At 38.7% G+C, this 60,948-nt stretch overlaps 1 protein-coding gene across 3 annotated transcripts; it reads left to right on the top strand.

The window, feature by feature from the left end:
* Positions 1 to 2,550: 2,550 nt before the first annotated feature.
* Positions 2,551 to 39,936, top strand: ZDHHC21 (zinc finger DHHC-type palmitoyltransferase 21). 3 transcript variants are annotated; one of them, XM_057406278.1, is made up of 9 exons: positions 2,551 to 2,838; positions 4,961 to 5,057; positions 11,743 to 11,946; positions 12,716 to 12,814; positions 15,520 to 15,631; positions 17,154 to 17,316; positions 24,416 to 24,532; positions 38,358 to 38,401; positions 38,931 to 39,936. In XM_057406278.1, the coding sequence occupies exons 3-9, from the start codon at positions 11,793 to 11,795 to the stop codon at positions 39,061 to 39,063; spliced, it is 822 nt and encodes a 273-aa protein (XP_057262261.1). In that variant the 5' UTR covers positions 2,551 to 2,838; positions 4,961 to 5,057; positions 11,743 to 11,792; the 3' UTR covers positions 39,064 to 39,936. The 3 variants fall into 3 exon arrangements, with proteins under 3 accessions (XP_057262261.1, XP_057262263.1, XP_057262262.1); XM_057406280.1 differs by having other exon boundaries at positions 2,561 to 2,838; positions 17,154 to 17,292; XM_057406279.1 differs by lacking the exon at positions 2,551 to 2,838 and adding an exon at positions 4,408 to 4,443.
* Positions 39,937 to 60,948: the final 21,012 nt, after the last annotated feature.

Raw genomic sequence — 60,948 nt, 5'->3', positions numbered from 1 at the left:
GAACATGCTCCATTCTCCTTCTAGACAACCTCCAGTTCCTGCTACCACTATGTATTTTCAGGTCAGAGTAACTTTAGCTTCAAATGTTAACAATTGCCCTGCATAACAGAAGATTCTGGACATCGAAAAATAAATCAGGACAAGGTCCACAAAACCTTGAAATCCACCTAAACACTAACCTGGCTTTCTGGGCACTGTCTTTTCAGAAAAATCATGTTATGATTTAAATTTTAGGAAAAAATATCAGTAATAAAGAAGAGTTTTCTGTGGTGATCATATTACTCTTCCTCCATTTCATCCATCATTGTGTAGGAAAAACGCTCTGGGGCAAGAGCCCATAATTTACAGTGGGAACTATGCCACTCAGGCAGATGGGGTTACCTTTAGGTAGCCAAAAGATCATGTTTGTACATCAGCAATGGGTGTTCAAGGCATGATTCCCAGCTGGGAACACTGAAAATGCTGTCTGCTACAAGACGTCTGTGGCTTTTAGCCACTGTTAATCCCCTGTGGGTCAGAATTACCTTTTAAAAACAGATTGGCTTCTGTGGCCAGGTAAGGGTCCTCTGTGAGCACGGGACATGGCACAGCAGGGGACACAAGTGTCATAGAAGTTTCACAACTGGCCTATGCTGAATGAGGAGAGATGCTAAAAGTAAGAATTACAAGAATAATTCTTTATCCATGCTCATGAGGTATCCCATTCAAATCTGGGGACACCACATGCAGTTTTTTACACATGGTTCTTATACCTTTCAAGCATTCAGATACAACATTATTTCTTGCACACACATACTTGTTTTGAAAACCAACTATAATTCTACAATGCCATCATCCACCTGCTTCTTTCTTGATCTAGGTGTCCCTAGATCCTCGGGAACCTAGTCCAAGCCTGGAGTTGGTCTTGCTATAGTTAATTATCTACGATGCTGCATAATGGGAGGATTTCACGCAAGCGCTAGAGAGGCTGGGATGCTGGAGGTTGTAGGAGTAGCACATGGGTTTCCCTTCTTCATGGATGACTTTTAAGATTCTGAGAAAAAAAGAAAAATATCCTTAGGGTGGGAACTGTCTTTCTCCTTCTTGCAGTGAACTGGGCCTTTCGTTATGCTGATTTAACCATGATTATGGTTATATATGTATCAGTGGCTATAAATGTATGGTTTTATACATATATACAAATAAATGTGTCTTAAGAAAGGTAACATGGTTTCATACTACTAAGTTAATGCAATTTCATACCACAAAGACTACTTGGTACAATAGTTAGGGAACCAGTTCTCCGAACAGGAGCCCGCAGACCGAGACAGAGGCCCTGACCGCAGCACTCTGGTTTTGCCAGGATTGCGAGAGGACACTACACGTAAAGGAGACAGCAATCACCTTGACAAGCGGCTGCGCTCGGGAACGGCCATGCACTGGAGGAACACGGCCGCACACCCAAAAGTGGAGCAGGAGAGCCTGCTTCCCACAGCCTCCCGCCGGGCAGGAGCAAGCACAAGCTAAAACACCCACCTCCAGCCGTACTACCCGTGCGTATCCCCACACGTCACTAAGTTCACCCCACCCGCCCTCAGGCTCCGCCCCCCTCATGAGACCCCGACCGCCTAACGCCCTCCGAGTCGGCAGCGCTGTCGCTGCGCGCATGCGCGGCTCGCCCGGCGGAAGCGGAAAGGTGTCTGTGCCACGCGCGGGGGCGGTCGGGCGCGTGCGTTGCCATGGAGAGCGGGGGAGAGGAGGGCGCGTGACGGCGGCCCCCCCCTTCTCCTGCCCGGCGTCGCCCAACGGTTGGTTCCGCCTCGCGCCGCGGGGAGAGGGGAGGGGGGAGTGGTTGCGCGGCGCGCTGGGGATGGGGGCGACTGCCTGCCCCGCTGTGTCCCCGTTCCCGGGGGCTGCGCTCCGTTGTAGGAGGGGCCGCTCTGCCCGTGGTGCGGCTGGCGGTGGGCAGCGGCGGAGCCCCGCGGCACTGGGGAGGGGGGCTGCAGCCGGCTGACCCTGCGGCGCGCTGTTAACACAGCTGCCCTGCCAGCCCTGGGTGCTGCTTCACCTGTGGTCACTGTAACTGCAGGAGTGCCGGTTTCTGCGCAGACACCTGGGGAGGGAAGCCCTTAGCCGGGTTCCTGGCTATAGCCTTACCTGTAAGATAAATACTGCTGTCACTTTCATCAAGACCCGCGGTGCTGCTTTCTCTGCCAAATGGCGAGGGGGTGAGTGCTGCCGTTGGGGTGGCAGTGGGAGGGGTGACTGCGCCGGCAGCGTGGCATAAAGAAGCAGAATGCCCTCTGACATCTCCAAGTATCACACTTCCGTTTTCCATCTCCAGGAGTTAGTAAAACAAGACTGTACATCCTCATGTCCTTCCCACTGAGGATCCAGACAGTGATCGGCTTAAGTAACATAGATGATGTGCCTACAAGTATCTGTTTGCTCAACAGTGGGTGAAAATAGTGTTCATGGATTGTGATCCGTGGGGATATAGTGGGTTTACATTAACACTGAGCCATATCGCAGGCCAAGCCCATGTGGCATCTCTGTTGAATGCAGTAGGTGTTTACAGCTACGCCTTGCAAGAGCCTATCTATAGAAAGAACTTGGGTGGGAACGTCTTTGCCAACCTTCAGGAGCCTGTCAACAGCCACCTAGCAACTGTATTGCCAAGGGCTCTACCAGCAACCATCTATTGTATAGATACCTGCAAAGCTAGGTACACGGCCTTTAGTCATGGCAAAAAAATGCTGCTGCTTGTATTATCTGGTTGTTCCCATACTAGTTTGTTAAAGGGGAGAAGAGCTGCAGAAGGCACAATGGTAATTGTATTCTGACACCTGATAACATCATGTAAGTGGTTTCTTTAAAATGTAGTTGAAAGTAATTTAGTTATTTGCTTTAAGGTTTGAGGTTTTGGGTTTGTCTGTTTTGTTTCTGGTGAAGTATATTGTTAGTTTTATATCAGATTTTGGCAGTAATTGTGAAGATTTAAAGAAGGTCACAGATCTAAAACCACAGGTGGATCTTAAATTGATGGAGGCTGTTGATTGCTGTGGCCTTGCCTTGGCTGTCACTTGGCTGTCTTGCGTTTCTACTCTCTATTCTCTTTTCTCTTTCAATTGCTTAGAATGCAGCCTTTTCAGAAAGTGATGTTTTGCTCACCCTAGAAATGTATTTTATAGAGCATAGAATTGTTCAGTCTTTGTGGAGTGTTAAAACTGGTTTCACAGTTGTCCTGGTTTTGGCTGGGATAGAGTTCTTTTTCTTCCTAGCAGCTGGTGCAGTACTGTGTTTTGGCTGTAGTCTGAGAACAATACTGATAACACACTGATGTTTTAGTTGAACAATACTAAATATTATTGCTCTGTGTCACTCCGGACTTGTTTAAGCATTTGGGAAGAAAAGTTATGAAAGTCAGATGTCACAGGTCTCACTTCCCTTACTGAAGTCCAGGGCTGAGCTGAGGCAGAATGTCTAGGGTCTTTTTTTCCAGTTATGTATCAAAGCAGGAACCATAAGAATGCAAGGAGCAGGATGTCACCATGGATAGCTGTCATCCTTCTTAGGATGGGAAGTCCTTGTATTGGGTTTATTTATAAAGCAGAATTTTCTGAGAATGTTTTGGGACAGTCTTGGTGCAAAATTGTATACTTTTTATTGAAGGTTGCAATCAAATGAGCCAATTAAAACAAACTTTATTTCATGGTAAGATTCCAGGTTAGTGCAATGCTTTCTTGTTTCTCAGAAGTGAGTTTCTGCTGCCTGACTCATTCTGTGGTCTAATTATTCAGTGGATGTCATATCAGAAGTGATACGGGAGGTGACTGTAGTGAACAAATATGGAGTTTATGATCCTGTTGATTTGGATAGAAATGAAAGGTTTACGAAAAAATGCTGTCCAGTCATTGCATAGTAAAATTAATTTTTGGAAAGGCAATAACAATTCTTGATCATGTAGGAAAGACTCAGTCATATTTTGGAAAATTAGAACTTTTCACAGCCATAGCTACTGTTTGTTTTCAAATATTTTGATATGTTTATTTAGAAAAAAATGGCTATAAATTAGGGTAAGAGGGAAGAAAGCCACAAAACCTCCAACATTAGTGTTGTGCATTTTATCCTAAATTATTTTATTGGAAAATCTTTAGGCACTGCATATATGGATGCTGAGTGTATATGGATATAAATCACTTAATTGTTTCTTTTCAACTTATTTGTTGTAAACCTGTTCATATACTTTTTTCTCTACATATTGTAGTTATTCTCATCAGAAGTGATGCATCCTAAAGAACAGAATTATTTGAGATTAGTCTTCCTTTCTTTTCATGTATTTAAAAGACTTAATACAGATTTTTTAAAAAAGTATGTTTAAAAAGAGAAGACTACAAATTCACTTTGTCCATGTGTTAAATTGGAATCTACTGCTTTCTACCGAATCATCAGAACGTGCATGTTGTAGGTTTTCTTTATACCACTTCTTTTCCCTTTTGTATTTATTTATGGTACATAAACCAAGAGGGAGAGGGGGGGAAAAAGCTCACTTTACTGGAGGGAGTCAGTATATTAATGTTGCTTATGCAGTATTGCTGACAAAAGTATAATGAAAAATATGAAACTTAATTTTTCAATATAATATGCATGCAGGAAGCAACTGCATCACAGTTTAAAATAACTAAACCACATTGGCAGTAGTGCAGTTTTATACAGACCTTTTTTCATGAACACTTCCATCTTTTAAATCTACATTGAAATTATGAATGGCTTAGAACTGAAATTCAAGGAACAATAGTTAGAATCAGCATGTCAGTTCCAGTGTGAGATGCAAAGCATCTGGGTATTTCTGTGAATGGCTTGAGAGGAAGCTCTACTGAGTGAGATAAGGTATGAAGAACAGAATAGGAGGTAATCTATTATACGCAGCCTCTGAAAATAGGGATGATGATTATTTATCAGTCTTTTCTATCTCTTTCAGAAAAGATACAGAAGACGAAGGTGAAAAAAAATCACTTCTTGAGAATGGGGCCTTTTTTTGCATAATTCCAACTTAATTGTGGAACTTTCCATCAAAGGTATGGATTTGGGTGTGGTAGCGGTGTTTGGTTTTGTTTTGCTTTTTTTTTTAATTATAAAAGTAAATAATGTCATGCAGACAAAAGTTAGTCATTGAGTTGTAAAAATTTGGTATATATTTCAGTTACAGGCATTCCCATAGTTTTCTTCAGAATCTCTCTTACTGCCTTATTACTCACACATTATGCTTAGTAGGTCATTTGTAAACAAGTATTTGAGTACTTGCATCTCTGTTTTGTTTGTTGAGTCAGTATTTTACCTTCTGAGGAAGGACTGTGGAGTTACAGGATCTCTGCTGCCCTGGTGAGATGGAAAACAGGCAGATTCCTGAGCAGTCAGCAGTGTTTCTAGCTCCCTTCGGGTTTTTTGGCCTCTGTGTTTCTGTCAATCTGCATGATTTCCCCTTCATAAATTCATGCTGACTACTATCAATCATCTTGTTGTCCTTACTGTGTTTGGAAACAGTTTGCAGGATTATTTGTTCCACCTTCCCAGAGATGAGGGTGAGGCCAACAGGCCTGTATTTGCCTGGATCCTCCCTTTTTGCCCTTGAAAACAGGGTTGATGCTTGCTTTCCTCAGTCCTCTGGAACCTCACCCATCAGCTTAAAGCTTTCAGCCAGTTGAGAGTGGCCTCACAATGACGGGGCCAGCTCTCTCAACACTCATGGTGGCATCTCATCAGGTCCCACAGAAGTGTTACATCCAATTTGTTTAAAGATTTCTTAATCTGATTCTTCCTCATTTAGAGTCTTTATAGCTCCAGACTTTCCCACTAGTCTCAGGTGGCTGGAATTTCAGAAAGCGGGTCTTACCTATTGAGCAAAGTGAAGAAGGCTCTTTGACATTTTGGCATTGTTTCACCAAGTACCCATCCTATTTAGCATCAGGCCTATGTTTCCCCTAGCCTTCTGTATGCTGCCCATGTACCTGTACAAAACTTTTGACCTTCATATCCCTCACCAGATTCAACTCCAGGTGCACCTTATTTTTCCTAAATCCATCCCAGTGTACCCAAATGGTGTTCCTGTATCAGATGTGTGCACACGCTTGATGTAGCTCCACTTCACCTCTATTTTGTTGATTATAAGATCTCTATTGTCCACATCACCCTGCATCCTTTGCTTGCAAACCCGGACCTCCACTTCCTCACTGAACTGTATGTCACACCTCTCTTTCCATCATTTCTAGTCTAAGCCTTCCCTTAGCAAGTTGACTAGCCTTTTGGCAAAGATGCTTTTGCCCCGCATGGTCAGTGGACCTCATCACCTGGCAGTTCTTTGAACTTAGTGAAGGTCCCATCATCGTAAAGGCTGAGTCCCTGTTGTTGATGTCAGCTGCATAATGACTTGTTTTTGCTGGCGGGATTCATAGGCTCCTCCAGTCCTTCCCCTTCACAAGCAGGACAAAATATACACCACCTGGCTACCAGGCACTGACCAACACCCTCTGAGCACTGTAGTTGTGCTTGATACGCTCTTGGACTCCCTTGGCTGTATCTGTGGTACCCACATGGAAGAGCATCTGAGTATAATAGTTTGAAGGCCAGCCTACTACTAACCTCAGTAACAGCCTATCCATGGTGTCCAGGAGCCAAGCCCCAGGCAAGTAGCAAACCTTGCTGGTGGAGGTGGCAGAGGTGCCTCTGTCCCAGCAGCAGAGTTTCCGACCGCTGTTCCTTGACCCATCCTGCCGCACTGCCATAAGATGCCAGCTCAGAGGCTTCATTGGACAGAGCTCTCTGCCCGCTGCCAAGGCTCAGAACCTGCTCTGTAGATCAGAGCTGCAATGGGAGCAGGAATGGTCTTCCTAGTGCTAGAGCTTGCAAGCTCACAGGCTTCACCTGACTTGGCATCTCCATGCCCAGCTTGACAAGATAAGGTTCTGCCTGCACCTCCTCTGTGCAGTAGGGGCTCTTGTAGCTGCAGTGTCTTGGAGAGAATCTGGTCTCTCTCCTTTTCTGCATCCCTGATGTTACACATTCTGCTCAACTCCTCACACAGCTTCTCTGCTTAACAGATCCTCCATTAGTGCATGCTTAGAAGGATATGAAATGTTTTTTTTAGTTCTAAACCTGCTGGTTGCCAAAGTTAACTTATAACAGACACACACTAATAGTTGGTGGATTCAGCAGTATAATGCTAAATCAATTATATGTCTAGAGACTGTACATAATTTTGTAGTGTGTTAATACTGTGTATACAACAGACTGTGGTACTTGCATGCTACATATAGTAAAATTAAAAAAGAGCAGTAGATGTAAGCCTGATCAGTTTTTATGATTATCATGAACTTACAAACAGTTTTAAGGGCATAGTAGCTGTATTCAGTATTCAACATGGATTTATAAAAAAAGTGTTAGCACATATGATGAATTTTTAGGATAAAAATAAGCACTTAATACTCTGCTGTACTTGAATGGAAACACTGTTGCACTGGAAGATAACAAGCAAAGGATTATGATAAATGGTGCATAGGAGAAGTGTGGAAAAATGTCAGCTTATTTGGGTTTGATTTTGATTACAGTATCACAGTATGATAGAGATTGGAAGGGACCTCGAAAGGTCATCTAGTCCAATTCACCTGCCGGAGCAGGAACACCTAGATAATGTTACACAGGAATGTGTCCAGGCGGGTTTTGAATGTCTCCAGTGAAGGAGACTCCACAACCTCCCTGGGCAGCCTGTTCCAGTGTTCTGTCAGCCTCACTGAGAAGAAGTTTCTTCTCAAGTTTAAGTGGAACCTCTTGTGTTCCAGTTTGTACCGATTACCCCTTGTCCTATCATTGTTCGCCACTGAGTAGAGCCTGGCTCCATCCTTGTGACACTCCCCCTTTATATATTTATAGACACTTATAAGGTCACCCCTCAGTCTCCTCCAAACTATAGAGACCCAGCTCCCTCAGTCTTTCCTCATAAGGGAGATGCTCCACTCCCTTAATCATCTTCGTTGCCCTGCGCTGGACTCTCTCCAGCAGCTCCCTGTCCTTCTTGAACTGAGGGGCCCAGAACTGGACACAGTATTCCAGATTCGGTCTCACCAGGGCAGAGTAGAGGGGAAGGAGGACCTCTCTTGACCTACTAACCACCGCCCTTCTAATACACCCCAGGATGCCATTGGCCTTCTTAGCCACAAGGGCACAGTGTTGGCTCATGGTCATCCTGTCGTCCACTAGGACCCCCAGGTCCCCTCCCCTACACTGCTCTCTAACAGGTCGTTTCCCAACCTATCCTGGAACCTGGGGTTGTTCCTGCCCAGATGCAGGACTCTACACTTTCCCTTGTTCTATTTCATCAAGTTACTCCCTGCCCAACTCTCCAGCCTGTCCAGGTCTCGCTGGATGGCAGCACAGCCTTCTGGCGTGTCAGCCACTCCTCCCAGCTTAGTGTCATCAGCAAACTTGCTGATAGTACACTCAGTTCCCACATCTAAATCATTGATGAATATATTAAATAATACCAGTCCCAGTACTGACCCTTAAGGCACTCCACTAGTTACAGGCCTCCAACTAGACTCCGCCCCATAGACTACAACTCTCTGGCTTCTCTCCTTCAGCCAGTTCACAGTCCACCTCACTACCTGATCATCCAGTCCACACTTCCTCAATTTATCTGTGAGGATGCTGTGGGAGACTGTGTCAAATGCTTTGCTGAAGTCAAGGTAGACCACATCCACCGCTCTGCCATCATCCATCCACCGTGTTATTTCCTCATAAAAGGCTAAGAAATTGGTCAAACATGATTTCCCCCTGGTGAAGCCATGTTGACTGCCCCTCATAACCCTCTTATCCTTGATATGCCTTAAGATGGCACCAAGGATAAGGTGTTCCATCACTTTCCCAGGGATGGAGGTGAGGCTGACCGGTCTATAGTTACCCGGGTCCTCCTCCTTGCCCTTTTTGAAGACTGGAGTGACATTTGCTTTCCTCCAGTCCTCAGGCACCTCTCCCGTTTCCCAAGACTTGGTAAAGATGATGGAGAGTGGTCTAGCAATGACTTCCGCCAGTTCCCTCAGCACCCGTGGGTGCATCCCATCTGGACCCATGGATTTATGGATGTCCAGATTGCTCAACTGGTCTCTAACCCATTCCTCATCGACTAAGGCAAACCACTCCGTTGACCTGATTTCATCTAAGGTCTCAGGGGTACAGGGCTCTTCAGGACTGCCTGCAGCAGAGTAGACAGAGACAAAGAAGGCATTCAGTAACTCTGCCATCTCTGTATCTTCTGTCACCAGGGCACCCATCCCGTTCATCAGTGGGCCTACATTGCCTCTGATGTTAGTTTTGTCTGCCATGTATTTGAAAAAGCTCTTTTTGCTGTCCTTGACCCTTCTCGCCAGGTTTAATTCTAAGGAGGCCTCAGTCCTCCTAGCTGCCTTCCTACATTCTCTAGCAGCAGCCTTATATTCCTCCCAAGTGGCCAGCCCCTCCTTCCATGACCTGTAAACTCTCCTCTTCCACTTGAGCATACCCAGCAATTCCGTATTTAGCCACGCAGGTCTCCTGGCCCTCTTCCTTGACTTCCTACGTGTCGGGATGCTCTGATCTTGAGCTCGGAAAAAGCAATCCTTGAATGCCAACCATCTTGGGCCCCTTTACCTTCAAGCAGCCTTGCCCATGGGATTTCCCCCAGCAATTGCTTGAAAAGGCCAAAGTTTGCCCTGCTAAAGTCCAGGGTTGCAATTCTACTTGGTATTCTACTAGTCTTACCACACAAGATCCTGAATTCCACCATCTCGTGGTCGCTGCAACCAAGGCAGCCCTCAACCCTTACTGCTTCGACCAGATCCTCCTTGTTAGTGAGGATGAGATCCAGCAGCGCTCCTCTCCTGGTCGGCTCATCCACCATTTGCAGGAGGAAGTTATCATCCATACACTGGAGGAACCTCCTGGACTGTGGCTGGGTTGCCGAGTGGTCCTTCCAGCAAACATCAGGGAAGTTAAAATCCCCCACGATGACCACGGCCTGTGACTGTGAGGCCGCTCTCAGCTGCCTGTAGAAGGCCTGGTCAACTTCCTCACCCTGATCCCGTGGTCTGTAACAAACACCTACAACAGTATCCTCCCTGCCAGCCTTCCCCTTAATTCTCACCCACAGACTCTCAACTCGCTCATCATCTGTCCCTGGACAGAACTCGGTGCATTGTAGTTGCTCCCGCACATAAAGAGCAACCCCACCACCCCTCCTGGCTGGCCTGTCTTTTCTGAAAAGGACATAGGCCTCCATGACTATGTTCAAGTCATGTGAGCTGTCCCACCACGTCTCTGTAATTGCCACTAGATCATAGTCTCCTGACTTAACACAGGTTTCCAACTCCTCCTGCTTATTTCCCATGCTGCGGGCATTGGTGTACAGACATTCCAGGGAGCGAGCTGAGCACACCGATTTCACCCTAGGATTATAGGAGGCCTCCCAGTCTTCATTAATTCTGGAGTGCTGCCCCACTGGGGCAAGCCCAGCTACAACCCCATCCCCCTTCGAATCTAGTTTAAAGCTCTCCAAATGAACCCTGCTAATTCGTGCCCCAGCATCCTTTTGCCTCTGTGAGACAAACCTTTCCCACTTGTCCTTGATTCATCTAGGAAAAGAAGAAAGCAATACATTAATGAAACGTGTCAATAATATTAAGCAGAGAAATTGAAAATGCAAGTGAGGAAACATGAAATAAGTAAGAAAACCCTGGAAACAGACACATAAGATGAAATTTCAGTGCAAGAGGAGGAAGCTTAAATGGATACATCCTGAAGCCCAGAAATAATGGAAACTAATGGGTTAGGAGAATAGCTTGGTGTTTGTGTGTTACAATAATAAGACACATATATGAAAGCAGCCTGACAAAAAACGCAACAGTAGTAATCCTTCCCTTGAAGATTCTACTGAATAGTGCTTCCAATTTAGTGTGGCATTTTTATGAAGATCAGTTTATGAAGCTCCAGTGTTCATACTGTAGGACTTGGAGTTTCTTCAGTCTAAAACATAAAAAAAACCAGCACACTAAAATATCAGAATGGAAATCTCGATGTTTTAAGTTTAATTAATAATGAGAAAACTATTTTACAAGACCTCTTACTGATCTACATGAAAGATATTAGGGTAGAGTGGTTTCTTTCCCTACTGGTCTGCTATAAATGCCATGAAGGAGGTTTTTTTAAGCAGGGGAACATAATAGATTCCTAGGGAAGCTTGCGAGTATTTTAGCATGCAAGCTTTTAAAAATAATCTTGGAATATAGTTGGTAGACTGTAATAGGTAGGTGGGATGAATCCTTGTATAAGTCATTCCCTGTGGTTTTTTTTTTGCTTTGCAACCTTTTTATTTTGATGGAATATTTCTCTAATATTTATATCCTTGGCTGCTGCTAGCTGGCTGTCAGTTGCTTACTTTACCTATTACTTAATAGTTTTTCCAGGTACATATTTTACTTGCATCTTGATAAATGTTTTGTTTTAGTGAGATATAACTAATGAAATAATAAACGATTTCTCTTCCTGATACTTGAACAGTGCATGTGAAATGTCTGCAAGTTTTCATTTAATTCCTTAAATCAGTAGCTGACAGGTTTGGTTGTTGTTTTGGTTTTTGGTTTTTTTTTCCTATTTGAATGTATGTAGGACCCTATAGGTTGCATGATACTAGCTAATTTACTCTTTTTTAAAATGATTTTTTTTAATTTATCTCTCTAGGATAATTTTTGATTCCTGGGTTGTGGCAGATTATTACCTGTTTGCATTCAATGGGACGACGAATTCACTTTGTGGTTGACCCTCAGGGTTGGTGCTGCATGGGTCTCATTATCTTTGTCTGGCTGTACAACACAATCTTTATTCCAAAAGTCATCCTTTTTCCACACTATGAAGAGGGACATATTTCAGTTCTTGCAATTTTGTGTAAGTCAATTTAACTTAGCCCTTTTTTTATACCAGTAAAAATAGTATATTTGGGTAATAGTTAACATGTAGAAGAAAGATGAGAAAAAGAAAAGACAAGAGGCAAAGCATAAAAGTACTGAGGTGCATCCTACAATTTTGTGTTCTGAGGAGTTGAGACTTTCTTTCATTTCAAAGGTGTTCTGGTAAAACATGTTTGTGTGTAAACTGGGGAAAAGTGTTAATATGGTTTTCAGATCCTGTAGCTGAAACTTGACCTAATTTCAGGCAAACAACTGTTAGTGCTTGTCAGAATTTGGGGTGGTAGTACTGGCAAACAGAGTTTTGGTAGTTTTGGTTAAAAATGACAAATGACCTGGGTACGTCAGCTAATATGAGCTATGGTAATGAGTTTTTCTGGAGGAAGGCTTGGATTATAACTGGAACCAACTTTAAAGTGAAGATTGACTATTGGGAATGTCCTTTCCATGTGTAGGCTTTTTCTGCTAATACAATAGTGAAGGAACTTCTTAAATATAGTAGTAAGGTCATAATGTCATTCTGTCGGTGCTGTCAGAACAGTGTTCACTGCTACATTTTCCTTTCCCTTTTTAAGACTGGGGATTACTTTATATTTTAGACTGCATAGTACCAAATATATGCCTGGAATTGAATGAGAAGGATGAGTAATTTCTAACTCAGTGCTGGAGCATCTATATTCTTGATTCAGTGTACAGTGGGTATTTTGTACACCTGAAGAAGACTAACAAGATCTTACTTATTTTTTTAGGTTATTATTTCTGCTCATTGTTTTGTATAGCTTCATTACTAAGAGCCTCAGTCGCTGACCCAGGAAAGCTGCCTGAAAACCCAAAGATACCGATTACAGGTACATTAAGTTGTTTCTGTATAATTGAATAAAAGTTATTTTAATGTCCTCAAAATAATAGGAATCAATTTGATTTTGTGAGATTTGATGAAAACTATGAGCAGTTTCTGGTGGAGCCTATGTTGTTAATGATATTAAAATTGGTATGGCGCTGTTTTTAACTTGTAAATTCCTAGGACTTTCCCTTTTGTAGACTTTTCTAGGACTTTTCGCTTGTATTCCATAAGAAGTTTAGTTATTTAGGAACTTCTGCTAGGAAATTTTTCCACATGAAGGTCTTTTTTGCATTCTAGGCTTTCAAACATATTGCATATACTTCTAACTTGGTATCATTTAATAAAAAATGTTTAGAGGCGATTAGTCATTATAATTCCATGGCTTTTTTCCTAATAGATTTATAAGATATCCAGGGTGGTAGTAGAAGGTACAGGATTTTATCCATGTATTTTCTACACAGTCTTTTCCAGTGACTTACGTTTGTGTGGGCTGTTAACTAAACAAATGTGATGCTAATTACATTGCGTTCCTATGGGGTAGCAACTTAACATGTTAGATTTCCCTTCTGTCCTTGTGAATTTATTTCATAATTCCTTAATGGTATCTGAGGCTCCAGAAATAGAAGGAAATTTGAAACCTTAATAATTCTTCACAGAGAAAACCATATTTTTAGGAACTGTTGAATGGTGTAAAGGTGCTTGTCTAATGCAGAGAGCTTTTATGTAGCAGTTTTGAATGGAGTAGGTCTATTAAATAATATGTCTAATAAATAGGTTTGTTAAAATGTATGAAATGGAGTGAGGGGTGAATATTTCAGTCTTTTTTTGTTGTTCCTGGCATCTGCCACATTGTATTTCACTCTCTCTTCCTAATGCTAGTAGAATCTAGGATAATGCGTTTGGGAACATGATCAGTTTACCCTCAGCACTGATGTTACAAGGTGCCCAAACTAGGCAGCAGATAGTAGGAAGGGGTGTATCTTTCTGGGATTCAGATGTAAAATACTGATTGCAAAAAATCTCATGTCAATGTTCTTTCTCCTTTTGGTAAATGATCCTTTGATCCAGTAAAAGGAAAGGTGGCTCAGACTTGGGTTCTCCAGTCAGAGTTCTTGCCGTAGGAAGAACAAAATGGGTTCTGCAGCTGAAGCTGGAGACTGAAGATACTTAGTACAGTTAGATACAGTTACAGACGATTATATTTATAACTGAATGTTCATTTACCTGCAAGATACCAGGACCAGTACAAATTCCTTTTGTACAAATGTTTCTTCCCCTTTTAAGGGATCCCGATAAACAGCCCTCCAGCCTTTTTGTGCTCCATTCATTTCATATGGCAGTGATGCTTTATAGATACTTGTGAAGATGGAATGCTTAGGCTTGACTGTGACATTGGATTTGCGGATTTGATGTATGCCATATCAAGGATTTTATACTTTCTCAAGTAGCACTTCAGTTCCCTGGTATTCGCTAGGTTGACAGGAAGATACATTTTTACATGGTATAAATTGTATTAAAAATTAGTTGGTGTTTTTGAACTTTGCTGGTAGCTATCCTATTAGGGAGTGACATATTTGTGACACTGGTTTTATGGGAACAGATTGTAAATCAGTTTCCATCTGGTATTATTACTCCTTTAATGATATCAGATGTTTGGCTTCTTTACTTCCAGTGTCCAAATGTTATTTTGTTGCAAGAAAGATAAGATTAGAGCTGCCTGCAGGTAGCTCAGAAGTGCTAAATTTAACTTTATTTAATTTATATTGGGACAGTGCTTTTTCATTTAAAATTTCAGAATGCCCTACTGCAAAAAGTATGCTTATTCCTTTCTGACCTCCCCCAGGATTCAAGAAATTTCTCTGCATCAAGAAAGTTCTATCTAGGTAGAAACAACCAGTCCAAGTATTTTAAGATTCTCAGTCATGCACCTATTTTCCTTAAAGACAAAAAATACATGCTTTTGTGAATGCAAGTGTTACAGTGTTGGTGTCGTTTGTTTCCCCTGCGAAAATAAACTTCCTAGTATATCATTTGAATTGTCATTTTTCAAAGGCTTCCTCTAATTTAGGTGGTGCATTTTGAGATAAATAATAAGCTGAGTAATAGTAGCTCCTGGTAGTTTCAGCTATTTAGTATCTCTGGAGATCAGAATCTCACACTGGGCATCCAAACATAGAGTATAATTTTAAATACAAGTCTATCCTCTCTTCTGTGTTTCCCTTATGTGTAAAATTGCATGTTGTGTGGTGTATGTCTGAAAATGTTTTGAGGTGGAAGATGCTCCTGAAGTGTTCATTCTACATTTTATTTTGATTAGCTGGCTTTGACAAATTTGAGTAGCAGTATTTCCTCAGGAGGTTTTGGAACAGCAGGGAGATTTTATGATGGTTTTGCCTAGCAGATACAGTTTTTACAATGAGCATGTAAGAAAATAATTGAATTACAGTCTTCCTTGTTTGAGTGACAGCTTTTGTGCTGTAATAATTACTCCCTAGAAATATATAGGAGGAGAGAAGATTTTGGGGAAGACTGACACAGATTGGCAATAATATTTTCCAGTTTAATTAAGGTGACAGTGGGAGAAAAGTTTTCATATGCTGCATCCCCTTCTCAGATCATAGTAAGATTTTATTTTTCTTTTTGAATCACTAGTTTACAGATTTATCATGAGTGTACTTTACTGAGTTATGTCTTTACATTTTTGCCTAGAACGAGAATATTGGGAATTATGTAACAAATGCAATATGATGAGACCAAAGCGTTCACACCATTGCAGTCGTTGTGGACATTGTGTGAGGAGAATGGATCACCACTGTCCATGGTAAGACCAGGCTGTTTGTTCTAAAGCTCTACTGTTGTTTTAGTGAATCATTTCAAAGTTCATGGTCTTGACTATTGCTCATTTGCCATATTTCTTTCCTGGCAGTGCTTACTTGTTTAGGCATTTAGAGCAGGGAAGAACAGCTTTGGGATTTTCATATATCTGCAAGTAAAACTGAAAGTAGGGACTACTACATGTAACATTTTATCATTGTCAAATTGTTAAATGACATATAGTTTTGGAAAATTAACATACTTTGTTTAAGTAACTGGATTTTGCACTGCTAATAGTGATCTCAGCATAATTAATTTCTACACTGCAGATGTATTTCAGCGGTTGCAATTCAGTTTCTGATGCTGGAAAAGAAATATCTTTTTGTAGGACATTAAACAATGTGTTTCTTGAATTGAAATAAAAGATTACAATTTTAATATAAGAGAGGATGTTCTTTGTATTACTAAAAAAAGCTGATGGTTTCAGACAGGTTTTGATTTTAATGGCAGTGATGAGTAGAAAATGTTAGTGATTCGTACCATACTCGTCATAGCTGCTCTGATTTTGTAGTGAAATTGCTTATTTTAATGTTTTCTAACTAGTTTCAGTCAAAATGAACTAATACGGATAAAATTCTCTGTTTAAACTGGTTGTAGCTTAAAATTAAACATTTCTGTCAGTAGTTCTAAGGTATTGTTTGCAGCAAGACAGCAATGAAAAACGCAGAGGACACAACTGACATTAGGATCCTTCTATGTTGATTTAGTAATTTTTCAAACTCCCCTTTTTGTCAATTGCTACTTCAGAAAATTGTGCCAATATAGTGCTTTTGTTATTATGCCTTAAATTGGTACTGTGCCAAGAATGTTTGTATGAAATTGCACCCTGACTGCGGTTTTTGCATCAATGTAACTTCTGTGAAGCAGACTAGACCTAGAATTCAAAGGTTTTGAGTATCATTATTTCTAGAATCCTGATGATTTCTTTCTTCATTTGTGTTGGAGTTTGCAGAAGGAGTTTCTGAATAAAGATGTCTGTTCTGTCTTCTGTGTCTTAGGCTCCTACCCAAGTCACGCTTATTTGTCATTGAGGTATCTTGTAATGACATTTATTTCAAACCATTCATCTACATTTCCAGTTTTTGGACTCCGTATAGTTCACAACCAGTCAAATGCGTTGAGTAGCTGGAGATAATGCATATTACTGTGAAATTTTGCAGACTTTTAAAACCCAATTTTGTTACTTATTACTTAAAATTGTGGGAGTATGTTTGCTATATGAAGATACAGAGAAATATGTCTTCTGTTCTAAGCAGTGGTCTCAGTAATACAATCTACTCTTTAAGTGGCAGTGTAAGGAAACCACTCCTTATAGTAACTGCCATCTGTAAAATCTTTATTAAGAATGGAGTGATTAGTCAGTAGTTCTTATGTTTGTGCCATAAAGAACCATAACTTCTTTTACAATATCATAACTGCAGTGTTAAAGTCTTTATATTTCTGTCTTTATACATTTTATTTCTCTGCAGGATTAATAATTGTGTTGGTGAAGACAATCATTGGCTGTTTTTACAGCTGTGTTTCTACACTCAGATCCTTAGTTCATATACGCTTATACTTGATTTCTGCCATTACTACTACTTTTTGCCTCTGAAAAAAGAAAACGGGGTAAGAATCAGTTTTCTTTACAAAGTGAGTAAGTAGCTTGTGCTGTAATGTAATTTATTTTGGTATATAGTTACTACATGCTTCTTCTAGCTCAGTCGTTTGCAGTGAAGAGAGTTCAACTAGATGCATGCTAAATGAGCAAACTTGTTTTATAGTAAGTAACAAAATATCTAAGAGGGTATATGGTTTCTGTTTGTTAAAAACGCAACATTAGTTTTCTTAGAAATCTAGGAAAGGACAGAATCAGTTAGGTTCCTTTAGAATAGATTAGTGAATAATGGGGAGAAGCAAGATAACTGCCTTATGTGTATTCAAATATCTTTTTACTTCCTCCAAAGTAAATTGCAAGTAAATCTATTGCAAGTGTCTATTTAAAAATATTGATAAGGCCAGAAAAATGAGAAAAACATACAATTATTCTGAAAGGAGTAAAAATTGCATTGGCTTTGAAGCAATATTTTGTGTTGCTTTCAAAAAGTTATGTGGGTTAAGGGAGAATTGAGTTTGTGGAATTTTTTTAATTGAACTCTGCGCTGTTACCATATTTCAGCATTTTGTCATCAGTAAAATGCAGTTGAATGCACAGAGAATATGGACTTATGGATGTTTGCTTGAAAATTGCTGAAGGCTTGAAAATGCTAAAACAGCAAATATTATGAGATCTTGTTCATAAAGGAATGTAAAAACTTCTACCCAAAATCTGAAATGGACTTTGTATTTATTGGTACTGGTCTGTGACAAAACAAGCACCCTAAGGAAAAAACCTAGAAAACAAGTTTAAAATATACTAAAAATTAGATAACATTCCAGATGCTCTAAGTGAAGAGTCTAAGACCATCTCAGAAATTGGTAATGTACTCTAAGTTTGTTGAGATTTTTTCCAAGTACTGAATTGCTGCAGATTTTTTTTATTCCATGTTGATGTGACACCACAGCATGTTCTCTGCTGGTGATGTCACACCCATCTTTCAAGGCTGCTGGAGACTGGCTTTTGGTTATGGGTAAATTAAGCCCCTTTTTCCATTTTGTTGAACAACTTCAGTTTGTTGTGTTATTTTGTATTCCAAATGGTATGAAATAAGAAAATTAAACTTATTTCAGCTTTCAACTTCTGGAAAAGAATGGGGCATACATAGCCTTCCAGTCTTCTTTGCTTCCTTATCTGCCTGCAGTGGATTTGATGTTCCCAAGAAAGCATATGTGAAGATGATGTGTCAAAGGCTGTACTCCTTTGACCATCCAGAATTGATAAAAGTGTTATATTCAAGTTGATAAAGACCAACTTTTTAATACAGGGAATGCACCAAAGTTGAATTTTTTGCAAATCTCTCTTAAAATAATTTATATTCTAAAGGATTTATTTTTTTCGTTCCCATCTGTGTATTTCCCCTTTTCCCTTTAAATGGCTTAAGGAACTCTAAAAATAGGGAAACCAGAAGAATTTTGCTGTCTTCTTGGAGCATCTGTCCATAGACACTGCCCTCTAAACAGAGACGGACCTGTAAAATATGTCAATTAAAATGGAGTACTCACATTTTTCACTTTGTTTCCGGTTTGTGGCAGATGGGCTTTTCATATTTACATTGTTTTACAGGCATTGTGAGATTTGAAGGAACTATTTTGATTTGTTGTAGCTGTGTCTAAGTTAAAAGGAATATGAAATTGCAGTTTCTCTATTAGTCAGTAAATCTGTCATCTAAGTAAAATTTCTTAAGTTTTTGAAAGGTAACTGAATGTAAATCCTTTGTTTCTAGTTTCAGTAGATTTGTAAACTTCTTTTTTGATTTATAAACTAAGTAAACCTACTGTGTTTCTGGACAGAGTGATCCTACATTTTGTGTATTCTGAAGGCTTCCTGTACATAGAGTTCGCAGGTTTCAAGTGCCAAGACTTCTCTCTCAGTGATACTGCTCTGAATTTATTTAGTTATCTAGTCAATATATCTGCTGGGAATAGGTCGTCAGAGTCCCATTAAGCTGTTTTTTTTTTTACAGTGTTGCTAAGGATACAGTGCCATATAACTTCATGTCACAGAGTAACATGTCAGAATTGTATAATTTTGATATCAAATGAACAGGATCACTGGAAAGATTTGCTTACTATTAAGTAGGTTTTTAAGTAAGCATGCTGCAAGATTCTTTAGTCTTTGTATATCGACTAATACTGAAGTACCATAGCATTCCAGAGACTGAAGTACCTTCTACCTCTCCTGGAAGTGCTGCTTTTAGTTGAAATTTTGGGTGTAACCAGGAGGCTACATTTTCTGAATTGAGCAGGGCCAGTGTTTAGCGCAGGTTCAAAAAAACTGCATATTTTTTTCTAAACAGCCATCTGGAATTTGCTTATTCCTGATCATTAAAAATACATGTGAGGTTTTTGGCAGTGTGCCTTCAACTTAATTTTATTTCTTTGGATATAAGATAGAATACAGAACACAGAAGCAGTCGAGTTAAAATTGCTTTTAAGGCTATTGTGAAATAATCACAGTACTGATTAATGCATTATGAAAATAAGATCACAGTATGCATGCTAGTATTTCCTTCTGAATATAAACTTGTGGTTTTATTTTGAAAGGGTTAAGTAAGAAAACTCCAAACATTTTGTATTAAGTGCTCTGCAGTCGAGGTGATAGCTTTAAAGTTAATAGGGGAAGCCCTTTCAATAGGGATACAATCTTTCAGCTCAGGTTTTGTAGCAGAAAATTGCTTCATAGTATTCTTGACTCTTCTAATTGATACAGTCAGAAAGATGGATTTTGGTTATTATCTCTGTTTGTCCAGCAGGAGGAGTACAATTACTGCTAGGAATGAGGAAAATGGTAATTAAATTGTCAATGGGAGATCCTAGCAGAATAAAAATACCTAATACAAATAAACTAGCATATGAGTTCCTCTGTTACCTTTGGTGGTTTTCAGAGGCTAAAACTGGAACATTCTTAATTTTGCATCTTCAATAAAAAACATCAAGGTCAGGAAGTTTGTATCTTTTAGGAAGCATTAAATGTTGTGGGTAGTGAGGTGACGAGAATAAATACTAGTCTTGTCATGACTACGTATATAGTTGCTGTGTACTATGGCTGTGCTGGCAAAGATTCAAGACGCAGCTGGTTGAGTAGAAGCAAAAATAAATGCATTGGCAGTATATTTTACCTGATTTATAGAAGGCGTTCAATCTTTTAAGCAAAAGATTTTTTTTTTAAAAAACAGAGTTTTTAAAAACTACTGACCTATGAAAACCTAAACCTCTTTGCTCTGATTTAGTTTTACCAAATTGATTGGTTTTTAAAGAGTTCTGGGCTCTATTAGTACAGGGGGAGGAAAGATCATTGAGGAAGCATTGCAGCGATATCAGCCTGCTCTGTCTGGGGCCCAGCTTTCTCAATTCCAATAAGTGCTGTTGGAAAATATTCATTAGCCTTTGTGAGATTATTTACAATACTATTTCTTTCAATATTATGTAGTAGCTATAGTATTAATTAGAATCTGGAAATATGTATTATTCAAAGTCCATTTATATTGTAAAGAGAACCTAAAGGAAACCTTTTCTCTCTTAGGGCCATTACATGACCTGCCGGATGTGAGAATTTTTTTTAAAAATAAAGCACATCAAAATTTTCCTTCTCAGTGTTCTGAAACAGCAACCTTTCCCTCCTCTCCTCTCCTCTCATATAATTATAGAGACAGTATATGAATATTGAATTAGGTTTAGAAAGTAAATTCTATACAGAAAAATGTAGGAGCAACTGAGAGGATAATATTTTGTTAAAAATATATTGATAGTGTCATTTTTATGTTAAGATCGTATGGCCTTTTCTTAAAATCTTTTCTAGTCTGAAAGGACTTCAGAATTATCACTTTGGATTGAAGTGTATGTAGACAATTGTTTTTGAAGTCAGAGTGTTATTCCCATTTTCACTTCAAACCAAATCATTCATGAATCAGACTGCAAAATTACTCATTTAGTAGAACTGAAATAGTCCTGAATCAAAAAGTACTTTATGTAAACATCAGTTGTTATAAATATCTCTGCAAAACGGCTTATTACAATGCAGTTTGTGTTCTGTGAATTAATTTTTTTTTAACTGTATTTTTGTGGAGTCACATATTTCTGTTTCAACGCAGAACTGTGAAACGATCTCTGTTATTAAGATCTGATTACCAAAAGACTCTATTCCTGTGTATACTTAGCTTTTCTGTGGAAAAAGTGCTGTTCTGTCTGTACAGATTGCTAGGTGAGGGTCCAGTATTGATATCCAGGTCATCATTGCCTCAGAGACTTTTATTCCCCTTGGGTTGTGTAATGGCTGGAAAAACATTGGTGATGTTGCCTCTTCAGCAACATCTTTTCCAGTAGGTGTTTTTGGTTTTTAGGATGGGAGGAAGAAGAATAGGAAGGAAAGAGGGAAGGAAAGTAAAACGGAAGGAGGGAAGGAGAGAAGGAAGAAAGAAAAAAGGTAGTATTCCTTGGTCTTCAGTATGAAACATCTTTCCTTCTCTGTACTTCTAGTTTTAATGTAGGTTAGGGGGGCCAAGAGCAAAATGCAGTTTGCCTTCTTTACACTAGAATTTTCCTTTCTCATGTTTTGGGTTATGTGGTTATGTTCTTTCTAATGAAGGTGATGCTTAAGAGAAGGAACTCTTCTAAATTAAAGTGTTAGAGGGATGCCAAGAGCTGTGCTACAGACTTCTTTCTAATGGGGAGTGTGATGCTAGACCCAGAATGTGACTTTGCTGTTGGAACTCTTACATTTCACTGTTTTCTGATGAGTCTGAGTATGTTAAAACTTTTCTGATAAATTAAACAATGAAGATAAACCTTGTTCAACAAGGCAGAGTGCCATGTCCACACGTGCAGTTGGGCTACAAAACCCCGCAACACTACAGGCGTAGGGAAGGGTGGCTGGAAAGTTGCTCAGCAGAAAAGGGCCTGGAGGTGCTGACTGGCAGCTGCTGTACATAAGCCAACTTGTGCTCAGGCAGCCAAGAAGGCCACCGGCGTCCTGGCCTGTATCAGAAACAGCCTGGCCAGCAGGGACGGAGCAGTGATCATCCACCTGTACTCAGCAATGGTGAGGCTGTACCTCAAATCCTGTGTTCAGTTCTGGGCCCTCACTACAAGAGACACATTGAGGTGCTGGAGTGGGTGCAGAGAAGGGCAATGAAGCTGGTGCAGGGTCTGGAGCACAGCTCTGGTGAGGAACAGCTGAGGGAACTGGAGTTGTTTAGTCTGGAGAAGAGAAGGCTCAGGGGGGACTTTATTGCTCTCTACAGCTACCTGAAAGGAGGATGGAGCAAGGAAGTGGCTGGTCTCTTCTCCCGAGTAACAGGTGATAAGGCAAGAGGTAACAGCCTCAAGCTCACCAGGAGAGATTTAGATTGGGTATTAGGAACGATTTCTCCACTAAAAGCGCAGTCAGGCATTGGGACAGGCTTCCCAGGGAAGTGGTGGAATCACCATCCCTGGAAGTGTTCAAAAACGTGTGGTTGAGGCACTTAGTGACATGGTTTAGTGGCGGACTTGGCAGTGCTAAAGTGACAGTTGGACCTGATGATCTTAAGGGTCTTTCTGAACTTAGCTGATTCTGTGATATGAAAAGAATTTCACAGCTAGCAGAACTTGTGTCTTACCTTGGTGGTGAAAAGGAACAAAAATCAGTATGAATGCTTTTATTTTGAGTTAATGTAATTTTGAATTAACTCTTTAACTGGGTAAGAAGAGTTTAAAAAGAAATTGAAATGAAACATATGTTTTCTACAGGCAGTAAGAAAGGCCAACACTAACAAGAGCTGGCTTACCAGTTCCCAAAAGATGGTGGGATTTGCTTTTTGTTTTATCTGGTTAACTGGTGTTTTTCTTCTTGTTCATTAAACATCAGCTCTCTTCATAGCCTTAGTAGACAGCATAAACTTTTTTTCAGCATAAACCTTTTTCCTGGGTTTATATTTTGAACCTTTGTGAAAATAATTTAAATCTAAAATCAGACTTTTTTACTAAGTATAATTTGCTTAACTATTTTCTGTTTAATTAAACCGCAGTATTCCCAAACCCTTAACCGTTACACTGAACTTAAAGAAGGGAAGTTCAAAAGCAATGTTTTTCAATTGTGTTTTGTTTGGGGTTTGTTTTTTTTTTTTATTCTCTTCCTTCTTTCAGTTCACTTTTATGTTGTGGTTGTAATTTAAAGTATACGTGAAAAGTTTTAATAGTTTCCTGCTGTGATATGGCTTTTCTAAGTGGGAAAACAGATGTGTACATTCAAAAGAGCCTTGAGAACATAATCGTAACTTATAAATAAGAGAATGAGTGTGTTAACTCATTATCAAAAGGTAAGACAAGATGTGAACTTGGAGTACACCTACAGTAACTGCCATGTGCAAATGTTTTCCTGTTATAAAAATAAGGTGTTTTAACCTTTGAAAAAGAGCTATAAAACAGTCTTACACTTTTCATATTTTCTGCTGGGTGAGAGCAGGCTTTCTAGAGCAGGTGATACAGTAAGTTTGTATTCTCCTATACCCTGAGGCAACTTGGTTGTGCACCCATATCGAAAGTTAAAATAATCCACTGAAGGCAAAAATTTAAAATATGGAGATAAGTTTATGTTGGATAATAGTGTTATGGTGAGACTAATCCAATACAGGTACTCATATTTTGTAGGTATCATCTTTAAAAGTCAAGCTAGGAATGTTATTTTTATTCTGAAAGATGTGATATTAAAATTAAATTTGAGTGGGTTGGAGCCAAGGTATAGGAATCTTATAAATCAGAGTATTTAACTGAATGCTGTTCTTATATTTTGGAGCTTTTTTTGTAGCAGTCTGACACAGTTTGAGATGAAAGATTCAGAAGTAACTCATTTGAGCATACTCTATTCCCAAATCTTAAATACCCAAATGAGGTTTTTGAAAATCTGGCAAACCCTCCCCAGCAATAAATAAAAGATTATTGGTTTATAATTTCAGCCCATAAAAGAATCAATTTGCAATGTAGCTCAAAAAATCCAGTATTTGCCTTTAGTTATAAATCTTTGGGAACAGCTTTTATCTAGCATTTCCACATAGTTCAAAGACTTAAATTGATTTCTGTGTGCTAAAGTCTCTTTCTTCTTTCTGTCTTGTTATAGGATGTTTTTTTATTTAGACACGAACTTGCTCTCCTAAGAATATCTGCCTTCATGGGTATAATAATGTTAGGTGGAATAAGTGGACTCTTTTACACTCAGCTTATGGGTATTTTCACTGTAAGTATCTATTTTTAGAAGTATATATTAGTTTTATTTTCAATAAAATTTAAAAAAGCAGAAAAGTATATTGCATTTAAGGAAAGAGTAGAAAACCACTTGAACTTTGAGGCGCCTATTTGGTATGTGATCTGTCAAAACTCTTGTTTCCAAGGAAGTCTTAAGCCATCTAACAAGTATCTAATAAAGTTCACCTATCAAGGCAATTTCCTGATTTATATTAGTAAAATAAAACCATACATGGTCCTGGAATTGTGCTGCCTACAAGGTATGTATTTGTGGGGTTTGAGTTTTGGTTTTATTTTAAACTTTCATGTGCCTTAGTGTTCATTATACTGTGTGACAGTGAGGAACTCCATTAAGTCACCCATTCTAAGAAGACAGGCTTTCTGTTAAGTATTTTAATAAATATGCTTACATTTGTATCTCTTCAGTCACCAAACTGTGGAGTGGAATCAAGTAGAATTTACTTACAAATGTATATTTTGTATTTAAAGGTACAGAAAAAAAATGCATGGAAAAATTTTCCAGTTAAACGGATTTGGTAATGTCATAAATATCTACAAGAAACAAGTGTCTGTTGCGGTGATATCCTGTTGTCTACATTAGAAGTTAGTCACTAGCAGTGGATTCCTTAATTATCTTGAGAATCCATGCAGGTGTTTGAGTTATTGCAATGTTGAATGGAGAGAGTACAGTAGTTGCATCTGTATATGTCTAAAAGGGCGTATGATCTGACCTGCAAATTTTTTTTAAAGACAGTAACGTACAAGATGACAGCATCTTTGTCACTGCAACTGCGGTCTCATTTGGGGATTATGAGGGTTTACACAGTATTAACCTTTGTAGGTGCACAATGAGAAACCTTCTAACTATATAATGTAATTCCTCTGTATAGAATAAAAGACAAAAATTACTGCATAGGTTTTCCTTCAGTTAGATAAAACAATAACATTGCTCACTGGTTTTATTGTATTACCTTTACATAAGTTTACTGTCTTCTGCTCTTTGTGTGACTGTGGCTATGCTGTGTGTTATTTTTGCCATCTTCCAGCTGCTCTACCAGACTGTTTTCTGCACTTCTGTGAAGCCCCCAGGTCTACAGATTTGCCTTTGTGCCCCTTCACTGTGTGCCTGGTTTCTGTTCCAGGATCTTGCTGACAGGTTCTCACCTCGCTGTTTAAATGCTGGCACACAACCTTAGTGTTTGTGTCCTCTAGAGCTGGGACTTCCTTCTAATCTGATATTGTGCCTTGCTGGGTACCTAGCTGAAGTGGTGGGCACATCTGAATTCTGCTCACCCTTGCTCCCAGTAGTGTGAGAGGCAGAAACACAGAGAGCCTTAGAGTTCAGATGCTGAAATACGGATTTTTTTTTTTAGTCTGTTAAATGGTATTTGAGAAGGAACAAAAAGCCATGGGATCAGTACTGCACTAACCCACCTAAGTCTACCATTCTGTTCTGTGTGATGCCAGAAGCTGGACTAAATTTTGGCTATGGCCATCAGCATTTATTCAGCTAGTCTTTGTACTAAGAACACATGAAATAAAGGCTCTCAGTCTGAACCCTGTTCTGTCAGATACACCTGAAATTTGGGACATTTCTGTTCTGACACAGAACACAAACTGTGCTGCCTCTGCAACAGACAGTATCTTCTTTGACTTCTGAGCCTTAGCACTGCCAGGCTGCTACCACCACTGCAAACTCTTACAAAGTCCTATAAAGCCCTTTTGCTCTGTCAGTTGCATTATATACTGTGAAGTACATCCTATACACTTACTAAGCCAGCTACTACCCTGGAACAGATGTGGGCTAATTACATTTTCAAGTCCAGCCTCCTTTTATGTGCTGAAATCATAATTCTGTGGGTTGCTGAGCTGCAGTATGCCTGTATATTCTGTTTTGTCCCCTAGCCCACCTTTGCAAATAAACCACAATAACTGTGGATATGAATGGACTGTGAGAGGCAGATGGTGGAAAGTACAGCTCTTCTGCATTAGGGTATCCTACTGCACCCTACATGTAGTGGAGGGGCTGTTGTGCTTGCTTCCTATGGACAAGTTTTTAGGTTTGGGATTGATGGGGAAGTGGAAATCCATTACTGGGATCTCCAAACTCTAACTCATCCACACCATGTGGATGCTGTTGCATTGACTCATTGAAGAACACAGGTCATCTAGTTCGTCCCTCACTCAAAGCATTTCCATATTAGCAGCACAATCATCTTCTTCTTTTACAGTCCTTTCTTCATTAATATAGAATTGGCAAGAATAAACAATGCAGTCACTCTGAGGAAATCTACTTGGAAACAGTCAGACTTCAGTCAAACAAAACCAAATCTGTTTGTTGAGGTTGTGCTTAGCCTGCAGGTCATGTCAGAAAATCTTTCCGTACAAATAATTTTGATTGTCAGCAATGTAGTGTGGGGATTTGCTTCCTCCATAAGCACTGACTAACAGCTTTGGCTAGCCAATGGAAATGGCGGAGGAGAGGGCAGCAGATGAGTGAGTAGTTTCTTTGCAGGCTCCCTAAAGACACGCCTATGATGCATAGAATAGGGAAACAAAGAAACCGGTTATACCCACCCACAGTGCTGAGCACACAGCATGGAAAACATTCAAGTCCTGTGGAAGCAGTGAACCGTGATCACTAAGAGACAGCGATGTGCCTACTGTGTGCTATGCTGGAGTTACTGTTCAACATCTAACGTTCCTGCATAAACTGACTAAATTGCAACTGAAATGAGCTCTATTTAAAATAATTAATTAATGGTGAAATTAAACCTAACATGAAAAGATACAGATCAAAATCCACTTAACAGCAGAATGCAATTGTTGAAGTATAATTCTGCAGACTTGAGGTTAATTTAAAAGAAACTCAAACACTTGAAGGCATAGATATGCAGTTAAAACCTTCATGTTATATTGATTGATCCATAGCTATTCTTCAGAGCAACAATATCGGTGATTGCTGAAGCTGCCCAGAGATGTGTGCAGGAGAGGTGGACAAGAGCATGGGCCTTTTGAAAAGGTGAAGCAAAGCAGCCCTTACTTGTGCTTCTGCAGGAACACAGATAATAAACAGTTTCCTAGTTCATGCTCTATGCCTGTGTTTGCAGTTTAACATCAAGACAAGATTAGTTCCACAGCTCCTGGATAAAAGTGATTTTTGAATAATAAGACAATCAGCATTGCATTCTCTGTGATCTAAACTTTCGCTGATACATGCTGTTGCTAAATGGGTCCAGCAAGTTCAGGGTTGTAGGGGTTTAACATTATTTACCTGTATTTCAAATGCTGCCAATATCGTATTTCTGGAAATAAAAATAAACTCAGGACCTATGAAACTTTGATCATTTTTGTAGCAAAACATCCTGATTGCCTGTAAGGTAAACCTGCTTGATGTCATTATATAAATTTCTGAAAACCAAGCCAGTGGTTTCTTTTCCAGCTAAGTAATATAAAGCTAAGGCTGACTTTTCCCAGGACTATTGGATGTGCGTGTTAAGAAAAAATCCTCAGTTCTTGGTCTTTCAGTACATATACAGAATGTGCTCTACTTACTGTCAGTCTTACAGAAGCAACTTGTGATAAAGAAATCAAAGACTTGTTTGTCCTCTTTTAGCATCATGAGTAACAAGTAACTGTGACCTGGAACGGTAGCTTCCCACTTCATTGTTTATGGTTGATTTCCACGTCTGAATGGCTCTGCTCAAATGTAAATAATGGGAAAGTAGCATGCATGTGAAATGTGATACCTATCCTAGTCACAGCACTTGTGCTGTTTCTTCGTATTTATGGAAGTTTATCATTTTTCTACTTCACCAAGATAAAGTTGAATGTATGGAATTAATTTAGTGAATATACTCCAGCATGCTTTTCTGGAACCGGGCAGTAGCTAAAACAGGAGAGCAAAGCAGCACATTATGAAGTACAGGTGAAGCAGTCTGCTGTGTGTGCTGACACTTTCCAAAATTCATTGTTGTGCAGTTGACTGATTTCTGTGCCTATGAATTGCACGACTTGCATAGGTTATAACAGTATCTACTGTATAAGCTCTTTAAGAAAAAGGTGCATGTAATCTGCTGTTACCCTATTTCATGTGTGTTTGACAGATACCAAGATGCTTGTAAAAAATGTGATTTCTGGTAAAAGTGAAAACTTTGTAACTTGTGTACTCAAATTTGGTCCTTGCACAGAGAATGTTCTTAAAACTGTACTTACTGCTTGAGAAGGTGATTAACAGAACAAGTTGCCTAACGTAATAATTGAGTGCATTTACCACCTCTCTTACTTCGGTATCACTGTTAGGGTATCATTAGCATAAGGCTGTTCATAGCTCATCTGGAGGTGCAGGAAGCCAAAGAGCAAGGGAGGTGACTTCCTACAATGAGAGAAGAACAGCTGGTTGGCAAAAACTGTCCTTAGAGGAACTTTTGACAGGAATTGTTCCATTGGAGAGGGGAGCAGCTGAGGTAGCCTCTGTATATGAGATTAGTGCTTTCTCCCTCGAAACTAGCATATGTGAAATACACTTCTAGCAGGAGGGGCATACAGCTCTTTTCATCCTCCTTCTGCAATTGCTTTCCCAAGCTCTGTTTTGACTCATTGTCATCCTGAATTTTAACACTTCTTCCAGCATGTACCTGAGATTGCTCTTGGGGAACTTTTATTTGGATACTTTGGAAATGGAAGTACTTCAGTTCTTTCTGGTTCGTTAGTCTCTGAAATAGGGAGAAATTTAAGATCCTAATTTAGGGACTGTAGGATCCTAAGAAGATACTCCTAAAACCTCAGCATAGCAATAACATAACTTCTTACTTACAAGTTTCATGTTTCTAGAGAACTGTATAGAAGAAAACAGTTTCATCCATGAACAAAGCAATGCTTAATGTAATTTTCAAAATGATAATGTATTTATATTGAAGGCCTGCTTCTCTTCCATACTTGGTGCTTCTTTTACCAGTCCTCTACTCCCTGCCACTGCTTGTAGGAAAAATTCAAATTTTATATTCCTTAAATGGAAATGAACCTGTATTCTCACATTCCCAGGTAGCACATTTTCTAATGACAATGCTCAACAAATAAAAGCAAGCTTAACATATACCAGTAAGTGAAAAAAAAACAAAATCCCAAACCAAGGAAAGCAACAGCAATCCAAAGCAAAAAAACAAACAAACACCCCCCCCCCAAGAAAAAACCAAAACCCCAAAATCCCCACCCAAAAGATATTTTTGTGAGTTGCACCCTACAAAAACTATTTTTTCTCCTACAAATATATATATATATATTTTTTTTTTTGTCAATTATTGGTACCCCTTACTTCAGACTACTAGCTGCTTGTAATCTCACAATTATTCCTTTTTTGCCTCAAACGCTACAGGATAACAAGATGGCGCTAGTGTAGAAAAACTGCATGAAAGTAGAGAGATGGGTATTTTCACTTGGTGGTTTGTAATAAATAATAAACTCGCTATTTATAGGTAAATTACAATTTTGCTTGAAGATAGTCGCATTTCAGAAAGTTTTTAAATTTTCAACCAAAAAAAAAATCCAAGGCATCCACTGTCTTGTACAATAACAGCAGATAGCTATTAATTATATTGTGTAGCAATGGCAAATGCAAAGTTTATGTAGAAAATGTGCACTTAACCTGAAAGAAAGTAGACATGTCTATGTACCTAGACATACCTGTCTTACTCAGTTTTATTTCCAATTACTTTTTTTCTGTAGTTATCCTCATATTGAATAATAAAGTTTATTTGGAAGCTAGTCAAATGATATCCAGAAACTAACTTTCTCAAGACATATCTTCTTGACATAATGGTTTTTAAGAAGTCTTCTCTCATTTTTGTATGTAACAGATGCTTCTATACCTAAAAAAAAAAAAAAAAAGAGCAGAGCATAACTAGCCTATTTATTCATTCAGGCTTAACAAAAGTGTGTATATGTGTATATATTCTGGTTTATGATTGCAGGAGGTAAAGAGCTGCAATTCAAGATGCTTTTAAAAGGTGGAGGTTATTCCTGCTCAAGCTCCATTTTTGCTTTAAGAAAATACTTCTGTATGTCTTTCACATCACTTCAACAGTTAAATGGTAAAAGCCAATTTTTCTATTTATACTGTAAGATTCTGATATCAGTTATATTTTATCTACAAGGCATTGTTGTAGAACAAGTAATAAAATATATGGCACACTTTTCTAAAAATGACTTTTCTGATTATTTTGATATTTGTTTATCTCTAGTGAGGTTTTAAATTGCACCATACGCTACGAAGAAGCATTCAGTTTGCTGACCTTTTATAAGGCTGGTACTTTTTCCATATGTGAAGTTTTCTTCCTGTCAAGATCTGTATTCTTTATCTTGTTGGCTGCCACCTGTCTGAAGCAATCAGCCACTTCTTTCTCTTCCTCAGTACAAGAGGAAAATCCTCTCTTCCCATGGATGGTGGAAGGTAACAGGATAATCAGTTCAGCAGTGATCCTCTGATGTCATTGTGGGAGCCCTGTAAAAGCAGATTATCTGTGACCCAGATAAAATAATTAGAAATTACTCGGACACTTAAAAATAACTGATCTACTAATCTCATTTCCAAAGTTAAAAAAGGCCTGTCTCTCAACATAACACTACCAGATGTTTCAGTTAAACAGCATCCTTTGCAGAGACTAATCTGAACCCTAATTTTAAAGGATTACCTTTGATTGTTTTTTATTTCAAACACTAACCAGTTTGTGTTTTCATTTTTCCGTATGTTCAAAAAAGTATTTATATGGAATTTAAGAAATTGTCTTCATTTTACCACTGTGTCTATCTAATATGATTTTATGTGATTTTTGTGGTTAGCATTGCAGAGAAAAACTTTTCATTAAAATTATTTAGTAATTAACTTGTTTCTCTGGGTCAGAACTATGTAATGGATGGGCTTTTATAAATTTAATAGATACCATGTGGTCTTTGTACAAGATGGTGGATGCATTATTATAAACTAAGTGGACAATGACTTTATTAATTTAATTAATGCTACCGGGGTTTCCTGTTAATTAACTGTTTGAATGGGGTACGGTGATATGCCAATATCCTGATGCATCACTACTATGTGGATGTGGTAGAGAGAAATTTCCCATTATTTGCTTTGGGGAGGATGTAAGGGAAAATAGTTTAACAGCTGGTGTTCAACAGTCTGTCTTGTGCACAATGTTGATGCCTACCACATAGATTTTTTTCCCGTAGAAGCATTTTACAATCTTGGTATTTGTTTTATTATTGTTGTAGTGTTTCTCCTTTTCACCTTCAAGTACCAAATCTATTTCACTACCTGTTTTTTGTCATACTTGTAAACAGATCCATTTCCACATGAATATTTTAAACTTATTAATTCATATATATTAACTATTTTACTTAGTGTGACTGATACTTACAGTGAGCATGTAATAAGGAACATTATTCATTTTTATCAAAGCTTGTTCTCAAAAGGACAAAAAGTCCTTTAAGGAAATTTTTAAAAGATGGAAATTGTAAAAATTATTTTTCAGATATAATTATTACAAAAGAATATTTTCAAGCCATTAATTTTCTTTAGGAGTATCATTTAATTTAATAGTATATTTCAAAAATGACGTGCAAAGAATAAAAACGCCAGTGAAAAAATTAGAATTCTTTGTATAATCAGTCAGATAAACTCTTACAAAGGTTGAAATGCAAAATAATGAAAATTTAGCTGCAATTATTCTAGCAATAAACTCAAAGGCTTTTTAATTCCTTGAATATTTCATACTGTTGATCCATTGCTGTTTTAATATAGAGAGTGCGCAAGTGATCTAGTTGTGCTAAAATGCTTTTTTGTCTCTTAAGTGTCTTATAATTAAACTTATTCATAATCATATCTTTTATCAGATAATCTATTAAATGCTATTTTGATTAGTGAAATACTAAGGTTTTTTTCTGTTTTTTTCAAACATGGCAGAAATGTAATCAAGGAACTATTAATCCTTATAATTAAGTTTAACACAGAAGAAATTAGGATTGGTAGGGAAATTAGGATTCCCAGGCAAACATATTCTTTACCTGACTATAATAAAGTGTAAGATATAAAGTAATTGTAGAGGGAGAGCAAAAGGTATGTAAACCTCAAACCCAATCAGTAATTTGAAATTACAGAAGTAACAGAAAATAAGTTCATGTTAATGTTGCCTGTCTGTGTCTTCCCCATTATTATCCCTTCCCCATTTCCTGTCTCTACCTGTAATCCACCTGTAGGTAAATCTTTTATTAGAAGACTGCATGAAGTCCTGTAAATTGTCAGGAATTAGTGATGTCATGGTCTTTGGATGGGATTTTTTTAACTGTGTGAAGTCTTTTGTATTTTTGCCTTATTCTTCACAATCAGAATAGCAATTTGTTTAACATTTCATTAAATGTATTCTGACAGTCTTAAACACATATTTACTGTTAAAGGACAATTCTAGTAAATTTCAAAAACTTCTTTCCTGAGCTATTTAAAATTTAAGGATAAATTCAGGATAAGTAAGGATAAATTCACACTGAGTGGCAAAAGGTCTCATCTGCATTTTTTAAATAATTACATGGTTTTAGGTAAAGTGGAATGCTTTTATTGAAATTAATTATTTACAATATTATTAAGGAAAAACGTACATTAGAAAAGTTAATCAAAGACATTTTATATTGTGCAGAGAGCCAAAATACAATGCAAAAAATATCCTGTGATCATCACTCAAGGAGGAAGTCCTTTTACAATTCTAGTTATTTTATACATTTATTATAAATAAATATTCAGTATATTTAGTTATTTTTCTGAATAGTAAAGGAAGTACCTTTAACCAACTGAAAATAAGTAACTATAATAACGTTTGAGTGTTCTGAGTGCTGAGTACATTTTCCTTAAAAGTTGCTTGTCTCATTTAGACATCAGACCATTAAAATGGCTTCTGTGTGAGGAAGGTCAACACCTAGCCTTCCTAAGTAATTTTTTTTTCCTTGATATTTTTGTGCTAAGAAGATATTCGTAAGTATCAAGAAAAATAGTATGTTTTGTCACATGCCTTGCTGTCATGCAGCTATCTGCACATGACACACTAAGGATTTGAAATAGAACAAAGAAAAGATATCTGTTTGTAGGTGTGTTCCTAATTTACTGTCAGAGGTTTTCTTTTCGTTGAATCCTTTTCTAGTAGCTGATCAATGCATTGTTCAACTAAATTCATCAGAGCACAGAGGAGTGTAGAAGTATTCCTAGAAATAATATAGTTTAGCTTTTTCATTTTGCACACAATTCTCTGATTTAGGGATTTAAGGTTAAAACTGAACTAGTAATTTTCAGGCTGAACATAATTGTAATTGATAAAATTAATCATATAAGCTGTCTAGATGTAAGGAAGCATTGCTAAAAGATGGCAAAGTGGAAATCCAAAAGTAATTAATGTCAAGAAGGAAAATTTCTGAAATATGAAGTATGCTTTCTATGAGATTTTCAGTATTTTTATATTCTTCAGTTGATCACCTGTCGTTTACGTACACACAATTAAAGGATGTTGGAAGGAATGAAAAAACTTATTCAGCTAGATGATATGTTGTCTTGCACTTTAGGATAGAAGCAATGGCTGCAAATTCAGAAAGGCTTGCAAGTTTTGAGTATTTTGTTTGTATGTTTTTCTCCTCTCTCCACGTTATCATATTTTCCTGATGATTCTTATATATTAAGTATTTGAAAATACTGTATTAAGAAAGTGTGGCACAATGCTTACGTTCTTCTATTGGAAGTATCAGAGCTGTACTGATTACATGTCACTTTAAGCAAACACAGAAGAAAAATCAAACCCAAGACTGTGGCTGCGTGCTTAGGAGTTAGTCCTGTGAGTTACAAATTACAGCTTCTCCTTTGGAGAATATGAATCAGTAAGAGGAAAATATATTTTCAGTCATGTGCTTCTTCCATGATAAATGGTTCATGGTGAATCCCATCCTGTGGCACAGCTTGTTAAACAGTGCATGTGATCTTTATAAAAAGCCTGTTTTTTCAAGCAGTTGGTTATGCTAATTCAAAATACAGCTATGAAAAATATATTCCTCTTTTTAGCTAATGCAGGTGCATTTGCAAATGAATCTTAAGTTAGCCTGCAGAATGCAGTCAGTGCTCTTACACAGTTCTTTCCGTTCCCCATCTTAGCTGTTGTCCCTTAAACAAGCTGCTCTTGCAGACTTGCAGTGTTTTCAAAGCAAAAAGCCACTCTTCATTCCCTCAGCAGAATCAGAAACCTATACCCTTTTCCTCTTGTTTTGAAGTGATGTGGTTTTAATTATTGCTATGTTTAATTCCTTCAATTTCTTTTACCTTTCTCACGAAGGTACAATTTTGTTTTTCCTGGTTGCTTTAAGATGCTTATCAGTAGGTATGTATCTAAATAACTAGATGCAAGAGTAATAGTTGTTTCCAATCTGGATGATCACTCCAGGGGTCCACATGACCCATCATGTGAAATTAATCAATTATGGGTTAGTCAATTTTTTCTTGTATGCAATTGTGAATTTTATGGAGATAGAGGTTACTAGGACTCAATAGATATGCCATGTTTGCTCATAGCAGTTTATTTTAAACTTTTGGATGATTGCTAGTTCTCCAAAAGATTTTAACGTCAGCATTAGGGAATAGGGAGGGAATCTTAGCAGAGTTCTATTTTTGATAATAGTAATCCAAGATGATAGTATATGCAGAAAGCCAAAGCCTCTTAGGCTGTAACACTGATGTTGTAACAAAACCAGGGTATACATCAAATGCATAATTAAGAGAGGTGGTGTTCTGGTTGAAAGCCATTGTGAGATATGTTAATGAACAGAGGAACACCTTGTCATTCAGAAGAGTGGTAAGATTATTCTAATCCTCCAGTCTCTGAAAGAAATAGAAATTGTCTATCTGAGAAGAAAGCCTTAAATAACAGGCCAAAACTCAACCGGGGTCCTCTCCCTTTCGTTCCTTTCTTGTCTCTAGAGGGGCTACCGAGTTTCCTGGGGTGCTGTGAAGTTTCACTTTCATATGAAAAGGTAAATTAGTTCACTCTCAAATGCAAGTACATTTCAAATGACCCCAACTGTTTGGCAGCAGTGTTGGCAGAGGGAAGCTGTTAGGGGAATTTGGTTCACAGCCATAGTTCACAGCTTTTAAAATGTGGCTATAAGGTTTTTGTAATTCTGAAAAAGTATCCCAGAATCAAAGGGTTTACTGCTCAGTCCTAATTCCTTTAAAGTATTCTAAAGTAGATGTTGGGAAAGAGGGAAGGAGGGAGAGAAGGAAAGAAGGAAGAATTTCCTTTGACTTCCTATCCAACTTCCATATCCCTAGTGTGTTTTAAAGGTGTGGAAGCTTGACAATGTTTTCTTCAGTCATGTTCTGCAGTTCCTGTTTTGGTGCTTTCACTTAAATCATTAATTTAATGGATTACATTTTGAGGGGGACAAACCCTCATGAGCATCTTCCAGGTCATGATAACATGCCATGATAACAATTAAAAAGAATTACAATCCCCAGTTCTCAACCTGGGAATTCTTCAAAAAAATCTCAAATGTATTATTTAAAGAGCTGTATGAATATGTTAATGAATAAACAGTGTGAAGAAACATGGCAAAAAGCCGGATTTAAGGTGTTCTTTTATTGTGTTACTTCTGTACCCAAAGCTACTTAAAGGTTCCTTTAGTGAAATGATAGCATAAACCTATAACAGCTAGAAATAAATTATAGTTTGAACTAGCATGTTACTGTTTTACAAACTTCTTTAGCAATCATTGCTTTCAAGCATACCAAAGTTATTTTTATTTTCTAGTAACAGGTAGGCAGCTTTGAGTTGATAGAGATGATACTTTGTAGAGCTGAGATATTTTTGCAGTTACAGAAGGAGCCTCTCATGAAGATGATACTATAGCCTCACTGAAATGTTGTGGAAGCAATACCTGTGTTTACTTAGTCCTTTTTTATTCAGAAAGTTGTGTGTGGATTTCTGTGGTCAGAAAAGGTGGTATTTGTTCTGGCAGGAGTTAGGAAAACAGCCAGCCTAAGGAAGCAGAATATCCCTTGGCTATGCCCTTAGCCAAGGCAAGCCCAATCTTGCCCTGTGAAGGAGAATGGCTTGTGTCCTGTAATGCTTCCCTGCCACTGGTGGCAGGTGAGGAGGAATATGCTAGACAAGCCCATACAGTGGAAAGGAGCAGTTTATCTGTGGGAATCAAAACAACAGACAGTATTTACATTCTTCTGTCTCCAGTCCTATCCTCTCTCACTATGGAGCGGTTGTTCAGGTCTGCTTAATCACGGGGCCAGAACAGTTTATGTAGTCTGCTGTGATCATGCCTTCGCTAACAGGGAAAAACCTATGCATTGTCACCACGATGCACAGGTATGCGTGAGAAGAGGGAACTTCTCTTGTTTGCCGTAGTGCACCTGGAATTCAGCTAGGTACATCATGGGCACAATTAAGATTTTTTGCCATTTAGCATATAGTAAAGGATCCTCTTCCAAAACTCATCAGAGCTGGGAAGTGGATTTAGAAAGACAAAAGTCGACAAGGGAAGTTGAGGCCACCTGTATCTGGTGAAGCTTCCTCATTTTGTTCCCACTCATATTTCACCCTTCATCTTCAAAGCTTTATGAAAGATGGTGGCAGAATCCCAGCAGTGCCTGCCCTGAATTGGATGCACTGATGGCAGGAACAATCGAGGAACACAGTATGGTTTTATTGCTAGGTAGTGTTTCCAGATGACAATGAAGTTGCAGCCTAATTAAACCGCAGCCCTTGTGTGTCTGTATAGCTGGGACAATGGAGACCAGTTCTTGGTTTCATTCAGATGCTAGTGTAATCTGACAGGTGCATTATGTGCATGCCTAAATCAATGAACAGTAAAGGGAAATGTCAAGCTGCTGTAAAAGGGAGATGAAATCATGAGAAATATTTCAGTTATTGAATTTTGGACCTCATGAGGGATTTTGGAACAGAATGAGCTATGAATGTGCATTGAAAATCCTAATAATGCTGGAGTTTAACAAAAAAAAAACCACCACCCAAAAACCTGACTTTTTTGTTAATTATGTAGTGCAAAAGTGAGAAAAAGTACTATTGTTGGTAGTTTTAAAAGCTTTATTTGGGGGTGATCTAAGCTTAGTTTTTTTTAAATTATAAAACTTTGTGACTGATTAATCAGAAAAGTATGAATTTAATTTACTGTTTGCTTCAGGGATGCATTCACTCTGCATATCATTTAGTTTTTGTTGCATTTTAAGAGAATAATTTTTGTATTTGGTATTTACCTGTAGTGACTGTGGAAACTGATAGTATATTCCTAGTGGTGCTATTTGCATTGTAATACTCATAAAAATCACTATTTTAAACACTATTTTAAAACTTCTTCATAGCTCATGCTTTTCAAAAATGCCACATCCGTTAACAGGTACATTTTACTAAATTTTTCTGTGGTTATCTCAGTGGGATCAGTGCTTGTGAAAAGTATGTCAAGAGTCTATCTTACACACATTGCATCTAAATGTCCCATTAATTGTAATATCTGAATAAATTTTGAATGTAATAATGCTGTACATTTTTGTTGACGTTCTGTGCTATGTGCTGTCACAGTAAAACCACACAGTACAGATTCACATCGTGTTTGTGAAAAACATTTAACAGACTGAGTAAATTTGCATGTATGATCTCACACCTATTTAAAACTAATCTGATGAGTAATATGTAACCTAGTTGCTTTCAGAATGACATTTTAATAGTTAATAATTGTAAATAAATACTTTTTTATTGTGTTTTCTTCAACAGGACACTACAAGTATAGAAAAAATGTCAAACTGTTGTGAAGACATGTAAGTGCTCTCAAATTTCTGCATTTATTTGCTGAAAAGCTGAAGGAGTAGCTGGGGGTTTAAACTGTGTGAAAGAGAAAAGGAATTGCAGGGACTTTGTTAAGATTATTTTTGTGTGGTGTTGTGCTCTGTACTTCCTATCTCTAGCAGCAGTTCACTAATCTTTTAATACTGGTTGTACACAAAGTAGCCTCACATTAGTCCCATTCCAAAAACAGTGGAACTATATTTTCTTTCAACAATAAAGATCAAAAGACACTTTCTGCTGTGTCTTGACATCCATTTAATTGATTCAGAGGTTCTTCCCTGCTTCAGCAGTTGCCTTCGGTTGATTGACGACACAGATAGTTTCTGTTCTCCAAAGTTAAGTCTCAGCTGTGTGCCTTAATGAAAGAAAAGCTGCATTTATGATGCTGGGACACAATTCATCAGAGTCCAGTATTGGATCCCCAGCCAACCTGCATTGTTCTAGCTGACTGAAGTGCACTGTGGGCGTGCTGTCTTTCACTAATAATGCTGTCTTCTGTAGATCGAGGCCCCAAAAGCCATGGCAGCAGACCTTCTCAGAAGTTTTTGGCACTCACTGGAAGATCCTGTGGTTTATTCCTTTCAGGCAGAGGCAACCACTGCGTGTTCCCTACCACTTTGCCAATCACGTCTAAACAGATGGATGGTGGGCACAGATGGGTCCTCCATGCTGGAAGTGCATTACAGGTTTTATGATAATAGGACTATGACAGTCTTCAAGTCAATTAAAATCCACCCACCAATCATAGGCACAACAGTGTGCTCTAGTCTTTATTTTAATAGTGGTCTTGATTCTGTTCTGAGATTAATACAAGTTGTATGTTTCATCTTAGGCATATTTACTTCTAAATTAGCTTTCCAAGGGGATTTCTTTTGTATTTGAGGTTAATACCAAAACCAAATGACTGGAATGCAGTCTTACTCTATTTGTTTCATACTGGCTTTTTTTTTTATTTCGGTAGAAAACACTGAAGTTTACATTGATTGTTAGCTTTCCCACTAGGTGTCTTATTCAGCCTTGATTTTTTTTATCTGTAGGTGTGTCTTGATAATATTTACGTCTTTTTTCTGATACATGTATTTAAAATTCACTGACACTGCCATTTATTTATGATATGCAATAGTAATCCTGTGGCACTGCACTATAAAAGGTAACATATAAAACCGATGCAGACTTCTTCCAAAACCTTCCCCAAAGAGATTTATAAAAATACATGTCAATGTATGTGTTTATATAGAGAAATCAAACATGTTACAGTTATCTTTCTGCATAGATATGATCCTAGTGAAAAATATCATGTCTTTATGTCATCAAAGGAGATGATATGTTCCAGGGTAAAGTATGCAGATAGAAAGCATGTTTTCCTTTGGATTTCTTTGCAATAATTCAATAAAAAAGTTGTATGGTGCAAATACTCAAATGATTACTTTTCTAAAAATGTGGATTTAATTAGTTTGCATGATGTACCATAAAAAACAGTATATTGTTAATAAAGTTATAGATTTTATGTTTCCTTTAGTTATGATTAGGTGGAATTGGTCTAAGTGTTTGTATATTGGAAATATATGTGAAAATATTTTGAAATATTTATACACCAGATATTTGGTACTAACACGAATAGTGAAGTACATTAACTGATTTAATAGGTTACTATGTCAATGTAGATAGCTTATTGTGGGCCCTTTAAGTGCAGAAGTAGTTAACCGAAGAAAGCATCCTTAAAGTTACATTTGGTAAAATGATGATTTCCAAAGTACTGGATCAGCTTTGCTATATCTGGAAAAAATATGTAATTTATTCTGTCCCTCTGGATCTGTACAAATATCAGCATGACATGATTTTTGAAAGTTCTGTGATTTTTTGGAGAAATTCACAGCTTTGGTGTGAATTTTTGTTCAGTTACGCTGCTGTGTTGTCTAACAGGACTAGGATCCACCTTAAATGACAGTCATGCAACAGGATAATGAAAGACAAAAAATCAGGATGTGATATAGGTAGTTTGAGTTTGGAGAGAATAGCTTGTTTACGAACAGTTCATTCAAAAAGAAGGGCTAGATTTGTCATGAGTTTTATTAATAATGATTTTTTACATCAGCTCTTTGAAAGTCATAACATAGCCACTGCCACTGTTGGGTGTCCCTTTATTGAATTAACAGATTTTAATGATCTATTGAAAATTCTGAAAGGTACATCTTAAAAATGACTTGAAGCTTGAGGAAAGTGGATGAAAAGGCTGGAGCAGTGCTTGGAATTAAAAAGAATGTGCATACACGTTATAAAGTAATGGCAGTATTCTCTCGGGTTTTTTTCTTGTTTGTTTTTTTGTTTGTCTCTTTGTTTGTTTTCCCGGGAATTTCACTAGTTAAGTCTTCGTGAAACACAGGGAAATAAAAGTAGTTCTGTTATCTGCCGGCGTTGTGGAGGACGGGTACCAAAGCGCAGACGTCCGCGGTTTACCTGGCAGCGCGTCCTCCTTCGCTCCTCAGGCTCCCTCTGTTGGTCGCCCTCGGAAACGACCCGGTATGACCACATATAAGTATCTCTGAATGATAAGGCGCTTCCTGGAGTGATAGAAAGAAAAGCCTTGAGGCTGAAGTATTAACCATACATTTAACTAAATCATGCACATGAAAACCGGCCCGATTCTCAAATAAAAATGGTGTTTGCGCAGATTGACAGTTTCTCAAATGTCTTCGGATTGTTGGATTTTTTGGTACATTTTTTTTTGTTTATTTTTTTGTTTTTTTTTTTTTTTGTCTCATTCTGCTATTCATCCTTAACATTGGGAATCAGTATGCAATGCAATTGAGGCAGCTACTTCCTTTTCTTACCCCATTTCTGAGTATGTGCAGGAGAGAAGGGAGATTTTGAACAGGCTTCATTTTTAAGAGGCTGTGCACTACATCTCTGAATAACAGGCCTCCAAAAGTGTAAAAGTAATAAAAATATTTAAAAAAATTATGTTACTAGTTTATTAATGTTTCTGAAACTGATTATCAGAAAGAGTTATTCCAGCAGGAAATGATCAGGTAGACTTTTATGATCTAGTTTGAAATCCCTTGAATCTTTACTTTGAAATCCCACTTATTTCCCTCTGGCTCTCCTTCATGATTTTTTTTTTTTTTTTAGTAGAAATTGCATTCTTAGTACTAATTAGTGCTTGTCATTGTTACTCATGTTTCATCCTAATGTAATATCAAAGCTACACATGCTTTAATGAGCACAGCTAATACTAGATGTGATCTTCATGATATTTTATTTTCTGAGGGGTACAAAGAGATCTCAAGGCACTAATAAAAAACAACCTGAAAACATTGGAAAATAACTGATTTATTTGCAGTATGGGGTAGCTCCTGGTAGGACCAAACAATGCTACCTCACTGTCTCCTCATAATACCAGAGATTCGAGATTTCATCTGGAAGATCTTAATGCCTAAAATAAAAGACTGTGCATTAAATAACTTTTACCAACCTATCCTTTGATCTGTTGGTTTCAAGGACAGGTTCCATTGAACGGATGGTAGAGTACCTGAGATATGCAGTCATTCTCAGTCTTGAGGAGGATTCATGAGTAAGAAACAGTCAAAGAAGCAAATGGTAGGATAGATTTTGAACTAGGCAGCTTTCTCCTTGGTTTGAATCTAAAACTGGTTAATGTGAGTGGAATGTTTATGGAAGCACAGAGAAAATGAAGGTGGGGCCAAAAAAATTGTTCTGATTCATGACCAGAGTTTACCAAATGAGGTGAGATTGTGAAGAGTGGCAGTTACGCAGTAAATAAATACATATGCCGTCATTATGTGATGTCTTTCAATGTCCATCTTACAGTTGTCCGGTTTTGTGCAGTAAATGATACATTAGCCATTATGTGCCAATGCAAGGAATGTAGGTGACAAAGATAGGATTTCTGCAATACTATTAAAGTCAACTTTGCATTCAGATGAAATGTGTCAATAAGATGAGTTTTCTGGCAACCTGAAGTCGTTAGTTAACATGAAACGCTTTTTTTGTAATACAGTATTTAACTTATTGTCTCGCTTTCCTGCCAGCAGTACATCACTTACTGCAGTGTTTCTGTTATATATTCGAGGATGCTGTCACCTAGATGTATTATTTAACTTGGCTATCTCCACCCTTTGTCTTCATCATACACTGAACAGGTCACAAACTTTCAACTTTAAAACTGAGTGATAATGAGAGATGCTACGGGTTACTTTTGGGAAGAATTGATACTTCTAAAATACAGTGTCTGTCATCCGCAACATACTGCGTGACTGAATACTTCAGAAAGCATTGTTCTTCAAAAGAGTTTTTACTGCTTCCTCAGTGGCTAAGCATCTCGTGTCTTGCCAAGCTGTGGTGGAGCAATGAAAGTCAGTTGTTGCAATGAGCCCGTCTAAATATCGTCTGTATAACTGTAAAACTGATTCAGATTTACAGTTGAATATGTGCTTTTCAAGTTAGAAAATATAAAACTTAAATTGTAATTTGTATGCATTTCTGGGTGAATAGGTATTTCTGTGCACATTCCTGAGACTCATACACCATAGATCACAGTGTAGTATATAGGTAGATAGTTATCACTCTGTCTCCTTAACAGTTTCAATCTAAGGGCCAGGTAGCAAAATATTACTGAGTTTTGTAAACTAGTATTCTGAATTTTGTAGTTCACACATGTGATTGAGCTTTACTAATTCGTTTATCTTGACTGTTTTCAAACAATGCTGTTTAATGCTTATACTGTACTTGTTGAAAATTACAAGATCTAGCACTGATTATGCCTGAATGGGTAACATATGAAGTGAACGGATGAATAATATCAAAACAGGGAAACTTACTCTGGTATTCCTTTAATCAAATATAACAGTGCAAGAGTATGTACATCTGAAAAACAATGTATTGTCTTTTTTTTTGTTTATTTTAGTCACGTAATCTTTCTGTTTTTTCTTTTTTTATTGATTTAAGTTACAGATAATGTTTTTATTCCTACTGAGATTTCTTATGTTCTGTATTTTTTGGGAATCTTATTTTTAAATTAAAAAAGAAAACCAAAATTTCTTTTTCTTCTCTGGATTTCATTTACATTGGTTTAAAGTTGTGTAAATCCTTTGCTAGTATTTTCCAAATCTGTTCTTTTTTTCCTAATTCTTATAGAAGTTATTCTCATTGCTCAGTATTTTTTTTATTGTGACTAAATTAAGCTATAATCCCAAATGATTGTTTCTGAAAACTGGCCTGTGAAAAAATCACTGAATAGTTAGTAAGGAAATTATTATCTGAGTTTGGTTGGTTTTAAGAGACCAAATGAGTGTTGGTGGAAATATTGAAAACTTTCTCTGTTAGGCGTATCGGTATAATAACACTAGTTACAGTATTGGTTAAATTTCTTGCCTATATAATTATGTGTATGCACATGTTTATGTTATACTGATGAATTAACCCTCCTACCCTCCCACCCCGTCCTTTTTTTTTTTCCTTTCTTTATGCTCTTGTTATGGAAGGTAAGAACAATCAGATTTCTAAAGCAAGCTGCTCAGGGGTGCAAGCACAGGAGACGCAGGCACATTTATGCTAAGATAGAGTTCGCAGTTATCCATAACCCCCACTAGAGTAGGAGCCTCTGATATAACCATGAACTAAAAGTTACATGAATTGCCATTTTTTTTTCTTCTTAATCTTTGGCTTGTATGTTTTTATACAATGTATTAGATTGTTCATAATCATTTTTGGAACACTTTTTGAAAGAGTTAAATGGATCTGAATCAGCTAATCATCTGGTTTGTGTACCTGTGAATTTATGTCAGATTTTGATGCAGAGAGTTTTCACATGTTTGTCTCTTTCAAATGACGTACCGGGTTTAGACATGTAAAAACAAGTGCAGAAGTATTAATGGCCATAGAAAAGTATAGGAGAGAGGAATAAAGTAGAAACTGCTGGGTATGATATGAGCAGTAGTCTCAGCTTTACAAGGGGTGAAAGGAAGATTTTAGATACCTGGGAAGACAGACTGCAAGCTGAAGAAAAGAGCCAGTGGTTATGCCTGAAAGGAAATGATTAAAATAGCTGAGTTGTGGCACTTCATGAATAAAGGAGCACAAACTACATGATGACAGTTTGTGGCACAGGACTTGCGTCTTGTTTCAACCCAGGAATCGAATTCTGGTAATAACAGTAGTAAAAATCACTTCCATACTGATCCTTACACAACAGCATAAAACCGACCTGTAAAATCCCATGTTCTGTCTGTATTCCAAGACAAGGCTGTAGTGCCTGTTGCCAACAGTTTCAGTTTCTTTTGTATGAAATTTCAGTGGGCCTCTTTTCCCCACGTAATAATTTTGAGTCTGGTTGATCTCTGCTATAAAATTTATTTAGTTTAGTATTTACAAATTAGATAGAACTGACCTGTGTGAATGTGTGCCTTCTTTTTGATGTGTGGAAGCAGAAGTCTATTCCCACTTGCCCATAAGAATAATTTTAATGTGTAGACTGCAGTATTTTTAACGCCTAAAGCTCCTGGAATATTTCTTGATGTGTCTTGTTCTTTTATAAACTGAAGAAAACAAAGTATTCAACAGTACTTTGAGTCTATGAATTAATTTTAAGAGGCTGTCAGGTAGTGCAGATGAACAAATGTATACAAGCACTGCTGTAGGCTGACCCAGTTACCCATATGAGCTGCAATTACGTTAACGTGCAAGGGCAATTGGAGGGAAAATTGGACCCTGTGGACATCCAGCTGAGTAAACAGGCTTGAGGAAGGATGAAGGATGTGTTAGTCTGAAAATACACAGCTAAGCTAATTTAAAAGAAAAGCCAGAGAGAATTTGTATCAATCACAGCATATTCTTTGTCCTCTAGTTTCACAGTATTTTTCTTGCTAGACTTCCCCTCTCAAAAACATTCCCTTTGCTGAAGGATTAGTTTAAGATCTGACACATGCAGAAATAGGCTTTGTAAGCAGTAAGCCAAAAAGCTGTATTTCAGTCACACAGAGCTGAACATAAAATGAACTGGACAGGTGCTGCTGAGGCATAAGAACTCTTTCAAGCCAAAGCAATAATTTATCTCCAAATATGAAATTATTTGCTGCTTAGGATGCTTCATACTCTCTTTTGTTCCACGAAGCTGGCACTTCCCTGTAGCTGCAGCCAAAAGCCCTACTTCCACAATCTGTTGGCTGCCATTTGGGTGATGGTCTCCTCTTTTGTTTCTAAGTGGTGTTAAGTGCAGACAATGCAGTTACTCCAGCCCTACAAAGGTGAGATTCGATAATTTGTTTCGGTAGCTAATGTATGCTATCGAACTGGGTTAGACTGCAAGTGTGGGACTCAGGAGATCTGCCTTCAGTTCTCTGTGTGGGCTCTGGTTGCTTGGTAAAGACACCATGTGTCCAAAGCAGTGGTTGAGTAGAAATGCAATACCAAAGGTGAAAGCTGTAATCCCTTGCTCGAGCGCTGCTGTACATGCCACTGCATCCAGTGTCACAGCAGCTGAGGCTGTAATCCCATATGGGATCCAGAGCTCCCAGGGTGTCCAGAGCAATGCATCCCCACTGCCCGCAATGCCTCCCCACTGCCCCAGGCTGCCTCTGCCTGGGGAACTGTGTATTTGCTTCCTGCCTGCAAGACACTGTGATCCTTTCCTGAAGCCTTTGAATGATGCAGCCAAACACAGCTGGGGTGCATGAGTAGGATTTGCCAACTACATCAGCAGCCATTGCTACATTAAGGCCACAGCAAGTTACTGTGCATATCTTTAAGCAGATAATTGCAGTTAGAGCAGTTCCCTGGGGTATTTGGTACTCCTCCCAGCTCAGAGTAGTTCCAGCACATCTTGGGTGCTCGCAACTGCCATTCACAAAGTGCTGACTCCCATGGTGTCTTCACTGGAGGTCAAAACCCCAGCATTCACAGCTATAGCATCCTTTTCTAGGGTCCAGGTAGGAGGTTTTTATTGCATCCAGGCTCCATCTCTTTCTGCCTATGTGGCAGAGTAGGACTACAAGTGCTTTCTGCCTCAGTTATACTAAGGATAATGTTAAGGGTGATAAGCAGTTTGGTGCTGTAATTTTTATTTATTTCCACAAAATATTCTGACAAATGAGATGGAAAGTTTTTTAATTATGTTGAAAATCACAAGTGTTGAAGGTAACTTTGTCATGTGTCAAAGAAGAAAAAGAGATATATTGTCCCACGTTTATGTCTGATGAGGCTTTGTCATGTCGTTTCCAACTTGGGTGTTTTATGTAATAATGCATCTGCCCTGAGGGAGAAGCCATGAATTCAAGAAGTTGATCTGTTTAATTGACTTTCTAACATTATTTCCAGTTAAGACAAGTCACTGTATTTCTGCTAATGATAAAACAATTTTACTTTCTGCCCTCATTCTGCCAAAAGGCAGTTAGAAAAATGAGAAAATAAATTTCCTCCTTTATCCCACTTCATTAGAAAAGTAATGCGTTTCATGAAGAGGAGGTGGTTTTGAGTGTATTGTAACAAGACGATGAATAATATACTTCCCTTTTTAACTGCAGGGGAAGGGGAGGGAAGGGAAGAAGGAACTTCAAGTTCAAAACCTCTCAAGTTTTGTCACTTGAAACAAATGCTTACTGTAAAATGAGATTCAAATACTTCACATTTCTGTCATCTTCCACTTAGGCAGTGGCTTGGCAGATATGAAAAGACAAGCATGAGTTGGTAGCTGAAGGATTGTAAAATCCCCTCTAAAAGAGCTTCTTTTCTGGAAGATTCACATAAAATCCAGACTATGAAATCTTAACATGTTTTGCCATGTTCTACTGAGCACATACATGGAGAGCTGCAGTAGGGTCAATTCAACAGCCTCCATAACTTAGCAGAAAAGGATAAAGGAGAAGGAATGTGACCATGTTAGCATTGCACACCTTTTAAATGGGAACTTAGAGCTACTTTGGCATCTCAGCAGGATAGTCTCTCGCTGAGTATCTGCTGCATAATCACAGCTTTACTTACAGCTTTTCAGGGTAAAGATATGTCTGAACCTCAATAAGTGAGTAAGAGAAGATGCACTCATTGAATTAAATAAAGAAATTTTCAGGACCTTATTTACAACTATTCAATGAAACCAGAATGCTATTGAACATCTAATTTTGTGCTGATAGTTTTAGATGGAAAGTATAAATGATAGGTTTCTTTGTTAGAAAGTGACAGCATAAATTGGACATTTTTTACAAGAAAATGTTTGGTTTTGAAGAATTTATCAGCACGGTGTTTTTCACATTTCTGAATCAATGCCATTTTACTCTATTTTCTCACTCAAAGTGACTGTGCTCTGTATTTTTTGGTACGTCAAGTTAGACACAGATCTCTGCTTTTGGCGAAGTGATTCTGAAAGTACATTTTTGCAGGCCACAGACCTCAAATTGCCAAAATCAATTCTTTTCAACAGCACTGCAACCAGTCTTGTGTTGTTTCAGTAAGCTTTTATCTTCACTATCATTAATGCTTCCTGTCTGTTTGTCTCTGGTGGTATTGCATGGGGCATGAAAGCCAGTACTTAGTGCCATGGAATAGGTTTGTCAAGTTAACAGCAGGCCACCATGAAACATATTAAAACTCTTTATATATTATATATATTATTTATATATTATATATTATTTGTAGGTAAAAACAGTGCTAATTTTGTCATTAAGTTCATCTTCGTTTTCAAGTACTAGCATTTTTGGTGGAAAAGATTCATATTCACTCAGTTATTTGTAAGGAAGAAAGCTGTTGAAAACAATGCATCAGTATCCGCTAACCTTTGAAATTATCAAAGGAGTAGCATTTTACCTCTAATCAGTCAAACATAAAGCAAGATAATACAATAATATTCAAGTAAGAAATTTATTTGTATGTGGAAATCAGTTTATAGTTGAAATGAAGAATAACCGTAAATGTGGTGAGACGTCCAAAACTGGCAGAATGTCATTACTTCACACAAAGACTAGATTAGAATCACAATCAGCTGTGTCAGGTGGGGAAGCAAGTAACAAACATTTAATCCATAGTAGCAGAATTGCTTGAAATTACCTGCCTAAACCTTAAGAATTGTCAAAGAGATTTCAAAATGTGAAATGTCTTGTCCATCTCAGTTTGATTTTGGCACTTGAAACAAGAATTCTGAAATGTATTTTCGACTGGGGGAAAACATATTACCAGAAACATTCTGTCCTTGATGTTAGCTCTTGTATTGTTCCCTGTAGAATGTAAGAAAACTGCATCATTACAGAAGAAGTTTTGATAAATCCTTCCTAAAACCTGGCAAAAAGATGTGCAGGCTGGCGTATAACAAACGTAAAAGTGTGGACAGGCATTTAGAAACATGGGAGGGCTGAAGATACGCATCTAGTTTGATTTAGCTATCCTAAATGAGATGAAAAGGGTTGTTGCCCCAAGGTGACTCTGAATTCTTTCCAATGTCAAAATGTTTCTGGCTCAAAGTGGTAAAGAGAGATGCAGGGAGCAGTGCTACTGTTAGCAAGCCTGCGTGTGAAAATTAGTCTCTTTATCCTTTCTGCTATCATCAGTTCAGATGCTTTTGTTCTTGGAGCTTCCTTGCGGAATTGCCGAGATGAATGGGTGCATCATGCTGGGACAGAGTCCACTCTTCCCAAGTCTTCCTTCAAATTAGCGGGAGAGCCGACTTTACAAAAGCTAAACATTTCAAGTCTAATAGAACTGCAGATACTTAAAAGAAGAAAATGTTGCATTGATGGCATTGTTGACCTTCAGCCACAGTCATGTCCAATTGATCAGATTTCCCACCTGCACACCTTCTTCAAAGCAGCAAAATCATTCTTTGAGGGTACACGCAAGCTAAATTGGTATCTGTAGACTTCAGAGTGTTCTAATAAAGATGTAGCTGCTGTTTTCTGAAAAATAAAGGCAATTGAAAAGGCAGGGGTTAGGTATTACAGCTAAGATGTGTCACTCTCTAGGTGTCCTATTCTAAATACTTAAAAAAAAGATACAGGAAAAATTACCCATTGCAATTGAAATTAGTGTGCATGTGCAGATGTGTATGAACACTTTCACAGTTTTGGAAAAGTCTGAACAAAACCACTACTATTCCAAGTAGATCTTGACATAGGCTGAGAGGCAGATAATGCAGAATAGTACTTAGTGGAAATGATTATCTCAAAAATTACATTTCTTTTGTTTGAGAAACACAACAATGGCAAATTTTCTTATAGCAATGTGTGGCTGATTCTGAGGAAAGGAAGAAATTACTGGGGTTTTGGCGTATTGTTTTGGTTAATCAAATTTTAGGAGAAAAATTATGCAAATGGATGGAAAAGAGATTTGGTTTCTCATAAAAGATATGCAGTAAACAATGTGTAGCTGAAAAGGAAGCAGAGAAGAAGGATTGCACCTAGGAGAATGCTAACAAGGCTGTTCTATTAGTCCACATGGCTACTTGTCATTGTTAGGTCTAGTGAATGATTTGGTAAACCTATCTTAAGTGGACTTTCAGTTATCATTTTAAAGGGTTTTGAATATGAGTGCCTATCCTGTGTAGTACTTGAGTACAAAACCAGTGCTATGTAATCTGATCTCAATCATTTATCATTTAAAATAAATGGTAAAAAAACACTGGAAAATTACTTTTTGAGGAGGACAGGAACTGTGAATTCTTTGCAGGATATGCTGTCTGTATCGACACATTTTGTGTAGTTATTTCACAAAAGCCAATCAGTACTTGAAGGTAAGAATCTGTATCAACCAAATAGCTTGTTTTGTTTATAATTCCCTGGAGGGGCTGACTGGCTGGTTGAAATGATTCATTCAGTTTGTCTAATATGTCCTTAGAATTATAAATTGTGTAGATGAATTGAACTACATTATTATATGAATGCCTTTCAAGAGCAGGCTTTCAAAAATTGTTACTGTTTTGATGCCAGGGCCATTATCAGGCAGACAATAATTTTCCCAGGTGGGAACTGAGTTAAATTTTGCACTTCTTTCCATTTATGTATTGCTTGCTGTTCTCTGCTACAGCTTGCTGCTCTGTGCTCCACTGGGGCAAAAGGAAGACGATGAACTGAAAGAATGAGGCTAGCTTCTACTAATGCTGGGTCATTGAGCTCCCCATGAACCTCTGATTCATCATGTTTGCAGTCTCCTGCAGGTTTGGGGTATCTCGTGTGGCAGCAGAGGATTTGTCAGTTTCTTGGATTGCTTCATGCTCTGCCCACAGTGCGCTAGCCTGTATCTGGTAAAACTGGACAAAAGGTAGACACAGAAACACAGGAAAATGAAAGAAGCACCAAGCAGGCCAGACTTTCATTAAATCACTGTAATATAGTCTTGGTCATTGCTAACTTTTAGCACATGTAGATGAGTACTTAAATCATATACCAATCAATCCAGGCAGTTAAAAGGAAATCGAGCTTCTAGATCTTTCACATATGAGATGTTCTTTATCCCTGGCCTATTCTCCTCTTTTCCTTACCTCTCTTATGTAATACAACTGGGTGAAATCAACTGTAGCCATTCAACAGTGCCAAACACTACATACAGCTTAACCCTGCCCCTGTATTTTTATTTTTTACAAGCAAAACAGGCTCTGGACTGTCAAATACAGGAGGGTGTGAAAGAGCGTGAAAATGCTCATATGAGGAAACTACTTGAGCAGCCAGGTGGAACAAGTATAATCATAGGTCTTACTGAGACATGAGCCAGTAGTTAGTGATACTCCTAGGTTATTCTGAGCAGCACAGTTACACGATGCCCCCAAACCCAAGGGCACTATTACCTGTGCTTCCTGTCTAGCTAATAACAAACCCATTCTATGTAATTTCAGCAAAAATGTTAGAATGAAGTACATAAACTAAATGTAAATATTCTTGAGAGAAGCCAGCTAGAACAGTGTCTTCCCCTTTCTCTTCCTTTTGTTTTCTGAGGAGTTTTGTTTCACCAAGTAAAACTGGTTGAGACCATCCTCCTTGCTCCAGCCGTGCCCTCTACAGTCCCTGGCCAGCACTCAAACCAAGGCAACTGCCATGCCCACTCCTTCTGCCCTGGGAGCATTGAGCACATGCTGTCAGGGCCTGAATCTAGTGTTCAAACACATGAGCCTGGGGGAAGGGCAGTGATTTCCCTAGAGCCCTCTGCACTGTACTGTTCATGCCAATGCATGGTGAGCACCAAGCAGGTCCTGGCAGATATGACTGTTTCAGCAGGCCCTGAACTCAAGATGTGCTGCAAGCAAAGTGCTTGCTCCACATCCAGTTACAAAAGTGCAGTGTATTTGATGAAGCACATCGGTATGCCCTTCTCTTCAAAGAGCAGGCAAAAAGAATACATTCCTTCTTCTAAGTAAATTATGAACAATCAGCATAATGACTTGCTGGGGTTCTTAGCACTGAATCTCAGGGGACACACTTCGGATTTCTACGATTCTCAAATAGCTCATAGGGATGAAGTCCAAGCAACAAATGAGGTGGATTATTGTTAGAGTATTATCCTGTACTGAACACTGACAGCCACCCTCCTCATGAAACAGGGTATTTACTGAATAAAGAACACTTGTGTGAGACACACAGTTCTTAAATATCAAACAGTATTTTCTTGAAAATAGCAAGTATAACTTCACCTTGATCTTTGAATAACGGTTTTCTTTTGGGGATGTTTTTTTAGAAATGAGAAATGCCATATATTGCCTTTGGTGAAGTTCTTTTTTAAATAATTTCAGATAATCCTAGAATTTTAGCATTTCCACTTATGTAACATTGGCTCCATTATTGTGCATGAATTATTTGAATGGAAATTACGCAAATGAAACATTTTATGAGGCTGATTTAGAATGTAGTTGAACCCTCCAGTTTTGGGCATGTCTCCACCACTGGCTGTGTCCTGACCAAGTTGCAAGTTATAGCAGCACACAAGCATATACACAAGCAGCAGTGCTTCCGTGGACATATTGAAATTACATCATAATTAGCTTTCCAAGTAAACCATCCTATTTGCCTCTGAGTTTGACTGATGTATACTTTTAAAACCAGAAGTTTTCACTGTGCTGTTTTGCCATGTCTGCTTTGCTAGTCCTCACTCAGCATTTATTACTTCAAGGAGTTACTTGCAAACAATAGTTTAGCATTGTTTCTTTCATGAATGTCATCAGCCTGTGAACTGGGTCTCTAGGCTTTAGGAAGCCACCTTGTCCACCCGCCATCCCCCATTTTCTTTCTGCCCCCAGAGGTGCTGTGCTCAGCCTGAAGGGCTACCAGGCAGCTGTAATGGGAGCAAAAGCAGGTGTGTTGGAAATACACTACTAGTCAGCCTCCACATCAGCCTTCTTTATTACTTTCAGTGAAGCTACTGCTGCTGCTGCTGTTGCTGGCTCTCTTAGTCAGACTGTTTGTGAATTGACTGTGGAGCTCTGCATGTTTCTAGAGGCACCCTGCCAATTCTTGTGTACACTGGAGTTCCAGAAGAGAGAGTATGCCTACCTGCAAGAAAGTGCTAAGGTGGAAGCATCTGGTTGTAAAATGCTGGCTTTCATCCCTCTAGCAGTCAGTAAAAATGCCTTCTTGGATAGCATCCCTTCCCCCCAGCAATCAGTTGAACCACACAGCTTGGTGTCATCATCAAACTTGCTGAGGGCACACTCAATCCTCCTGTCCATGTCAGCAACAAAGATGTTGAACAGGATTGGTCCCAACACCAATCCCTGAGGGACACCATTTGTTACCAGTCTCCAGCTGGACACTGAGCTGTTGACTGCAACTCTCTTATTATTAATCCTTATTTGTCTCTTTACTAATGTCAAATGGGAAAAATTAGGCTAAGCAAAGGTAAGAGCAACTATTGTCCCAACTACCACAGCCGTGGCATGAAGGAATTGTCAAATTTACATTTTCCAGAGGACATAGCTGAGAGCAGTGGGCTGTCAGGCCTCTGTAGCCACATACTGCTCCCTTAATAGGAATTAAAAATCTTGTTGCCATAAAGCACCTCTCTGTGTCAGTTTATGTGAATGGGTTCTGAAAGTGCCAATGACTATGGATGGAATATATTTACCAGAAAATATCAGGGAAAGAGGAAAAGTTTATGCTGAGGGGCAGCATATGAAAGCCTCGCAAGAGCTGTTGGACTCTGGAGACCAGCAGTCCCTTTGTATTCTCATGAAGGGCTGAAGCAGGGCTGTGTGTGCATCTGGTGAAACAAGGCTGGATGGCTTTCCAGACACCTACCTAAAAGCCTCTGGTGTGTCACTGCAACACCACACGTCTGAGGAAACGCCTGGGCCTGATTTCCCAGCTTCAGCCCAGCAGTGATGAGTGTGTGTAAGTGTGCACAGGCATACGAGTAAGAACTATCGGAGGCAGTACACAAATGTGGCCTGTGGTTAGCTGTCTGCTATACTAATATAAATGGTTTGGCCTTGGTGGTGGCTGGGTTAATAAAAAGTTTCCTAAGAAATATGATCTGTGACCGGTGTCTGTCCAGAGGCCTATTAACTTCATGAAATGGAAATTACCAACACTGGAAGGGTCCCCACATACCATGGATAGCCTCAGGTCGCTAGGATAGTCTCTATCCACTAGTGAAAAAAGATGTTGCTCTGGACGTACAATAATGAAAGGAGTTTTACAGAAAAGAAAAACAAGATTTCAAGATCATCCAAAAATCTGGACGTTGATCTTGGTTTCTATAAGTCAATCTACAATACCAGTTTGGGTCTCTCTGTGCCAGCACTGCAAATCCTCCAGAGCAGCTTACTTTGACTTCTTTGTTTGAGCCTGTCTATTAGTATGTGTTGGCACCTTCTGAAAAGAAATTAACAGATTCCTGAGGGCTCATTAAGGGTGGTGATCTTCGTTACATCCCTTCTGGATATGAAATGAGTCCCCTTGAGCAGAGTCAAAAGCTGAGCCAGCCTGCAGAAAACAAATGTAAAAAACGTTACAAAACCCTGAGGAAAAGTCAGGCTGGCAATCACAGTCTTAATGTGCTAGGAAGGCAGGTATCTACAAACGGATGAACTTGCTTGCATCTTACTTCACTTAAATAAGAACCGGATTTTTGTGGTACTGAATTTTCTATTCTAACATCTATTGCTCCTTCGAAAATGTGGGAAATATGTTTATCCAGGAGAGGAAAAAAACCAAACCAAACCACAAACACAAACAAACAAATCAATAAATGAATGAAATGGGGTCAGCAAAATTCACTTGAAAAGTTCACTTAAAAAATCCAGCTGGCTTGAAAAATTTAAGTTATTCCAGTTAAAACCTGCCACCCTCTTATGGAAATGAAGTCTGAATAACCTTGAATTGCATTGCCATTACATAACAAGCAATACTGATTGCTTTCCTCAGAAATCTTTTTCCTGAAAGAAAAAAAGATAACCTGAAAAATGTTTTCCAATTACATGTGTCCCTGCACTGTGTATAACTGTACCTATAACTGTATCTTCTTGCAGCATAGGAAATTAGACCTCTTCTACATGTCACGGCATTGTAAAATTCTCACCCACAAACCAGACATGGCTGGGAAAAAAGGCAGACCTCCCAGCAGGCAGGAGAAGGCATGAGAGCAACACACGTATGGGAAGCATGCACTGACCAGCACTGCAGATGCTGTGTTTCTGTGTGCCAGAAATCCCCATTCTGCCCTCAGCTAAAGCAAGGAAACAGGCAGCAGCAGAAGGGAGGCTCATCATTAACTCTGTCTTTCCTGGCTGCACAAAAGCGGACATCCATGTGGTGTTTGTGCCTACAGAAGTGTTCTTCCTGAAGCTTCAGGAGCTGTGTTCTTCTGGAATGGAGCAGCTCCACTAGTTACAGCAGGCTTGGTAGAAGAGAATGCTGAGAGGTGGCATCTGCTGTGGGCTGGGCATTTGAGAGCCTCTCAGGTAGCTATAGTGTGTGATAAAGCTTTTATCCTCTTTTAAACACTGTGAACTGGCTAGTGATTACCTAAAGTGTGGGCTTCCACTCCCAGCCATCACAGCGCTGCTGAGGATTCATGGATTGCCCTAGTAAGACAGATTAGAGGCTGACACAGTTGGATTCTTCACCTGTGATCAAACTTCAGTGAGTGGAAAACTCCACATTAGTCCCAGGTTTCCTTCCACTGGGAAGTACATTTGTTAGCTGAGGTTAGCAGTTACGTGTGAAAGCAAGTGGTAGGATCCATTTTCTTGTCCAAGGTTTATATCACACCTGCAGCTGACTGCTGTGTGCAGTTCCACCGTGATGGTGAGCCTGTTAGTGATGGTGACAGGAGAGATTCATCCTGGGACCATTTAGGACATCTGATTACTCACTGCCTACCGACAGTTGGATAAAACTCTGCTGGTGGCGCACTCTGTATCTTACAATGTTTATCACATAGCCAGGATGTTTGACCATGATATAGGGACACAGCCAAAGTGAGTTAATGCCTCCTGTGTGCTGCAAGTGTGCTGAGCCAACCCGCAACATAGGCAGTTCATAGGCAGATCTTCCACTGATTCAGAATTTTCACATGTTCTTATTTATCACTGTGACCTAGCTGGAATGAAAGAGAAGAAAACACCCTCATCTATTGCATGGACCTCTTCTAGAAAAAAGAATTATATATATTTAGGGGACTGGGATGTCCAGACTCTCCAGTAAATAGTTCTATGTCTGCCTTCACTGATGCTGGCCTCATCCATATATTTAACACAAGAAAATGAGGCAGCAATCTGATTTTAACAGCACCCATGGAGAAGGGAGGAGTTTTAATCGTTTGATGCGTCTGGTGTTGCTACAGAGCTGTTCTGTTGCTCAGAGTCATTTTTTTTAGGTGCTGTCATTGTTTCAGGATCGAATTAAATGGACCATGGATGCCAGCCCTGACAGTCAGCTGAGGGCTGTAGGTCCATGCTAGACAAACTACTGCCCATCCTGCAGTAGTGGGGTGCATGCATGGGTACCCCCATTCATCAGCAGGAGTGTTGCACAGCTGTGGCAGTAGCTACAGTGGGCTTTCTGCTGCATGAGCCATTAACTCTGGAGGTGATCTTCATGGAAGGAAAAAATACTGGAGACTGTGGAAAAAAGAGGCAAGCACATGCAGGAGAAAGAAGAGATGCAGCAATGAGGAGTCCGGGTAGGTACTATGTGTACCATAGTGTTGGTACCTCCATATGCCGATAGTTCTGGTTTCTTACCTACAGCTCACGGCAAATAGGTGTAAGGAGCCTCTCGATTGCGAAGACTTCTCAAGTATAAAATACAGAGCAGAATGTCAAAGATGATAAAGTGAAACCATGATAAGTAGAGAGATGCTAAGCATGTGAAAATCTCGCTTGCTGAGTCTATGATTCTATAATATTATAATTTTAAAGAGAATTTCTGAAAGCGGTTGGAAGTGCTACAGAGGGGTTTGTAGGTAAAGCAACATAGAATGTGCAACACAGCAGTAAAACTGATTTTGATTGCTTTGGTCAGGACTACCAAATGTTCTTTCTGTATATCTCCTTTAATGTGAGCCAGGGTTTATTGATTTCCTCTGCGTACTTATATATGCACTTTTCCACAGCTTAAACTAAAGTCAGAATTCTTTGTTCTTCAAAGCCAGCCCTTCCTTCAGGGAGTTGCAAATTTTCCATTAGGGAAAAGCCTTGCATGGAAAACCTTTCAGGAAGAATCCATTCTCTCCCTGCTGGCAGTAGGTACAACAGGCAGATGACCCCAGGCTGTGGAGAGGGAGGGAGCAGCGATTGAAGTAGTTCCCCGCCCCTCACCTCCCCCTTACCAGCTAGATCATCCCGAGCACGGGAGATCAGGAGCATCCATGGGAAGGGGGGGGGGGGGGGGGGGGGGGGGAAGACTGTGGCACTGCAATTCTGTCTGTGGCACTGCAATAACCACAGCCCCTCCTGCTCCTCTTGTCGATTTACCAGCCTCGCTAGTCCTTGTTAGAGGCTGATTGCAAAGAGTTAAACTGTTTCCATATGTCCAGAATAAGAACAGAGTTCGTAGCCTTTGGCAGCCCCGGTTTGATGCAGCTGCAGCTGCTTTTTGTTTCTGTGGGGCACCCACCTGTGCACAGCGCACACATGTGTTTGTGTGTGCAAGCATGTAGCGGTGCGGGCACACTCCTGACATCTGAACCAAGTCCCCACTGTGTCAGCACAACTGGTGCGGCCTTGCTGGGGAGACACTAATTCAGAGCAGTTTCTTTCCCCTCGTTTCTTACGCTCAGAGCTGACCACGAACCATGTCAAACAATATACAACCGAGAAGAATGCAAATAAACTGAAGTCCGCACAGTCCAGCAATGCAGCTAGCCGCCCACTTGCGAGATGCTGAGCTGGTGTGCACATGATACTCAAAGAAACACTGGCGAGTTTCACCAATCCCTTCAGAAAAACAGGAGGGGAAAAAAAAAAAAGAAGGAAGAAAACCTGATCCTTGTCTTTATATCAGTGAGGTTGGAGTTCTTGCTAATAAAGGAGCTTTTCCCATGATGCAGTGTGATAAGGATTGGCCTACATGTAGCCCAGCAAGCCACTGCTGATGTTTTCTTGATTAGGTGTCTTATCTTCCATTGAACTGCATCTGATGAAGGTTGCTGACAGCATAATGGCAGGGAAAGCATCGGACAGCTCCATAAAATGGCAGTTATGCTATGACATGTCAGCCAGGACCTGGTGGATGGTAAGTTGGTGTGATAACTTTCCTTTTTTCCTTGCCTGGAAGCCTTTTTGTTTTCCTTTCTGAACTCCTCCTTCACTGCTGCAATGCATATGCTGCAAAGTTCAGAGCGTGAAAAGTTTCCAGCTCCAGCTCAGTGACTCTGCAGAGCTCCTAAACATCATCGTCAGCTAGGCAGGATTTCTCTGCTGCTGTAGTGGCATGGGCCTTCTTTATAAAAAGGCAGCAAGGATAACATGGGATTTTTACTTCTTTTTTTTTTTAATTTTTATTCTTCCTATCTCTTCTTTTTTTTATTTCTTCTTTTTTTCTTTTTTTTTTTTTCCCTACACTTCCCTGTGAAACGCAAATTTTGCAGCTCTTGCCAAGCCACTTGGTGTGAGAATGTGGAGGTGGAAGCAGTCACGGGAAAAAAGAAATCAGCCTTGTCATCATGGTCTTGGCTAATTGTTCTTGAGTTGGTCTTAAAAACAGAGCAATCTGCCTCTTTATTCTGTTTCCTCCTAATAATTATTTAGAAAGTGTATTGTATCATGTTGTGAGCAGCCTCCTAATCAGTATGCGATTGTCTCCCACGCTTCCCCTTAATTTGGAGTCCTCCTCCCTTCCAATGAATGCAGTAACTGGAGCAACTACTGATTAATATGCCGCTTGTCATAATTAAATTTAGTTAATGAGGATATGCATATTCAGTCCATTTTTTCTTTGTTTGGACGAGCATGGTGGTTTTGTTCATATTTATACAGCTGCAAATGAAAGCGGGGAGGTGGAAAAAAAACCTTACTGAGCTCAGGGAAGGGTGGACCCTGAGAGGCAACTTTTTTAATGTTGCTGGGCAAAGGAGACCAAAACTTTATTTAATGAAAACAGTGGGGCTGAGAGCAAGTGTTCCGGGAATGAAAAGCTTTTCTCCTCAGCAGAGCCACATGAAGTTTTCTGCATATACTGATTTTGTTACGTGTGGACAATGGTCTCTTGTATGCAATAGCCATGCCATGAAAGGGACCTTCTGCTAGCAAGCATTCCATTATGAATATTAATTTCATTCTTGGGTTGCTTTGTCTGGTGGTGTATTTTTACCCTTTTCATTCCTTCATTGATTGCCTTTGCTTGTTTGTCTGCATAATTATTATGCTTACTGCATGGACCGTTTTTTTCACAATTAGTACAGTGCTGAGACAATAGGCACTTTATTCTTGGGCGGTGGGTCTGGGTAGCACCAGTGGAGAGCAAGTCCCGGTGCCTGGACAGAAGGCAGCTTTCCTACACGTACTGCGTTCCTACACGGCTTTGCAAGGACTTCATTATCTTTCTAAAGGTGGATGTTGATACATACCTTCAGTGAGGGTGTCACACCTGAAGGGAGTATTTCATTTAAATTATGTTTGCTGCTTGTGATTGTTTCTGTACTTTCTGAATATGGGGAAGGAGACTTTTTCTGTCTTTGCTACTTGTTGAACTAGTGCAGTATGAACATTAATGTAACTTCAAAAAGAACACAGCAGGAAAGTAGATGATGAGCTGTTTTGTGAACATGCTTTTCTCACTGGGAGTTATACTGTGTACTATTATGTTTAGATTCATGTTTATATCTTTAATCAGACTTTTTTCGTTGTAAGAGTGTACATTATTGAAAAGAGCTGTTAAAGTGACTGGCAGATGTTTAGACATGAATATTGTGAAATGTTTGCATAGCAGATTTCCTTAATGATGCATGTACTATGGCTTGGTTTTTTAAAGGAGCATGTCTTAAGTTTAATAAACGTTTCTCTAAGGATAGCTTTCAGTAAACTGGCATTGCTTCCAAAAGGAGAAGAAAATCAATACTTTCACTCCATGCGAATTTTGTCCTGATTGGTAACCTGCAAAGTGCAGGTAATGTAAATGTTAGCTGTCACAAGTGTGTATTTCATGCACACTTTAGAAAGTGAGTTTAAGAATGCTAGACTGTTAATTATGGGTTAAAAATAAAGTTGTATTTTAGCTGTGCAATCTATTATGCATCGTATTTCTAAAGATGCAATTGTAGAATCTGAAGTAAACCCCTGTACAGTGTGAATTGTTCTCTCTCAAAGAAGTATCTTATGCTTCAGTGCCGTAGTGTACAAAATATTACCACAGTTTCCTGCATAGTTACTTACAGTAAGTTCCTATTAAGGATATGCAGTATAAGTAAAATATAAACACTTTTAACCAAAAAAAACTCAAGAAAGGCTGATTTCATTGGTTTTCTGCTTTTCCTGAGTGATCCTAAACATTCAATTGCAAATGCTTTGTGGTGAATAGGAAATAATGTATTAAGATGATTACTCATAGTTATAAAAAGTTCATAAAGAAACGTTATTATGACAGGCATCATTACAAAATCTAGTGTTTTGCGCTATAGATAAGTTATCTTTTTATTATAGGTAAGTTTATGAACTTTATAATTATTTTGTAGCACGGGTGTTCAACATCACATTGAGTTTGAATATTCCTAAAATAATGGCTGGTGGGTTTATTTGTGGTTTGTTTGTTTGTTTTGTTGTTTGTTTGTTTGTTTGTTTTGGTTTTTTTTTTTAAGTAATTTCATTTAAACTGTTTTCTGGAAAACAACATTCTATCTTTCTCTTTAAGTTGAATGAGTGTTTAGTAAGTGAGGTCTGTGTTATCTACCTATGATATTGTAGTACTACTCTATTATTTCCTGTCTATCTTACTGTTTATTTCATTCAGATTCTTTTATTTAGCTATAATAGTGATAAATTAATTTGATAGGGAAATACCAAACAAACAGAAATTGCATTCTCTCTCCATCTGCGCTATTTTGAATACGGACATATTTAGTAAAGCATAAGTGAGTAAGAGCTTTACTGAGAATGCAG

The sequence above is a fragment of the Pezoporus wallicus genome, unplaced genomic scaffold, assembly GCF_028554395.1.
Source record: "Pezoporus wallicus isolate ANWC-B61680 ecotype Strahan unplaced genomic scaffold, APGP_CSIRO_Pwel_v1 contig_2132, whole genome shotgun sequence".
In the NCBI taxonomy this organism is placed as follows: domain Eukaryota; kingdom Metazoa; phylum Chordata; class Aves; order Psittaciformes; family Psittacidae; genus Pezoporus; species Pezoporus wallicus.
The sequence above is the reverse complement of the archived record's forward strand: the minus strand, read 5'-3'. Positions and strand labels throughout refer to the sequence as shown.

Excerpts from the sequence above, each read along its gene's own strand:
- ZDHHC21 (XM_057406278.1), top strand. The coding sequence starts at position 11,793 with ATGGGACGACGAATTCACTTTGTGGTTGACCCTCAGGGTTGGTGCTGC. Across the intron at positions 12,815-15,519 it reads CCCAAAGATACCGATTACAG|AACGAGAATATTGGGAATTA; the intron begins GTACATTAAGTT and ends ATTTTTGCCTAG. Across the intron at positions 24,533-38,357 it reads AGCTTATGGGTATTTTCACT|GACACTACAAGTATAGAAAA; the intron begins GTAAGTATCTAT and ends TTTCTTCAACAG.